The 57,099-nt window shown below is 47.8% G+C and overlaps 1 protein-coding gene across 3 annotated transcripts; it reads left to right on the forward strand.

The window, feature by feature from the left end:
- The first annotated feature begins 6,327 nt into the window (after positions 1 to 6,327).
- ccser2a (coiled-coil serine-rich protein 2a) lies at positions 6,328 to 38,907 on the forward strand. 3 transcript variants are annotated; one of them, XM_076014083.1, is made up of 10 exons: positions 6,328 to 7,857; positions 7,941 to 8,152; positions 15,289 to 15,382; positions 18,679 to 18,787; positions 18,914 to 19,097; positions 20,648 to 20,713; positions 21,203 to 21,313; positions 24,607 to 24,741; positions 32,503 to 32,587; positions 37,689 to 37,924. In XM_076014083.1, exons 1-10 carry the CDS (start codon positions 6,396 to 6,398, stop codon positions 37,778 to 37,780), a joined length of 2,550 nt encoding a protein of 849 aa, XP_075870198.1. In that variant the 5' UTR covers positions 6,328 to 6,395; the 3' UTR covers positions 37,781 to 37,924. The 3 variants fall into 3 exon arrangements, with proteins under 3 accessions (XP_075870198.1, XP_075870197.1, XP_075870200.1); XM_076014082.1 differs by lacking the exon at positions 32,503 to 32,587 and having other exon boundaries at positions 37,689 to 38,907; XM_076014085.1 differs by lacking the exons at positions 32,503 to 32,587; positions 37,689 to 37,924 and adding an exon at positions 25,554 to 25,767.
- Positions 38,908 to 57,099: the final 18,192 nt, after the last annotated feature.

The raw sequence follows: 57,099 nt of genomic DNA on the forward strand, positions 1-57,099 counted from the left end.
CTCTCTAAAAGATGCCCTATCAAATATTTAACGAGCTCGTGAAGACTCTGTGGTCTCCACCCACGTGTGTGTGTGTGTGTGTGTGTGTGTGAGAGAGAGAGAGCGAGAGAGAGAGAGAGAGTAGGGCAGACGGATGGTCCTCCGAAGAGCCGACTTCCTGTTCCTGTGCTCTGCTCTCTTTCGAGGGCGCCGCCTTGCTTTCAGTTTAGATGATGGAGGAAAAGAAGTGCAGAGTCACTTGACGGGCGCGTAGCTCCTTCGCTGGTGGTCGACCCCCCACCCTCCCCGGGAATGAAAGCAGAGTAGTCGACATAAGTTCACAGAGCCGAGGTAACATTTTACTCTCCTTCTTCTTCTGCTTCTTGGTGAATCTGTGCAGTGGAATAGTTTGTGTTTACATTGTAACTTGCGGTGCTCTGGGGTTTGGACCAGCGTGCCACGTGTCTTGTGCTCATAGTGCTTCACCTGCAAGGATGCCACACCTAACTTTTCCTTTCCCTTGATTTGCCTCCCTCCGTCATTCAAGTTGTCTGACTCACTCGTGCGAGTGGACGAGCGGGCCTAACCCTCTCCGTGGATTAGCATTTCCAACCGTCTGTGCAACCCGGCCCCATATTGCTTTCACTCAATACACATTAGCCCAGCGTCACCGTTGCTTTCATCCCTGTCTCATTCTATTAGCTTGGTCCTAATAGCACTCTAGTTAATCTCTTCAGGGAGAGTGAGAGAGAGTGAGAGAGAGCCGTGGCCCAGGACTGCCTTGACCGGACGACTGGCCCAGTTATTGCTCCATTGAGACACTGGTGCTAGAGCTTCACTACGGTGCAGATTCAGTCAGAGAGGAGGTAAACCTGAGCCCTTGGATGTGTTTCAAGTCTTGACGTCATTGAGAAAATGGGAAATGACTGTAAGGGTGTGTGTGTGTGTGTGTGTGTGTGTGTGTGTGTGTGTGTGTGTGTGTGTGTGTGTGTGTGTGTGTGTGTGTGTGTGTGTGTGTGTGTTTGTGTGTGTGTGTGTGTGTCCTGACTTTTAGCTAAAGCTTCAGGTCCCAGCAGAGTCGGCTGGATGATGCACTGGCCTTTTAGAGAGGACTTGTATTTCTCTTCTTATTGATTAAAGGCTCGGAGACAAAAAGCAGGCCGATTTCATGGTCCCGTATCCCTACAAATTCACTTAACGGCTGTTTTCTAGCAGTAATGTGCGTCGTTAGCCAGTCAACGCCCCCACGGACATTAGAAAGTCATTTTTGTACAAAGGGGCTTATGTTTTCTTCTTTCGACATGATGGGAAACGTGAAACACAATTCCATATTATGCACCAGTGATGTTTCTTTACTGATTCCTTCTTTTCCCATCAAAATGTGGTTTCTTTTCTTCTCTTGTCAGTCGAGTTCAGTCGATGCAAACTTAATTGCTCGGTTATGACCAATGTTTTATTCAAAAGAAGCTATTTTGGGTTTTTGATTTAAACTCTTCCGCTACAAACTCTGCACTACGGAGCTATTCTGGGCAAGAAACTGCTGTTCAATCCAACTAGGAGAGCATTTACTCCTATAGAGTGTCGCCCACGCAACAGTAACACTAGCTTAAACATATAGTATCCCCGCTCTGTGTGGAACAACGTGTGTATTTTTGAATTAATTTCTGGTTTTTCAACGTCATGCTGCTCTACACAAAAAGAAGGCCTCTTCTCACACTGTTCTGCTAAAAAACAAAACAAAACAACTGACAGGAAAGACGAGGTGAGTCATGAGTTTAAAATACTGAATGACTGCAAACTTTAAACTGCATTAATATGTAGTAAACATGGCATTTACGTATCATGGGATATTTCTTTGTTGCCAAAATGCAATTTATTCATTTTATTTGTGCACCAAAGTGCTTTGTAGAGCATTTAAAGAAGATTTAACGTAACCCAGACTCTGTATCTGCAAGGTCCTGGTAGTGACGGAACCACCAGAGCTTCCTACCGGAACCCTGCCCCAGCTGGCCCAACACCACTCCCACTATATAAGGCTGTAAACGCAAGGAAAAGTATTACTTTCTCACTTCTCCGCCCCTTTCCCAGAGGTCTGGATTAAGTGAAATACGATCCTCTCCCGATCCATCTTCCAATATTGAATAAGGAAGCGTCAGTGAGGCAAGATGGATGCAGCCCGACACCGTCGCCTCTCTTTCGAGATGAGGCCCCGAGACTGACGGGGGAACTATGAGACTTGGGAGACGGGGACTGTGAGAATAAACAGCGGGGCCCGACCGCAGCCGAGCGGCACCAGCGATGAACTATCATAGCCCTTGATCTGTCGCATCCTATCTGCATCCATCTTGCAGCCGCGGTGAATACATCACTGTGGTGCCCCGAGTGCCGTGTGTGCAGGCTCTGAAAGCAGAACCTCCGCTGAGCGATGAATGACCTTATTCTTGTGCGCCGCATTCCTCAGCCCTCCTGTAACTCTGCCAGGTGCTCTGTGTGTCTGCCCGTCCTCCGAGACAGAAATAATAAAGTAAGGCCAAACAAACGGATGACTTGGTGGTTCCCCTCCGCCCCCCCGACAGACAGAACGGGGAAAAGGATCCGCATTGAATAGCTCTAGCAGAGCATCACTTGATGGGAAAAGTCCACCTGAAGTCTGTTGTGGTCAAACCTTTAACTTATTTTATTTTATTTTATTTTTTTTAATCAAATGTCAGGCATCTTTTGTAAATACCAGGACAGGTTCAATCCCTCAACAAGCGCCTGATTGGAGATGCAGGAAAGGTTCTTACGAGAGATAAATGGCTGCATTTCCATTACAGTTTTTCCGCAAAATAAAAGCGAGATGTCTAAAATTTCAACAACGTATAATTAGCGATTTGCAGGCGTTTCCATTCAATGGGGTGGAGCGCATAAGCCGTAATTCTCCTAAAATCTCGTCCCATGAGATTTTACGAGAATTAAGTTTGCTTTTGTTTGTTTGCGTTTGTTTGCTGTCAAGAGTGGTTGTTCTATTTTTCTCTTTGATTACTTGTAAAAAAATAATGGACGTGTAGCCAAGGTTGTGTTTTGTGTCTTCAGTAATCATGCTGTATGTGCTTTATTGACGTACACCAAAAGAAGTTTGTTATGTAGGGCACAGCCAGTATTTCTCAATGGTTTTCAATGGGCTATTCAATGGGATATCAGGATATCCCATGGGCGTGGGGGGGGGGGGGGGGGGGGGACGCATAGGAGCGTTTGACAGATGGCCTGCACGGTTTACTGGGCTACCTCTGAATGTGTGTCAATGAGAATCTTGTTGTTGTTTATTTTATGTGTCCTCCTGAGTCGAATCCGTTGTGGTCTGAATATCCGGGCAGTGTAATAGGATGGCCTGTATTTAACTTAAACTACAGTGTGGCTTAACCAATCTCATCTCATTCTCAGTACCCTTTTAAGGCCTATGTGCGTCTTAAACACTGAGATCTCTAAAGGATTAGATTTCATGCATACTTTTAATGGAAAATGACTCATTTATTCATTTTGTTAAACACACTGATTGAAATACTAAAGCGTAAAACTGTGGAACATACGTAAATACTTCCTGGTGATCACGGAATCGTTGACTGTTGCAAGGCGTCTTCCCGTTTGTGTATTTGCAACACCATTATCACTGTTTGATTTACCAAACAAGCAAAATGACCGACCTGCACCTTCTGATTGAGTGCGAATCCCCGCGATGCGGTGAAATGTTCCTGGTGCCGTCAGAGCCTGGAGCTGGCTGTCGGGGAGAGCTGCATCGTTATTATCCTGCCGCCGTTTCTGTGTTTACTGGCTTTTGCAGCAGAAGGCCGTGTTTGTGTTTCGGTACCAAGACAATTGCAGCCTGATGCAATGAGAGTGCAACTTAATCACACTAGCAAAGCTTGATGGATGCTTTTTTTTTTAAGGCCTATGTGCTTTGTGAACCGAACAGGGATAAAAAAAAAAGCGTTGGACGTTTTATTGCCTCACGCGGTTCCTTTAGTTTGTAATTTTTCTGAGCCTTGAAGACTGTCTGTTTGTTTTTGTGTTTATCGAGGTCTGATCCAACAGAATTCACGGCGAGCGGGCGGAAGGTAGCGAAGGAAAAGGTGAGCGGCGCTGCGAAGGTCAGCTTCCAACGGCTGTGCGACGACGAGAGAGAGAGAGAGAGAGAGAGAGAGAGAGAGAGAGAGAGAGAGAGAGAGAGAGAGAGAGAGAGAGAGAGAGAGAGAGAGAGAGAGAGAGAGAGAGAGAGAGAGAGGAGAGAGAGAGAGAGAGAGAGAGAGAGAGAGAGAGAGAGAGAGAGAGAGAGAGAGAGAGAGAGAGAGAGAGAGAGAGAGAGAGAGAGAGAGAGAGAGGAGGAGAGAGAGAGAGAGAGAGAGAGGTCCGTTTGCTCTGAGCAGAAACCTTATCTAATTGTCGCCTATTGAACCCGCCCCTGACGCCTCCCCCTCCCCAGGGCAGAGAGGCTTTGCTGCACATGCTGACCTGATTTTGCGTGTGCGTGTGTACGTGTGTTGTTGTGTTCCAGCCTATGTGTGTTTACGAGGCAGATTATGATGGTGGCATAGCCAGTCCTATGTGTGTGTGTGTGTGTGGGAATGTGGGGCAGCACGGAGGAGATTTCCCCCCCCGCCACCCCCTCCACCACTGTAGGAGACCCACATAAAGTACCACCCCTCCCCCACTTCTTCTGCAAAACACCAGTGGATTATTCCTCCACTCTGCTGGCTTTGTGTCTGTGTTGTTTATTTGAATGAATCAGTCGGGAGCTTTTAGGAGAAAAAAAAAAAGATCAGTGATGCGTCGCTTTTGTCAGGATCAGGTCTGAGGGGTAAATCATGAGTCACTCTGCAAAATGCTTGTCACTGTGAAAACCGTTGACATTTTCCCAGCACCGCCCAGGTGGATGTAGCCTCCTCTGGGCTAACCGCCAGGAACCCTACCGTTGAAAATAATCTAATCACTGTTCACGTGCTCTTGGGTCTGGTGAACGCCGCTGGTTGCAAGTCCCGTGTTCACCACTTGGGAGCTTCCGTGTACTATTAGCCTTCGATCCAAGGTGAAGTGCGCAATAGATGGAGATTTTGAGAAGAAACGGCGACATCGAGTGGTTGCATTTCAGATCGCAGCGCTCGCCCTCTTTCGCTCCCTCTCCCAAGTTTGCCAGTGAGCTAAACTCTAAATACGAGACGTGCTGCCAGGCAGCTGGATTGTCCACACCAGGCTTCTTTAGAAATATGGCGGCGCAAGATGACCCGTAATATGTATATTCTTATATATAAATAAGAACTGTTCTTAGGGTAGAAAAACAAATACTGCAAGTATTCACTTTTATTAATATGTTTTCTGGGCAACATATGAAGCCTTTACCAATATTGTAATTCAGACAAAAGTTTACACACTAGACCTTTGAGAGTTAAAGCTTTAGTTTGTTTGATGTTGTTACAGGATTTAGTGCATTATCCAGGCATTCCCTGGTTCTCAACAGTCGTAGCGAGAACACATTTATCTGCATTGAATTCAGTTAGCTTTGTTTTCTTTTTCTTGTCTGCTTCAAACCGATTGACATGCCTGGAGGTGGAAACCTCAGCTTGCTATGCGTGTCGTGTGTAATTCAGCGTCACCTCGCACAAAGAATGTAATTAAGCCGCACCCTACCCCGCACGACCCGACGGGCGAAACGATGCTGGCAGCATTGTCGTGACCAAGCTGAGTCAATTTGTAATCTGGGCAGATTAATCCTTAATGCTCCTCACAGCGAGCGGCCCGAGGAAAGGAGACACTCGGGTAAACACTTCAGCAGGTGGACGGAATCATTATCGGAACTCAATTTGGCCTCGCACGCACTGACTTTATTTTCTTGAGCGTGTTGTATTTTCTGAAGTCGAGAAGTCGGGAAAAGGATCTTTTGATTTTTCTTGTCTCTGAGTCGCAATCAAATGAATGAAACACGTTCATTATTCTGCTGGACTGAGTCCAAGCAAACACTCTTTTCTAATTAGACCTGAATCAGTTAGTCCTGGTGTATGATAGGAATCAGACACATACTGATGCTGTGTGACAAATTCATCAAGTGGGTGTTTACTTCAGGGTTTTTTTTCATGCATTTTCTTTTAATTCAAAGCAGTAGAAATATTAATGTTCTTTTAAAAATGGCTTTTGATGAAAAGTTTATCTTAAGAAAGGTCAGCGGCATGTAGTATTTAATATCTAATAATACATCAGATATTATAATGTTATATGTGTTTGATATCTTCAGCTTTTCACAGAGCTTTGTGATGTTGCTCAGCTAAAACTACCCGGTAGTTTAAGACAAATTGCATACATTTACTGGTTTACTTCATGTCTATCGTTCTCTTTTCATTTTAGCTGTGTGTGATTCCGTGTTTCCTACATGCCTCCTTCGGCATCTCATGGAAGAAAAATCGTCCATTAAGGCCGCCATGGTGTCCAGATTGCCCAAGTTCGGCGGACGCTCTTCAGGCGGAGGTGCCGCCGCCGCCGCCGCCGCCACCTCGTCCAATGGCTTCAGCCAGCCGGCTGCCCCCAGTCAAGACGGGAAGGGCGCTCCTGCGGGAACGCGGCCAAATGGCGTCATCTGTGCCACGCCCTTTTCCCTGAAATGGAAGAGAGACGAGGGGACGGGAGCGGCGGCTCCCGCCAGCCCCACCGCCGCCGCCGCCGCTCCCGGGGACGGAGGCGAGGACAAGACTCACCAGACGCAACCCTTCTCTCCAGCCAAGGACGCAAAGAATGGCCTGCCGGGGACCCCCAGACTGCGGAGGTCGGGCGCCCTTGCGCTGGCCGTCTCCAGCCCCAAAGCCATCCCCAAGCAGCCGCTGAAAATCAGCCCCAAAGCGGGGGCCGCGCTGGGACAGAGTCCGCTGAACGGCGGGCTGAAAGTGGCCCAGAGCGGCGGCGCCAACTCGCTGGAGTCCCGCCTCGCTCGGCCCAAACTGGGCCCCAGCTCTCCCAGGAGCAGCTCCCAGGACAGCCTCTCGCTGTCCGGCGAGGCCTCGGTGCCGGGGGCCGACAACATGGTCCGCTCCAACAGCTTCACCCACTTCAAGCAGATCCCCTCGCCCACCAGCCAGCCCATGACCCGCTCCTTCTCCTTCAACCGGGCCGTGGAGCTGGCCAAGCCTCTGGCCAACACTCAGCTGCGGCCGCCCCGCAGCGCCTTCCTCAGGCCTCCGCAGCTGAGCAACGGCCGGATCGGTCCAGGACTGGGGAGCCTGAACGGAAGCGCAGGTCTGGGCGGAGGGCTCCAGTGCAGTAAAACTCCGACGGCCGCCGCCTCTTCTTTGCCCGCAGCCTCATCGGCCCTGTCGGCGCCCGGAACACCCGGCGCTCTCAGGAAGCCTCTGCTCCCCAACTGCGTCTTGACCAAGTCTCTAGCTAGTAGTGGAGGGTCTTTGGCCTACAGGCTCTCATCATCACCGTCACCCTCACCAGGGCAGGTCAAGCAGCAGAAGATCCTTTTCCCTGGCAGGACCAGAGAGAGTAGATCAGTGGCTGCCCCTGATGCTCCTGGACTGCTGGGGGTGGCGAGAGACTCCCAGGCCGCTGCAGAAGTGGACAAAACGGACTCGTACAGCGAAAGCGAAGGGAGTTCTGCAGATGGAGGAGGAGGGAGAGAGGCGGCGAGGCTCGCCCTGGCGCAGGGCTGCGGCCCGGCGGCAGGCGAGACTTTGGAGGACATGTCCCTGTCTTCGGCCTCCTCCCTGGACAGAGGGGAATTCAGTGACGAGTTTCTAGACGACTGCAGCGCCCGCCACGAGGACTTTGCCGACCGTGGAGACAGCAGCAACAGGGACCAGAGCCTTCAGAGCTCTCTGAACGACACCCTGGACTGGGACAACATGGACCTTGAAGGTAAGGAAACGACGGGATTCCACATTTGGTGAAGGTTTTCTTTTTGCCAACATGTTTAATTTTCCTGGTTTTGCGTCACGCAGGTCACAAAGAAGAGAGCCCGATGGAGGACTCGCAGGGGCCGCTGCTGTTGTCTTCGGAGCAGAGTGACGTCCTCCAGGCCTCGTCCGTGGAGCTCTCGCCTTCCAACAGCTCAGGTGGAACCTACATGTGGGACGAAGACGGTCTCGAGCCCTTCGTGGGGGCCGGCATAAATCCCTGCGACAATAATGACGACTCGGAGCTCAACAGCATGGTGAGTCCGAGTTCTGAAAGCAAAACTACTGCACAGCTACAACTCTAATGCAAGTTTAAGCAACATTCCAGTGTGTAGTGTTTCACTTGATTTATGATTTTTTTTTTTTTATATTGGTAAAAGCTTAAAATACTACCCTGAATACATTGATAAAAGGGTATAATTGCAGTACAATAAAAGTCATTTGGTTTTCCAACCCTTAGAACATTTTGGAATGAGGGTCTTCAAATAAACCAACACTTTTGCGGCGTACCTCTATGTGGATACGCCTGACAAACCACCTCACGACAGCGTCAAAACCTTTGAGCGATATTTGAGAGCTTTTTTTTAGAAGTTTAGGTGTTTCCATGACCAGTTTTTATTGCGATATTTTAGGTTCTGTGCAATTCTAGGGTTAATGGAAAGGCAGCTACCGAGAGGCCTGCTGCTCCGACCACCAGCTGCGAGTTAATTGCACCTCTGGCCTTCACTTGGCTCCTCTGTGTTTCTCCGTACCAAGGCACCTCGATCTGGAGAATTTCTCAGGAGCTTAGAATGCACTGGATTAGAAACAAATCCTGCACCGGGCCTTTTTGTGCGTTTACCCTCCGTTTGTCATGTGACGTTGCGCACCCAACAACAAGGCCAGCAGCTGTAAGCCTGGAGCAAATACAGCAGAGGGGAACGGGGAAGCACGCGTGTGCGTCTCCTGTTGCGTGTTCGCCGCCCCTCGCGGTGCAGACACACATGCCGTAGCCATGCGTGCCCGATTAAGTTGCTCGCCGCGTGCGCGTTTGCGCCATCTTGTGGCCGGCCTAAATCATTTGCCTTGTCTCGTGTATGCATGGAAAGTAGCTCCAATTTCTCCCCTGACCGAGATTATCGTCCGTTGCGGTGGAATGATCCGTCATTTTTCAACAAAGGAAATGCTTAAATGTAATTGCGCGGCCTTATCGCACGGTATCACGGAGGACGGGGGTGCCGAACATGGAAATTACTCTCGACGTGACGTAACTGGAGTGTTAGATGTTGGGCCGTTATTATCTCCAGCAACGCGCGCTTGTGTAGTTTTGCCATCTCGCTCTGCGTGCTGCGTGTCTCTGTTTATGTTTGCATGTAAAAATCGTGTCGGCAGCTGGAGAAAAGTTGAGGGGGGTGCAGGGGGAGGGGGGGGGGTGCATCAGAGGAGGATGGTGGAGGGGATTAAAGAGGAAATGGGTGAGAACGAGCAAGAGCGCGAAGCCCATTTCGCCCCGTGTGAAGATCAGCCCTACTGGGAATCTGCCTCTGAGATATTTAACCGAGCTGTTTGATTAGAGGAAATGAGCCCACTTACTGTAATTGGAGGCGCCGAGCCTCCATCCATCCATCCATCCCGCTCTGTTTTCCGCCTGGTGGCTGCACGCAGCCACGGCGGTGCACCGGGTTCATCGCGCCAGTCGGAGGAACTCGCAATCCCAATCGTGTCACTTTTTTTCTTCTTCTTCTCCTTCTTCTTCTTTGCGTTCACCCCTCTCTCGTGCACTCGCCCTTAATGCCGCGGCTTCAAACGAGTATGCGGAGTCCCTCTCTCATGTGGCACAAAGCCCGGAGGAGACTCAAGGAGGCTGTAAATTAAATTCTGGGTGGGAAAGGAAAAAAAAAAAAATGTGTGTCGTATTGACAGAAATGTAATGTTTTATAGAAAGGCAAGCAATATACATTCATGACTGCCTTTCATATAAAACTCATTTCTTCTCTCCGCTATCAGCTCCAAGCGGGGTTCTTTTTCTTCTGCAGCGCTGCTCTCCGTCCACTTGGAGGCACTGTTCACCCTTCCTGCCATCCCTCGCTGGTTGTTTTTGTGCCCCAGTATGTTTCTTTTTTTTTTCTTTCTTCCTCTTTTTTTTTTCTTTCTCAAAGCTGCGTCGCTCTATCTGCAGCCTGGCGCCACTGTGCAAATTCGAGGAGTGGGCTACCTGAACTGATAATAGCGTTCCCATGATGCACCGTGCAGCCCTGCAGCAGCAGCGGCTTCACAAAATTAGCGATGTGGAAATGGAGGGCCACTTCTCACGGCCGCCGCAATGCTTTTTTTCTACTTCAATTTTTCAGCTGCAATTTGTCACGCGCCGCAACAAAGCATATTTTATTGATGAATATTGGCCTTGTTTTGATTTCAATAGGGGAGTTGTGAGCAATAAAAGGAAGAGACCAATGAAAATATGATGATACATAACTAATAGATAATAGAACGTCCGAAGAGCCTCCTGTATTTTTTTAATTTTTTACGGTACAGTGGGTATTATGCACCTTCCCTGCGCTTTATTTGATTTTAAAAATCAAACATTTTCAAAATTTAATAGAATGGAACCCTCTCTTCCAGTTTTATTTTGTTGTTTCTTTCTGCGCCTGTGATTTACACATTACCCATCTCAATGATGGTGCACGCAGCGGGACTGCACCGTCTTATTTCAGAACCTTCAATCATCAGCCGCTCAATCATTCAGCACCATCCCATCAGACTCTGTGGTGAGATTGAAAAAGCGCGAGTCATGAAAAATAAGTGGCTTAGTCAGACTTCAAAGTTGATTGGCCCACTTTTCGTTTTTCTCCTTTTGTTTTGCTGGACTTTCTCTCGCTGCCGGCGATGCACTTTAATGGAAATTTCCACCGCGGTGTCGCAACGTGTGACTTTGCGGAAAAATCAAAACTAAACAACAGCTGAATATTCAACTTTTGTCTCTTCTAATTACGTCAGTCTACAGCCCATTTCTCTCTGGGATTAGCAACGCCTATTTGCGCTGCTCTTTGCAGCGTGTTGTTCCTCTTATCCATTTCGCCTCCCCCCTCCAACCTCTTTCTACTCCGTCTGTTTTTCAGCCAAACTCCTGGGGGTTCCATAATCCACTGGCAACTGCCTTTGCTTTCTCAAAAAATGCCGACTTGCCACCGCCGCCTCCAATTTATTTATTCTCCCTCTAATTCGGGCTGCTGTTGAATCGGGTTGGGGACGGGTCAATTCATTAGTGTGTAAATGAGTGAGGTGCTTAAGCCTTCTGTCCACAGAGTGCTGAGCTGTTTATGGATCATGTTGCCAGTAAACTGGCTCCGCTTTGGGATTAATGAGGCTTACAGCTCACCTGGTTTCCACCTTGATTCCAGACTGACGGCGGACGCAGCCTTTTTTTTTTTGCGCTGCCGTCGCTTTGCCCCGTTTTGCTTTTTTGCCGAGACTCCTCTGTGATGACAAGCTGTCCTCTCCCCCACCGTCCCCCTGGCCGGTGACCCCTTTCAGTTTCCCTGCCAGAGCTCTGTCCTGTCATCCACCAAACCATCACGTTTGCCTCGCTGCCTTTCACTAAAGCCGCTTCCTTCACGCTGCATATGTGATGTCAAAATACCGCAGAAATAGCAGTTATCCACCCCCCCCCCCCCACCACCACCACCACTTTTAACTGTCAGTGGATTCAATGTGGTGGCCGGTTTGCCGTGTAATGTTCTAAGATACCATGCCATTTCACGGCTTGTTTTCTTTTGGGGTGACGTAGCTCTTTGCTAGTGGTTTGTAAACAGCGGGACAAGCTTAGCGCTAGCATAGCGCTGCTCTTCTGTCGCTCTCATTTTTTGGCATTTTTAAAAAGCACATTACTTTGTGTTATTCCTCAGACGTTTGGACCAACAAAGCTCATATTTCTCAAACGCTGGCGGTGAATACCTAATTACCCACGTCTAAGCCGGGGAGGCCCATCAGGCTTCTTGTGGTGGCTGCGCTGCATTCTAATAATTCTGCGTTTTGACTCTGGGAGCCAAGCGTCACGACGGAAAGTTTTTAGGTTTCACTTCACAAGCTGCAAATTATTCAGGTAAATGGATTGCAATAATATCTGTAAATGAGAGGGTAGGAAACGCGTCCTCCATCAAAACCCAGCAGCAAATCAAAGGCAATGGACTGTAAAGATTAATACTGTCAGAGTGCTAATGTCTCGCCAGACACACTCACTTTCAGCAGCAGCAGCAGCAGCAGCAGCAGCAGCAGCAAAGCAGCGTGACACCCAAAGCTGGCCCATTTCTCTGTGCTTGTGCACTTGTTTGCATGTCATGTTTTCTTTCTTTCTGTCCTTCCAGAAAGTAATGGTCCCGGAAAATGACGCGCTTAAAGTTAACTTTAACCAATGAAGTCACTGGACTGCCTATTCTTTGATGAATGGAGCTAAAAAGCGGAACTGGTGTGAGACAAAAGACCAAAAAAAAAAAAAGAGAAAGTACAGTCAGCCTAAAAAAAAAAAGAAAAAAAAAATCCCCGTCTCCCTGACACTTATTGATTTGGCTTTCTTACCTAACACTTGAGATTGAAGTGCTTTGATTGAACGGAGAACGAGGCACCTGCTTGATTTGCAGATCGTGCGGCGCGATACGAATTCTAATCTGCATTCCGCCCACAAGAAGGAAACCTCCTCTGTAGGAGATTTCAAAAGAGACGCTCGGTGCAGTCAACGGATAAAATTGAGGCTTTTGTGATGAGCTTTAATTTAGCTCTTACAAGTTCGCCCAGACACCCTGGACATTTGGGGATGGCGAACGTACGAAGTTGGGGAAAAGTTGGTCCGCTAAAAATAAAAAAAATAAAAAAGCAAAAAAAACCTCTGCTGTGACTTTGAAGGTTTTAATCACTGTTTGATCTGAGCGTGTTTGCCGGAAGATTTAGCTGCCGCTACGGTGGCAGCTGGGGGTGCGTTTGGAAACCTTGGCAGTGCCGCTACAATGTCGCCGGCTTTCTTATCGCCACGCCGGCAACACGTCAACATATTTTGTAAACGGCGAACTCGCAGCTGCGACTCAGTCCGGACCGAACCTGTTCCTCGCCATAGGCGTCGCTCGTCCTTTCCCCAGCAGCAATCATCGCTACGCTACGGCTCAAATGGAAGGGTTCCACGCGACCTCTTAGGGGCCTTTTGCGTTGATGAATTATCAACAAAAGAGCATCGAGATACTTTATGGCGCTGTGATTCGAAACTGAACTTGGTTGGCGGCCGTTTGATGATCAACCGTCAAGCCAAATCCAGGTCTTCTGCAGTGGGTGTGTATGTTCAGAGGTGTGCGAGTCAGAGCGCACACACACTGGTGCGCGCTCTGACTCGCACACCTCTGCTGAGAGAGATTATCCTGATTTCTCAGTGCTCCGAGCGGTCGTGCGCTGCCAGCGTGAAATGTAATTTCCTCTGGAGTTACACACCGTAACAGAGACAGTCGATGGAAGTGAGAGACGAGATGAAGCTGTGAGCGTTTGGCGAAATGAAGAAAAGGCAAAAAAACAAAAAACAAAAAAACAACCCTACATTATTTCTGTGGCTCAGTGCTAATGTTTATATGGAGACGAGACTTGTGCAGGTGTGCATGGGTTGGGTTGGCGGAGCGATGGAAGGCGAGCAGGTGTCTTCAGTGTTACATTTTGTCCCCCCGTGTGTTAGCTAAGCACTGCTGCTTTCGTACATTGCAACATCTAGTTGTATTTTTCTTTTTTGTTAAACTTGCATGCGGCTCTTTTGCAGTGCAGAGTCGAGTCGGTGCACCGAATGAACAAATTCTGTTTTTCCAGTGTTTGCTGTTCTGTGGCAGGTGTTTTGTTTAACCGCTGGGATTCTTTCATAAACGCACACACACACACACACACACACACACACACACACACACACACACACACACAAACACGCGTGTCGGAATGTTGTAGACTGTCTGGAGCCTCCACAGTATCTGGTTCTACCACAGTCCCACCAAATTTCATGGCAACATTTCAGCACAACCGCGTTCGTATTCTGAAAAAAGCCCCTTCAGAATAAAGCTACCGCGTGTCACGCTTGGACTGATGGGAATTTGGACTTTGCCGAAGTAATGAGACGAGCGTATAAAGGAGGGGGGGAGACAGAAATCTAATGACGACAGATGCTACAAAGGAGACGCGGCGGCTTGATATGTGCATTGTCGCATACAACAAAGGCTCCTGCGTTGCTGGTGGATATTCTTTCCGAGAGGCTGCGTGATGTTTTGTTTATTGTCCTTCCCTCCGTTTCCCTCCTTCGTTAAGCCTTAAACACGGTGCAGCAGGGTTTTTCTTTTTTTTTTTCTTCCCCACCCCCCAGCAGTCACATTTCTTCAGCTCGTAGTTTGATGAGAGAGTCCCCAAAGTCAAAGTCCTGTCAATTTGGTTTCATGAAGCACCAAATTGCCTTGGAAAAAATAGTGAAGCTTTAAAACCATCGGTTCATTTTCTTGGGCTCCTGGATCCGCCTTTGAATTATCTTATAGATGGGAACACGGCAGCGAGCCTGACTGTGCTGGAGTTTATCTTGTTTTTTTTATGTTGTCATTGGTAATTGAAGGATGTGTTCCAAAGGAGCCTGGTAGCTACTTCTCAAGGCAGGTGGGGGAAACGCTGCTGTTCATGAAGCGCGTAGCTGTATTGCAGGTTGGGAAAGAAGGATATATGACGCCGTTTGATTGAGCTTTATTGGTCGCAATTGCATTGAATTAGTTCCAAGGGTATAAAAATTATACATGAGGGGAAATTATAAACACGTGTCATCATAACTCAACCGGGACTTTGCATCTTAAGCGCTCAGCTGAGCACTTCCACTCTGTCGTGTTTAGAAAGGCTTTGATTGCTTCCGCTTGCCGTTTATATGACGCTTTATGGTTTACGGTTATGCAAGCGGTGGAGTTCAATAAAATAAAGTGAAACTCGACTGAGAATTTGAGAGTTTTACGCTGAATTTCTGCCATAAATGATGTGGTTTTTGAGTGTCGCACACAAAACAGAGAGAGAGAGAGTGAGTTTTAGCGTAGCTGCTTCTATAACGTCAATTAGCATCAAAGCTAAGGGAGCCTCCCTTAGCTTCGATGCTAAGCTAACAGAACACACACAAATTAGCCTTCTTCATACCAACAATTTCAAAATAATATCATACACAGTGTGCAGGCAGCTCCTGTCAATCCCCCCCCCCCTCATTTTAAATCCGTACAGAGTCTCGTGCATCTGACCTCTGATGACCTCTCGCATTTCTCCCAACGGCACGTCACCCACAGACAAAACTACATAATGATGCTAATGTTGCCGTAATGCCGGGCTCCCGGTGTGATCAGTGAACTAAAATGGCACCTGTGATTGTCATGGTTCCCAGGACATCCTGCATAATCTGGAAGCTCCAGGAAATGGAGAGTTGGACGACGACGACCTCATGCTGGATGTGGACCTCCCGGAGGACGGCTCTCACGGTCAGCGCACTCGCATTCAAATGCATGCACATGCTTATGCACAAAAGCAGCCTCGAATGTACTTCCTGTTTCTATTCCACTGTAATGACCAATAGTTTAGTCTTAGCTTATTCTTCTATAACCCCTCTGGCAGCAGTCTTTCATTCTTTCTCATAACTGCGTTGCATAATTGCAACATCAAGGCCTCATCGGTCTTGCTTCAACTCTTTAAAGATTTCAGAACGTCCTTAAAGATTTTAAAGATTTGTTTCGGCACTGTTGCAAACCGTTAGCCGTCGGCTGCTCACGCTGCGGCTCCACCGCTGTCACACAGCCTGGCCTTGCGTGAAAGCCGGGCTAAGCTGACTTGGGAGAAATCCATTCTGCCGGCCGTCCAGCTGCAGCGACTGTGAAAGAGGCGCACGAGCTCAGCTCGACGTCAGTGTCGACACGGGCAACTGTTACTGAGCCTGTTAGTTTGCATGATTCGCTCAAGTCACAGGCCGCGTTCATCCGTTTGTCTCGTCGACCGTGTTTTCTTCCTTTTTAATGTTGTAAACTCAATCAAGTATTAAAACGGCCGCTTTTCAAGCGCTAAGCCAGATCAGGTCACTTTATCGCCACAGCAGCACCATTGAGCATAGTTGCTGTCGTCAGATATTTTATCAGACCATTGTGTTTCATCCCAGCCTCAGATCTCATTATCCAAACAAAAAACCTTTACAGGTCTCCGGGAATGGTTGACGCACAACAACAGCACAGTGACAATAACATCACATTTCAAAGGGGGGTGGGGGGGCGGGAACAAGAGCACAAAACGACGTATACAACAGAATCAGTCTCCTACCAGACAGAAGTCAATCTCGTCAGGTGGAGCAGGTGGCAGCCAGGCAGGAACCAAAGACGCCAGTGCGGCTTCCTGCTTCCTCGTTTTGTCCTGCAGGAATCTGCTCATTTGTCCTTGAGCTGTCGAGCATCTGCATCAAAATAAAAAGGCTTCACGAGTTCAAGAATGTACATAATTTAGCATAGAGGGATTTCCAGTTAAGCCACAGACAGGCGCATCTTTTCTTATTCATGTAAGAATAACTCCAGGTTGACGCGGTCAGTCAGTCTACAGCTCTATGATCATTACTGGCTGAGTTTGTCACCCTAATAAAACCCAACAAGGGCTTTGGCATAATTCACGTCCAGGAGATTTTTTGCACTCCAAAAATCTGCTACCATCTTGTAGAGAGTCGGTGCTACTGCAGACTTAACAACCAGGACAAAACATTGAGTTCCTTGGCTTTGTGTTGCTTTGGCCGCTGAATCCCTCGTACTGTTGAGACTTAGTTGGTTGGCAAAGAATTTACCAGATTTGTTGTTATGTTCCAAGTTGCAACTGGAACAATTTCCAACAAAATAATTTAGTTTACTGTCGGCTGCTCAGTAAGTTCCTTCCCGTGTGGCACAAGTGGTCTTCAAGTTGCAGCGTCTGTTTGTTTTTCCCTCTTTTGATTCTCCACACATACAAACAAACGGACTGGATTGTATTTTTAGTGGTGTTGCTCACAGTTCATTCCTCATTATTTGATGCAGTAAATCACATTTTTGCTTGATGAGGAACCTTTCAATATGCATAGATTAGGAAGTCCAGCATCATCATAAATGCAGCTAGCAGATTGCTGGGAGAGTAAAGTCTTAAGCCCCCTTAAAAGCCTGATAAATTTACGGCGAGCCTATTGTGTTCGATTGCATAATGGCTGAATGCACTTTGAGTAATTAGCCAGGCAGCTTTTCGACTTGATATCCTTCATTAGTCGGTAAACAGTGATCTTGTTGATGAGGCGCCGGGGAGGAAGGCAGAGGAAGACAGCGAGAGAGAGAGGGCGAGACAGAGAGAGAGAGGGAGAGACGGAGGGAAGCGTTCAGTCCTCAGGAATGTGAACCAGAGCCGTCCCACTCTTTTCCAGGCCATATTTATATCACTGCACGTCATGGCTGCTGCACGTGTCACGGGACGGCTGCAGTGTCCAGTTCGCTCCGGCCCACTGGGTGGGTCTTCACGCGGAGGGTGTTTCCTTTCCCGGCTGCCACAAAACAGGAAGGAGGAGGGAAAACTGAGAGAGGGGCGGTAAAACAAAAACAACAACAACAGCAGCAGCAACAAGTGGAGGGCGGAGGGGGCGGGGGGGTCTCGTCTGTAATGTGTGTCGGGTCACTTGACCGCAGAGTGTTTTCGCAGCTTGTCCGGCGTCCCGGACCCCGACCGCTGCTCCTCCTCCTCCCCCTCAGCTGTTCTCCCAGCACCTCCTCCGGGCCGCACAGTCCTCTCCTCCCAGCTCCGGCTCCTGGGGAGTTCCCAGAAAAACAAGACAATCAACGAGAGACAGAACCAGGGAGAGGGGGTGTTGGAGACGGACCCGCTTTCCTCAGCGGCTGTCAGGGCTGGAGTCATTTCACCGCGTCTGGATCGTCTGTCTGTCTGTCTGTCTGTCTTACTGACTGTCTGACTGGCTGTCTGCCCGCACGTCATTTAGAGGACTTCTTCTATCGGAGGGGCTCGAGTTTGCAGCTCAGAGTGAAACGGTGGTCCGTCTGCTGCTGAGCTATGCGCTGACACTCTGGGTAAAGTATTTTAACGGCCGCTGCCACATTGCTTGGATTAGAGACTCTCACACTTCCAGTAGCTGTCGGAGTCTTTTGCCATCGCCCTGCGCTCGTTGTCTATTTTCTCGAGGAATTGTTTGACGCACAGGGAGAGTTTTTTTTATTATTATTTTTTCCCCTGGGGGGTTTGAACTGCTGTGATTTGCCAATTTCGTTGCGGTCAGGGTTTGTTTCACAGCTGTACGCTGCTGAGTGTAACCAAATGCTGTGGCCTTTACCTTCGGAAAATGAAACAGCCATGTCGCCCGTGTGTGTGAGCGCGTTTCTTTCTTTCTTTCTTTTTTTTTTCCCCCAGGCATTTAACTCGGGAGACAGATGTGGGAAAAATGGAGAATGAGATGGATCAGATTGTTGTTTTGACGCACAGACACTAATAAAGGAGCTAAAACATTAGTGTGACAGCTCCGCAGTGCGTCTGCGCCACAGTACGAGGACAGCTGAGCCACAGCAACACTGCTCTTTGCAGAAACAAGCCCTGTCTTTTGCAGGAAGTCTCCTTCCGTGAGCCTCTGCGTTTTTGCGGCGGCGCAGACAAAATCCCAAACACTCTTCCCTTCGATTGCACGTCCATACCCCGCACACCTTCACCCCTCCCGCGCTCTCCCTATGATGCCGGCCGTGCACTCACCGCGGCTAACTGTGCCCCAATTTTCCACCTTTCTCAGACGCTGACAGGATGTCTCACATCGAACGTTTGGAGAGGGGGTCTCGACAGGGGCAGCGGCGCAAGCACCAGCGCTGGAGTGGCCAGGATCACTTCCACTATGATAGCAGGTTAGGCGGCGCCAGGCTCCGGAACGACCCGGCCTGCTGCTGAAATCAGAACCCTGAGGCGAGACGTACCTAGCGGTAATCCCAATGATCCCCACCGTCCTTTCTGTTTTTGTCTCCCAACCTCAGGAGCCACCACGCCGTCCAGCACTACGACGGCCTCAAGGCCCAGAGGTTGTCGACCCGCCTTGCTCCCTCCGATGGTGGGCGGCGTGGCTACATGGAGATGCTGGATGAGCTCACCCTCGAACACATGACTCAGGACTGCAGTTTGCTGAAGAACCAGCTGCTGCGGCTGAAAACGATGCTGCAGGTAGGAACACATGGCTGCGTGAGTCGGCGCGGAACAGAAGGGACCTGAGGGCCCCTGGTATTCATCAGAAAATTCCAATCTGATCTTCTTATTTATATGCAGTTGCTGAAATGTGTTTGCAACAAATTATACAATTGTACGTCTCTCCATTGAGCTGTTGCGCTAAGATCGCCCCTGTGGGTTAATGAGAAAATGAGACCTTTTTTGGCCTTTTTTTGTTTTTGCCAACAAAGGTGCATTAGGCAGTTTTATCGTGTTTGGCCCTTGTCGGCCACCGTACGTTACACTTTTTGTTCACTTGAGAGTCAGGGTGAGGGCTGCCAATCAGAGGATTTACAATTATAAGAACGAAGATTTGCTTTCTGAGACAGAATACCGGGTGGGTGATTGTCAACAAAAATGAATAGAGATGTATAGCATGGCTGTGCATTCATAAGCGAGTCCAACACACAGAGGTGCCTTGACGTTGGCACAGGAATGCAGAATTTCTCACAATCACATTAAGGCACTTTGCAGCCTACACTCAGCCGGATGAAATTAACTTGGAGGCCTTGACTCAGTTTATCCTCCCCAGCATCCAGAGTGACACTCGTGCCTGATATCAAAAGTCTCCTTCAGATGTGTTCATTGTAGCCGCCGCAAATTAGTCCGGAGCTTCGCCTGTGTTGCCTCGAGAGAGCCAATATTTCAATTGGCCCATTAGTAACTCAGTTTGTACATTTTTCAAATTATGATGTGCGGCTCATGGGAGCGACTGGGAAACGAGCCTCCAGCACTTTCGGAATCCTAATTGATGTTTCTCTCGTCGTGGTAACGTTCAGGCGTTCGGCACAAACCTCAGAGGTGCCCGCTGGTTTTTCCTGAGCGAACATACCTGACACGCACGGCAGATGGACGGCTAATTAAAACAAAAGGTTAATTATTTAATTAAAACGTGAAGCGTTTCGCCTTGCGATTCATCAGCCGGGAATTGACCCTTTTTCTGATGAAAGCCAAAGAAAAGAAGATCAAAACAACTCCTCTGTTTAATTGTGTATGACTGTGTCAGTCACAGCACTAAATGTGAAAATTCAAGACATCAAAAACAAGGAAAAACAATTTTTTTCACCTTAACCTGTTTCACCAACGTTGCGGTTATCTTTGTACTTGTATACTTGAATGATCCTCAAATAAACCAAAGAAGAAGAAGGTGGATGAGGTGTCCAGGTTTGTGTGCGCAGGCAATCGTAAAGCTTGGGAGATGGCCGGTGAGCGAATGAGTGCTGCGATCTGAAATCTGACCTCTAGATGGCAGAATTTTACACACTGTACCTTTGAAACAAATGTGCTAAACGTCCAAACGCGCGCATCAAGTCTGTGTAAGTTTTCCAACACCGCGAGCTGACGTCTGAGGGTCGAACACACCGTACGTGCTGCAGAGGAAACATACGCCGGCGTCGTGAGGTGTTGCTCTCCGGGTGGCGCCTGGGGCTCCTGTCATTGATTTAGCTGGCTGTATTTGTGCTGCGTCTGTGTTTACACTTCACACTGTGTGTGCTGTCTGTTTGTAGCTAGAGGACACAGACTCATCTCCAGATGTTCCTGTGGAGACAGAAGACAACAGCAGCGCGTCGCAGGTACACTTTACAAAAACAAAAGAAAAGAAATCTTTATTCTCCTGAATTAGAATTTTTGCAAGACAGCTGGAAGGTTTTATATCTGAAATCTCATGGATCCATCTTGAACACCAGCCATCTAAAGGGACCGGACCAATTAGGTGACCACAGAGGGAAAAAAAAGAGGCGGCGATTATTTGTGGAAGACAGCGTGAAGCTTCTGCAAAACAGTAAACAGCCACAGCAGCAGCAGAAGCGACGATGCAAATATCACAGTAGCTGCTTAAGTCTAAACAAAACAAAAAAAACAACAACACACAAAAAACGTTTTCTCCACTTTCTGCTGGGTTTTTGAGTTTTGCACAAGGCATCGTCGTCCACAACAACCATCCACGAGTTTTGCACTTGTAGAAAGTGTTGCTTGCCACCTCCTCCCATGTGCAAAATGTCTCACCTGCATCAAATTGTTTCAAATCACCTGATGCTTCTGTGTTTTCTGCGTGTTTTCAGTTGGAGGAGCTGATAAAAGAGGTGCAGGTACTCAAGGCGGAGCTGAGGACTCGGGACAAGACCATCGCCCAGCTCACGTTCCAACTCCAGCAGCAGCAGCAGGAACAAACGGTGAGTTGGTGTCAACTGCGGCCCTGCTGTCGGGAAGTTAAGTGTCGGTAGTGTTGAGGGACATGTTGTAGGACACATATAACGGGACGAGAGACTGACAATAGGATATATAAGAGGGCCGCTGCGGGTTTAGGGCCCTCTTACCCTCTGAGTATGTGAATAAAAAAACCTGGGGCAGGAGAGCAGAGAGGGAGAAACTCTGGGCGTCCTCTTTACGAGAGGATCCATTCAGAGGTTGCTAATATTAAACACACCTTATCCTTGTGCACAAGGAAAAATGTATTAAAATACGATATTGTTTGCCATCACCGCTGAAGGAAATCAAGTCTCATACAGTGGGAGCGTGAGAGCAATCTCGGGAGTGCATTTGCTATTCTTGCAGCGTCCGTGTAGCCCGAGTGCTTACAAAACACTTACTGGCAAAACTATTATTCCTCCAGCGGTGATGTTTCTACTTTGTGTTCCCGTGGCTTTTGTTTGTATCAGAAGCTGCGTTTCCATTACAGTTTTTCACGACATAAAAGCGATTGTTCTAAAAATTTCCACAAAGTATAATTGCGATTTGCAGGTGTTTCCACTGAGTAGTGTAAAACGCTTAAGCCTTTGCTTAGCGTCTGCTTTTGTTGGTTCATGTTGGTCTGTTGTTAAGATTGGTCGTTTCCATTACCACTTTTTTATTGCGATAATCAGGTTTTGCGCAATTCTGGGGGCAATGGAAACGCAGCTAAGATGGACTGACTTCACATTAACGTCTGCATCTGCATTTCACGCCTCCTATTTTTTTTTCAAATTGGATCACGAAAAAAAAGGCACGAGATCAAGTGGCGAGACGTTTCCTCTAGGCTCGCCAAACGTGAGGCATTTATGATGTCATCGCGAAAACAATGAAAAAGGCGTTTTTAGCGCACGCTACTACTGCGGGCATTTCTCTCTGACATGCTCAAGACTGCATAGCGATAACCTCCGTTCTGTTCACTTAAAGCCGCCTCCCTCGCCTCTCGAATATTCGTTTGTGTCATGACAAGGCTCCCTTGTTAGCAAAACAGCCGTAAACTCGGCTGACATTATTCAAATCGTCCCGGCCACACCACATGTCTCCAATTATAGAGACGGCACCCACCCGCTGCAGGTCTCTCCAGGCCTGGGCTGCCGCTGATGGAACATCACCCTTAACAAGCGAGGAGAGTCAAGGAAAACAGAGGACCTATTTTATACTTTTTATTCTGGCCAGGCCTCCGCCTTAAGCAAATGACTCGCAGTGGCAGGAAGAGGAAAGATTGTTAGCTTATGTCGAGGGCGGACGAGAGGGGAAGCACGACGCTCGAGCTGCTGTCGCACTGGTGGGGACCCGACATGAGGGAAGAAGATGCTGATTTTAACAGGGCTGTACCTGATCATTAGACTCAGTCTTGCGGTCATTTTTTCTTTTTCTCCCCTCACGCTTGCCCCTTGGAATTTCGTCAAAAGCTGTAACAGTCGCCAAGTAGCGGCACCCACGTGAAACAGGATATCGGCCGCCTGTGATGCCTTTAAGCAGCCGTGTGGTTCAGTGAAGCAGTATTTGTAATGCGCCAATCCACTAGGATGCAGCTTTTTAGTTAGTGCAAGCGTGCTAATGCCTTTATTGCCATTGCCCATTATTGTAACCAAGCGTGTGATCATCGCGTGCAAATCCACGTGAAACTTGGCACTTTGTCGTGCATTATCGTGGCTCTTTCATTTTAAAGTGTTAACGTAACAGCTTTTTTGTTTTGCCTTTGTGTTCACACCTTAAAAACGTGGCTCCCAGCTCCTCCGCGCCGGCCAAGCTGAACTTGGCGCTCGCCGGTGCCAAACGTGAGCGTGCAAAAATCGAGGGTTGGGCCTTTAAGTGGTGGCAGCCGAGGTTGGAGTGGGGATTGAGAATAATTCTGCCTCATATAAAATGTATTCATTATTTAAACTTTATTCAAAACAGATTAAGTATATTGATTTTTTTTTCTTTTTAACCAACTTCAGATTGCTTCTTTTGTCCAACCAGCAGGGGAAAAAAAAAAACACATTAAAAGCGAATCAGTGCAAAAGTGCTGAGTCACCCCCTTGCATTAAATAGAGAGGAAACAGCTCAGCTACAGTGTCTGTCGGGATTCCCTGGAGTCTGCCTGACATGATGCGCGCCCACCACCGGCCTACTGGACGTGCAGCGCCTCTGGTAAACTGGTTAAAATGTGAGACTGCCGTCGCTGACGAGTCGCATAAACAGAAGTGGGTGAAGCGTCACGGAGGACTGTGGAGATGCAGTGGAGATGCAGCGGGGTGGGCAGGGGCGCTTGACTGAACAGAACATAATGGAGTAATGAGAAAACAATGGAGCTGTGTGTGGGTCCGTTGTGGTACTCTGTGTGTGTGTGTGTGTGTGTGTGTGTGTGTGTGTGTGTGTGTGTGTGTGTGTGTGTGTTGGGGGGCCTTAGAGGAAAGAATGGGATAGAAAATGAAATAATGGCGGAGAGAGAAGTGGAGCTTTCAAAGATGGAGAAAGAGAGAGAGAGAGAGAGAAGAAAAAGATTTGACAGAATGCCGCTCTCTCCGCCACCCATTATGGGCTGAATTGTGAATTGGAATAACAATTTCTGTCTGATTGTGGCACATATGCAGCCGGGCGCAGGACGATGTGCCATTATTCTGCCCTGCTATTAAAAAAAGAAAAGAAAATGCCGCTCACAAAGATGTTTATTGTGCGTCGCAGATCCACCATCGTCGGCGGGTCTAGTGAGAAAATGGAAGATAATCTTTGTTGAAAAATGTAAAATGTGCTGAGGTTACTTTTTAAGACTTTTCCTTTTCTGACTTTGACCCCAGTGTTGCTCGTCGTGTCCTTATACATCTGCTGATTGCTGGTTTGTGTTTGACAACAGACCCGACGACGCGTGGCGCTTCGGAACTTGTGACCTCGAATATGAAAAACTGACACATTCATTTCTCCTCACGGTTCTTAGGAATAGAAACCCAGTGCCTAATAAATTCAAGGTGCTCACTTAAAGAAAAAAAAGCCTGCTTGAACTCGGCTGCAATCCCGCATTTCTATCATAGATGGTCTTTCGTCACCTTCACACATTCCACTTCAAATAAGTTTTTTCCTATTTTTTTGTTACATCCTCTTTTTATGCAGACACGAAGATCTACTGAAGCGAGCAAAGACTTTTTTCTTTTTTTTTTCTTCTTCGCACTTTTCTCAAGTCAAAATGAGGTCAATCCAACTTTGTGTTCGAGTCTCCCGCTCATGTGCCGCTCCTTGCTTCTCCTTCCCGCCGCAGGGTCAGCAGACCAGGTGCCAGTGCCACCACCAGAGGGCTCCCTCTTCATTGCAGCGGGACAAGCGGGCGCAGCAGCATCATCACTACGACAAGGCCACCCAGACCTACTGGAGGCCTCCGGCACAGGGCCACACTGTGAGTCCCTCCCCCTCGCCTTCTGTCTGACCTGTTGAACATCTGTGCTGACGGCCTCCAAGTCATGTGACCCAGTCAAGCTCACGCAATGGCCCCAAAAAGCGTGCAGGGCAAACGGGGAACTCCCACAATGGAGCAAATTTGCTCCATTGTGGGAGTTCCTCATGTCAGATGACCTTTCAAAACTACAACTAGCTAAACAACTACGTCCTCCTGGTGGACTGCAGTTAATCAGACGCTAAAGACTCTTGATAGCCCGTGTCGTCCGGTAAACAGGAGCTTTGTTGTGTTGGAGAGTGACGGGCGTGTGGTGTGGGAGGCGGATAGAGAGGGTGAAGAAGAGGAAGAAGCAGCAGCAGCGGCAGCTAATGGGAGATGCAGCACACAGAGAGGAACGTGAGAGGTGAATAAACATTAGTCCAGTGCAGTGCGGTGTCATGCTGTAATGGCGCGCCGCGTGGCAGGCAGGTATCGATCCGATGGCAGGAGTGGCCGCAGCCTGGGCCGCCTGGTAAACACTCTCCTGATTGACCCGCGCCTCGATGAAAGGCGAAGGTCACAACACGCAAACAGGCAGAAGACCAGGGGAGAGCGACAGGTGGCGTCACCAGCTGCATTTCCAATGCAGTTTGTCCGCACAATAAAAGCGATTGTTCTAAGATTTCGACAAAGTACAATTGCGATTTGCAGATTTTTCCACTGAATGGTGTGAAGCGTATAAGCCGAATTACATTCGCTTATGTTTTTTTTTTTTTTTTTTTACATTTTGATGATTTGATTTCCGTTTGGATTTGAATGCGTCATTCATTTAGGCTGCGGAGGAAGTTGACGACGGGGAAAACAAACATGCAAGTGGACGGACGGTCGGAGGAACAGACGGACAGTCTTGCCTGTGCACATTCCGTCCGGTTGGGCCCCTCCCTCCCCCCGCCCACTCGCTTGCTCGCCGCCGTTAGAGAGAGAGAGAGCGTGGCTTAACTTGTTGCCATGGCAACAGTCCAAACCCCGGCTCGCTGTGCTGGATGGGAACGATCCCTAACGTCTCGCCACGAAATAAACAGGGGAAAAAAATTACAGAATATTTTTATTAATCAATTTAAGTAATCAAAGAGAAAATTTTAACAACCATTCTTGACAGCAAACAAACCTAAACAAACAAAAGCAAACCTAAATTTTCGTACGAAAATACTTTGTCGAATTACGGCTTATGCGATTCACACCGCTCAATGGAAACACCTGCAAATTCGCAATTGTACTTTGTCGAAATTTTAGAAATACGAACTGGAAACGCAGCTACTCCAGTGAGGAAGTGACACTCAAATACCTGGAAAAGTCGCATTTAATGCACTTGTCGGCAGCAGGGGAAGGTGAAGCCAGAGCTTCAGGGCGGAGTCACACACACCGCAGGAAAGCAAAGCCCAGCTCCTTCTCTTCCTCATCATCCTCCTCCTCCCGCTCCCACTCTTCTGTTTCCTCCTTTTTTTCCAATGCTCCTTGTATTCCCTCCCCCTCGGTCGTCCGTTAATCTTCATCACCGCGTCCTCACCGGTGAGAAGACTTGTCCGTACTCCCTCGTTCGCCCTCCGGCACGCCAATTTTGCGGGTGCCAAAAACGCTTTTTCGTGTTTGGGGACGTTTTTATCTTTCGGTTTGCCGTTGAGCGTAAGCGGGGCGGGTTTGTTCTCTTTGTCGCATGGCGCGACCGTTTAATAAGGCGCGAGAGCAGAGAGAGTAAATAGAAAACAGAGGGGGAGGATGTTGTTTCTTTCTCCCTCTTGTCGTGCTTTAAGATGGTATCAAAGCTTTGACAGCTGCTCCCACAGGTTCAGCCCCCGAGCAGCCTCACTTCTCACCGTTCCTCACACACAGATCCTCTTTTAATGCTTGTTTTTTCACTCTATATTTTCATATATATATATATATATATATATATATATATATGTATATGTATATATATATGTATATGTATATGTATATATATATGTATATGTATATATATATATATATATATATATATATATATGTATATATATATATATATATATATATATATATATATATATATATATATATATATATATATATATATATACATACATATGTATATATGTATATATATATATGATTATTTTTTGAGCTTGTCTGTTCTGTCTCAGGACATTTTACACAAATATTTTCTTTACCTCATTTCCATCATTCAAGTCTTCCTCTGTTCTTCACTCCCTTGCATTAAAACATTTTTTTGCTTTATTTTTCCTGTTTTGTTTTTTTTTCAACCTTCAACTGTCTGCAAAGCCATTTACTTCTGACATTTAAAGGGCTGCTGTACCACAGCACTGGAGTAGCTCTTGCCCTCTGACAGTATTTTGATGGCTAAGCTGAAAGGATGAGCCAGGAATAATTTTTAATGTCAGAGGCCACGAGCTGTAATCTTTTTTTAATGCCCGTATCTGCAGCTGGACGGGTAAAACTTCCACCCTGGTATCTGGAGTAGAAAGTCCGGACTTTAGAGGAAAACTCACCATAGCCAAAGAAGCCGGGCATGACCTTTGAGTGCTGCTCAGCCACTCATGCCGCATCGACACATTCAATGCTTGTTTTCAAGCCAGCCAATTTTTAGGTTTTTATAAAATCCCAAACACTTTTGAGCTTTCTTCTATTGGGGTCTTTTCAATCGGTTCCTCTGTTGGTAAAGTCTCGTCCTATTTCCCAAAGTCAGTTGGGCGGCTCCGCCATCACATCCCCAGCCACCGCTCTGGGCTACGGCTCCCGCTGCTTTCCATTTTAACGCCTGTACAAATCAAGTTGGGAAGGGAAACAAGTCCTCTGTGTTTGCACTTGTTGCTAAGACAAAAACAACTTTCACAACTCAAATCTCAAGCTTTTCTTTATCCAAATGATTATTATTATTATTATTATTATTATTATTATTATTATTATTATTTCTATTATTATCCAGCCCAACTGCAAAGGGGGCCAATTTTCTCCCCCGCTCTACAATCACTCTCTCGACTTGCTTTCTGTCCCGCAGAGCAGAAAATAACAGTTACCTGTCAGGGCTACCAGATGTGTTTTTCCTGCTCACAACATCTGGCCCCACAGGAGGAGGAGGAGGAAGAGGAGGAAGAGGAGGAGCAGCACGCGTGCGCGTGGACAAAAACAATTCCTTTACCTCGAACATGTGCGTGGGAATGTTTGCATAAGAGCGTGACACATGTGTCTCCAGTGAGTCAGTGTGACTCAACAGTCAAGTCAGGGCCGGGCACTCGGAGGAGGGCCATCGTATTAATCACCCGGATAAACAAATGCGCCGATGAGCAGCGGTGGAGAAACAATGGGGACGCAGCAGGCAGTGTTTCATCAGTGGAAGACAAAGGAGATAATTGCAGCCGGCCTCCTCCTCCTCCTCCCCCTCCTTTTCTTCTATCTCCGTCTCTCTCTCTCTCTCTTTCTCTCTTGCTTAGCAAACTCACCTCCGTCCAGCCCTCCTCATTTCTCCGACTCCCTTTTTCTCCCCTTGTTTCTGTTCCTGTCCCCTTCCACTGTTCCGATTTAATGAAATGTATTTTCATACAGAGAGAGAGCGGGAGAGAGAAGGCGGGCGAGAGAGTGTTGGCGTCAGTTTAGCTCGGTTGAAAGTCATTTCCCCCCCCCTCCATTCTCACATCCTGACGTCCTTTCCACCCACGTCTCCCCCCCCTCTGTCTGCACTGTTGCATCACAGAAACACCCTCACCAGCGCTCTCTCTCTCACTAACACACACACACACACACACACACACACACACACACACACACACACACACACACACACACACACACACATCAGTACAGAGTGTTGGGCATCTCGGGCAGGTGAGGATTTAATTGCCGGAGTCAGTGAATTGAGAAATTGTGGCTCGACCTGAGGCATTAAGTCCAGCCAGTCACCTCGAGTTCTCCGGAGTGGATTTGGGGATTCAGGCAGAGCGCGGGGCCGTCTCAGGGACACAGCCTTGGGACCCAACCTTTTTTTTTCTTTCGCTCTCTCTCTCTTTTTTTTTTTTTCAAAACAGCAGGTTGCTGGGTCACTAACAACTGATCGTGATGCCTCGTTTTAATTAGTTATCATCCTTCTTTGACGAAAAAAGTTTGTCCGTCTGTTCAAAAATTCTGCAGAATCCAAATGAACCTCCTGTTACTCGCCACTGTTATCCTTGCAGTTATTAACTGATATTTTCCAGTTTATTCACGCTCTGACCTTTCATATTTATGCGTATTCCTTCCTAATTTTTCTCCACTGAATGAAGCCAGACTTCACCATGGCCCCATATTACCCAGAATTCACTCTCGCTGTGTTTTCCAAAGATGCTGCGTGTCAGTCAACAGAAGTCCTTTACGGCCTTTTTACTTTCGCTCGTTCCACTTCTCAGAAAGTGCTCGCTGACACACACAGTTCTTGAAAACAGCCTTTTGTGATGTCACAGGGGATCCTGATGCCTCTCACAGGTTAGGGGTGGGTTTGGCTCCACTCTCGTTAATTGCTTTGTTTCCGTCGTTCCGAGTTTGTGGCAGCATCAGTGTGAGAAAGTAGCTGGAATGGAGCATTTCGCAGACACAAAAAGTAAGGAAATTTGCGTTTGGTAGATTATTTCTTTGCTGTATCAATGCTTCTTGTAAATAAATCTTATATCATTGGAAATGGTGCCACATTTGTAAAGAACATACATTTGCGGGGTGAGCAGCAAAGCTAAGTGTCTGGGTTGCACCCATGAAAAATGTGACAAATCTTCTCTACCGAGTAAAACAGCTTATTTTGCCATTGACTCTTATTTGGTGGATTGGATGATTGAAATTTGAAGAAACAAGACACATTGGACAACTAACAATTTATTCATTTAACAAACAGGAGCCTCAGTAGCGTGTGGAAGAACCATAACCAAAACCCTAACCCTGCACCTTCTGACCACTGAAGCACAACCCATTTTCACAGGCACTGCCAATGAGGCCCCTGATTGGCTGCACCTGGGGGCACCAGAACCTCAAAAAAAGAGTAAATAGCAACAGCAGAAGAAGCTGTTTGGCTTGTCGGAGAAGATTTGTCACATTTTTCATGGGCGCAAGCCAGATACTTACAGTAGCTCTGCTGCTCACCCCACAAATGCATGTTCCTTACAAGTGGCACCATGTGAAAGGGGAATAAACTGGTAGATTATTTCTTTGTTGTAACAATGCTACTTGGAAATAAATCTTGTATCGTTGTAAAAGCCAAACACAAATTTCCTTACTTTTTGCGTTATGTTTATTTTGGAACTTCTCTGGACGATTAGTCGCACGACGCTTCTCTGCCGGACTCCGGGATGAAGGATATGTACCTGAAAATGGATTTGATGCGGCACCATTTCTAAATTATTTTTACACCCGAAAAGGTGGAAACAGTCGGCGGTGTTGTGGAACCCGTCGGCAGACTGCGAGACATTTTTGAAGCTACTCCATTACCCTCAGCAGGAAGCCGCAGTCTGGGCGGGTCGGGCCCTCTTTCTTCGGCGCCACTCCCACGGTTCAGGCTGTCGTGGCTGTGACCAGGCGAGGAGAAGAAGCTGCGAGCGCGGCATCAAAGTCAAAAAGAAACCCTTTTATCGTGTTTTTTCGCTTCCGAGCAGTTGTAGAAAGAATGGCGTTTAAAAAAAAAGAAAAATCCCACTTCCAGACATCAGACGTACGGGGCTGGTGGGCGTAAACCGGAGACGTCCTGATTGAATCGACGAACACTTCTATGTTTTGTTTTTTTCCGCTCAATCTCTGCCTCCCCCGTTCTTATGAGGCTCCAACGAGCGGCTGTTTTTTGGGCGAGGAGAAGCGGAATGACTGGCAGAGCCGCTGCGGAAGGTCTAATAAAGCCGGCAGACGCTGTCAGAATCGTTCGGGAGCCTCTTGTTCTCATCGCCGGAGGTTTTCCACTCGCCCTAGAATGAATCCTCGACGGGAGGCCTCGACCGAGACCTCCTGCCGAAACGGTTGCTGCTGCTCGGGGAAGGACACGGGTGAGGAGTGATCAGGGAAACTCATTGCGCCGCTCGGCAGCGGCGCTGGAATAAGGCCCGCTGAGAGGCTGCCTTCCCCTCCCCTCCATCTCCTCCTCCTCCTCCTCCTCCCCCTCCCCCTCTCCCCCTCCGTCTCTCCGCGTTTCTTCCTTCCTCCGACATGTCTGATTCTCATCTCCTCCGCGTTGGGGTCCTATTTGAGCTGCGGCCCCACTCTGCACTTCAGGGGAAATAAAAAGAAAGCACTGTTTTAGTGTTTCTGAGCGCTTAACGCGAAGGCGCCACCTCTTCACTTTGCTCCTCTGATGGTGTCAGGAATGTTTGAATTGCTTCAGCCGAGGGCTGCTCGGCTCCCAAAGAATCAGTCTTTTTGGGTGGGATATTTTTTTTTTTTAGTTTTTTTTCAGTGCTCAGTCAAGCTAAATGTTCAAATGAATGAATAATGAAAAAGGAGAATATACATCGGCAGTCTGGCCGGCTCAGATTCTCAACTCTGCAATCAAACTCTTCCATCTCGCCGACTCCCCAATCGGAAACATTATAAGTCGTCGCTAAAATATTGAGTTTATACCTCTGTGCTGAGAAGTCGAAGCTGCTCCAGATAAAAACAGTAGAAGACCAGAGTACAAGTTGTAAACATTGGCTGCCTGCTGAAGAGATGAGCGCCGGCGCTGCAGCAGTGGGTGGAATTTTCACGATAGCAGGATGACGGCGAACAGAAGTGATTGCTTTTCCCCGCGGTGTGTGCGGTCCGCCAGCCGAGGTGCAGTGACACAAAACTAACGTTGGGCCGCAGCCAATCTGATTGGTCGGCTTGACTTTCCACTGACAGAAGGTTTCAGCCGCAGCCCAAGTTTTGCCACTCCTTCCGCACCGGCTCCCTCCCAAACGGATGAGATTACGCAATGTAGAATGGATTCAAAGGCCCTTCCGTCTGTGGTTAGACAGTGCATCTGAATCACACTTAATAGCTGCGTTCCCATTACCCCTAGAATTGCTCAAAAACTTAATTATTAAGCTTATGCGCTTCACACCGTTCAATGGAAACACCTGCAAATTGGATATTTTCGAAATATCGCTTTTATTTTGCGGGAAAAAAAACAAAAAAAAAACTGGCATGGAAACGCAGCTATGTGTCAACTGTACAAGTTCACAATGGACCTCATGACCTCTCGTCTGAAGTCTTCAAAGATGCATTTGTTATCAGCCGACACTTCTCTCCTGCACCCCCGACAGTCAAGGCAAAGGGCAGGCAAAGACGAGAGTGTAATATTGCTCACATGTTCTTATGAATTTGAAAAAACAATCGATCGGATCGACAGCGAGGGGCTTCACTCTGCATTGTGCGTCCTCCCTTCTTTGTGTGGCCAGACGGTGCGATGAAAGCGTTTCACCCCCCCAAACAAAAAGCCACTTAAGGAGAAAATGATTTGGGGAGACTTGATGTAAAGTGCTTCTCATTAACCAGGATTAATATGGATGGCGGGGACGGCCTTTCTCTGTCCGCCTCTCTGTGTTTTGTGTGCTGTGGTAATTGGACTATTCATACTCATTAACAGCGCGCTTGTGCCCGAGTCTGCCTGTGTGTGCGTGTGTGTGTGTGCGTGCGCGCATGTGTGTGTGCGTGTCGGGCGTGGTTGCGCATCTTCGCCAGCCTGTGTTTTCTGGTACGTCATGCCTTTTGTCTTCTGTGTGTGTGTGTGTGTGTGTTTCTGTGTGTGTGTGTGTGTGTGTGTAGGGTGCGCTGCCCACCCAGTTGCTGCCCCCTTGGCAGGCACAGCATCAGGGCTTGACCCGTGCCAGCATGCCCCAGCGCAGACAGAGTGAGTCACTAACATCCTTTTGCAACCTCCTCTACGTCATTTCATAACACCACACACACACACACACACACATACACACACACACATACACACACACACACACACACACACATACACACACACACATACACACACACACACACACATACACCGGGTGTATAAACAGCATGGAAACCTCTTTGTATGCAGCTGCAATTAAACCCCCCCCACCTCACCTGTGGAATCTGTTCGTGCCGAACGTCTCGTTTTACGCGTGTTTGCTCCAAGATGTTCAAAATACGATCTTGCATGCTCAACAAAAGGAAATCTTCTCTTCATTTAGCGCTTGATTGGCCCGGGTGCTTCGCTCAGAGCGCCTGTTCGTGCAGGGATCCGTCTTTTTTATTTTATTATATATTCTTTTGATCTCATCTCTGCGTTCAGTCATTTTTGCAATGTTTTGTTTTTTTTCCCCTTCCTCACCTCCTCTGGGTCGCGCCTCCAAAGTGCGTCAATAACTTATTCACAAAAGGTTATTAGAGTGAGAGCGCCGCGGAAAGAGATAAAGGAGCCGTTCTGTCTGCGGGTGGATGCAGCGCACGGTGTTGAACAAGCACACGGCGGCGCAACGAGAACCCTATTCCTGATCTCTGAGTTTGGATTTGAGTCAAACAGCCAAACAACGGCTTCAACTTCGCACTTCCAAAACCTGCCGCTGCGACGGCGGACCTTTTTGTACGAGCGAGGCGCTGACGAGAGGTGAAAGCTGCTGAACTCAGCGCACAACAAACAACCCCCCTCCCCCCCCCCCCCCCCCCCCCTCCCGGTGCCGCCCCGCCCCTGCGCCCGCGAGGCGAGGCGAGAATAACGAGGCGCCATCAGCATTATGACGCTATTAGCGCGTTATGTCGCAAATTGCGATCTCTCGCTGTTTTTCGCAGGCTAATTTTGACGGATTTTGCGGCGAGAGCTGCGTGCCGTTCACGCGAGCCTCTTTGAGCCGCTATCAGCCGCTATCAGCCGGATGCACCGACGCTTCAATTAAGCAGAAACGCATCACATCAGAAGGACGCGCGCTTGCCGTGGGAGAGAATTGGTGGGAGGGGAGCGCCGGTGGCACCTCTCACAGGCATGTACAGTATAGCTGCGGCCGCATACACACTCGCACTTTCTGTGATTTATAAGAAAGAACGGACGGGGCCACTAATGGTCTGACCTCCCGCCGGGAACTCCGGCTGGAAATTAATCAGCCAAACTTTTTGCAGCAGGAAATAAAGAAAGGGTCTTTGAATTGGTGGCTGTGATTCCTTCCATAGGGTCCACTGCAAAGAGGCCCCGCTGATTTTGTCTATGCTCTTGCAAAAAAAAAAAAACAGTCTTGTCATTAACTACTTAAAATGTCCAGTGCAATTCTTTGTCTGTCTGCTGTCTGCCTCTCGGCCTGTTCTTACTTTTTTCCATCCACTTCGTCACTTTATGCGTCGTCCAAATTGCCAACTTCCAAACCTCCAAATATCTCTTTCCTGTCTGCACATCTCATCTTCTCTTTTCTGGCAAGAGCAGCTTTTTTTGTCTCGGCCTAAGCCTTCAGTGGTGACCGCAGTCCCGCTGCTGCGTGCGTGCTGATGTGTACAATAACTCCAAGCAGCCTCGCTGATCCTGAAATTGCTGAAGAAAACACTCACAATCCCTCCCGAATCAAGTCGGAGATATCGGAGAACTGCGGTGTAAAAATTCCTTGAATGTGCTCAAGACTTTCTGCAAATCTCTCATAACTTTGAGATCATTCAGACAAGAAGTGGAACTGTTCAGATCTATTTCCTCTCCTTCTCCTCTCACTGCGCTTGCAGCTCAGGTCCACACTCATTTCCAACTTGAGCAAACTGAGTATCCTGTGCTCACCTCCAAATTTATTCATGCGTATGTTCTATGTATGTCTTGGAAACGAAATGAGTGTACGACTGATGTACACCACCGGTCAAAAGCTTAGACACACCTTCTCATGCATTTTTTCCAACTTCCTACACTGCAGGTAGATACTGAAGACATCAAATATATGAGAAAGATATATGTAATTATGCAGCAAAGAAAAACATGTTAAATAACTCTAAATATGCTTTTTATGAAAGGTGAATTTGGTGGAAAGGTGGAATTTAAGTCTAAAATGTGTTTGACTTAATTCACACTTTTTTTGTTTCCTACATAATTCCATGTGTGTTCATATGTAGTTTTGATGCCTTAAGTGAGAAACTGCAAAGTCAACAGTCATGAGAATGAAAGAAAAGACATTAGATTCAGCGGGTGTGTCCAAACCTTTGACTGGTGGTGTGCGCTGTTTGATAAAAGTGTACCAGAAAGGAAGGAAGGAATCCGGATGGAAGTAAGCACTTTGGGACGGATCACTAACATCTTCATCTTGTTCTCTCCTCCTATTATCTTCTGCGTCTTGCGAAAGTGTCGTGACTTTTTAATCTGCCGTCTTCTCTCCTCTCTCCCTGACAAGCAGCCGAGCGTCTAGTGCACTACTTCTGTGACACAGCGTGGTACAGTAACTCTCTCTCCTTCTGACATGCAGCCATCACGCTTGCGTGGCGACCCAACATCTTGCACGCCGGGTCGGCGGTTTGGTGTCCCGACGGAAGCATGTCCTTGGTTCTGCACAATGTTCAGTTTGTTGAGTTGAGTTTTTTGCCTCGTGCCTGGAAATGACAACTTTTTGTATCGCAGTCCAGCCTGCTGTTTGTAGTATGGTTTGTTCATGTTGTTATCATCGCATTATTATTTGAATCAGTTGGACTGTTTAGTAGTTACTTTTGCACAGTGGTCGTTCTCACATTCTCACTTTCACATTTGTTTTTTTTAATTTGATCCATCTCGTTAAGTTGTGCATGTTTTGGTAATTGTGACCCGTGCTTCGGATATTAGGTGTTTTTTTTTCTTTTCTTTTTTTTCTACTGCTATGCTATTTAAATGTTCCTCGTCCCTGCTGTTTCAACTCCTCCCACTAAGCCGCCGCCTTCCAAACACGGGGAGCGAGCCGCAAATCTCCATCACCTCTCGCGTAATCCGCGCCGTCGAGCCGTTGCTCCGATCCGAACGCGACACTAAATCACCGCCGCGCGGGCTGCGCCATCACATCTCATTTAGCTCCAGAGCGGAATGCCAGGCACGCCGCGCTCCTTGTCTCTCGGCAGGGGAGAAGGTATTTATTTAGAGGCTTCTTCGGGCCTCTTTGCATTCCGCTTTCCCCATCAAGCCTGCCCACTTGCCCCCACCTGACGGAGGCTGAGGGAGGCTGGAGAGGATACGATTGGCTGCCGTGGATCCCTGGCACCTTGCAGGTGGCGCTTCACTTTGTCGCCAAAGTGATAGCTGTCATTCCGGAGCTGAGGTGTTTTCTTCTCGCCGATGACTCTCGTTGCCGTCGGCGACAAAAAAAAAAAAGAAAAAAAGAAAACTGTGTGCAAGATTGTGTATCAGTCCCATCGCTGTCTCTGTCAGAGCTGCCTAATGTTTGGGTTCTTAAAGTTTAGACATATTACTGATGTGGATGTGAATATTTCCGTTGGCGTTTTGCCAATATTGCTCTAAAAGCCAAATTATGATAAGGGTGCATGAACTTGGTTTTGTTTGCCTGAGCCTGAGACAGTGGAAAAACAAGTCGTAACGTCCTCGGGACTCCGAATTACCATCAGCAAAATTACACAGTTTGAAATCCTTAGACTATTTTTTTTATTTTTTTTTATGGCCCAAACGGAAAGTTTTTTGGAAAATGCTTTAGTCGACCGTGGCCGTGGCACTGAGGCAGGGGGCCAGGAGATGGAGCTGTGGCCTCGGACATCTCCTCCCCCTCGCTACACCAGTGAGTAATGATGGGGAGCAGGCGGAGCAGCCTGACCTCTGCGGCTACACGTTCATCATCCGCATCAGCGTCATTTCCTATTCACACCTACAGAGAATGTGGGGTGGGTGGGGGGAGGCTTCTGTCAGCCACCGCTGGATCTTCCCGACGCTTCCCAGCAGCTTCCTGCTCCGCTCTGGATCTCCGATCCTTCAGCTCGCAACCTCCGTCCATCCGACACACTCATCCGTCCACACCGGAATCACCGTCGCAGGAAAAGGGAATCTTTCTAACAGATGTCGGCCGGCTGAAAAATCGTTTTTCATTATCTGCAAAGACGTTTCATCAGTCAGCGGTCGTGGTAGATGTTTTTCCTTCTGATCTGAATATCTGATCTGGCCTGTTTTGGTCTGCAGATATGCTCAGCGGTAGGCCGGCGTCCATAGGGACCCATACATCATCGAACCGCTGCCGTTGACTCTGATCCAGCCAATAAAGCCAGGAGCGGCCAGTCAATAAACCCTCTGCAGGGGGCAGTGATGGAGTTTAGTGAAGTCTCTTCCAGCGAGATGTTTATCCGGATCGCACCAAAGCCCTGGATTTCTTGTTTGCTTTGAGGGAACCATCAGAACCCCCACCCGCCCAAACTAAACATAGATACACAACGTATATCTACGGCGTGACACTGAGTGCCTGCTGCTGCGGCTTTGCGGCTGGCTGCTACAGTATATTGTCAGGTTTTGTGTTGATACCCCGCCGGAGGCGAGGCAGCGGCGGGTCCAAATCCCCCTACCCCCCCCCTCTCCCCGGTGGCCACGCAGGCGGCCGCGTCACTGCCCTCACGTTGATTGTCCCGGTACTCTGCTGCGCAGCGCTGAGCACAATGAAAAAGAAAGAATAAAGACTCAGGGAGGGGGACATAAAAGAAAAAAGATGCGCAGCACACATAAGGTTTACTCCGCTGCTGTTCAGCGTCTGGGCCGGTGCTGAATGGGTGGTCCGGTCGTTGTGGTGCTTCCAAAGAGTCGTGCGACGCTGCGATGTTTGACAGTCATCAAGAAATAAGTGGCACGCAAAGACGCCCGGCCGCCTCGTTGACAGCAGGCGTCAAGTCCCTCCCGCCCCGCCGCAGCCAAAACATCTCAAATTTAATATATTTGCACAAGAAAGTCGCTTTCATAACCAAGCAAACACACTTTCCACCGCGGGCTGAGTGACTCTTCTCCCTGAAATTACCGCGTCGAAAAATAATTTTCTCTCTCCCTTCCTCTCCCCCGACAGCCTCAAATTCTACAGCCTTCCAGCCGCTGCCTCAGCGAGCTGCTCCCCCGGGGAAGACCAGTAAGAACTCCCCCCACCGAGGGCCGCAGTGAAGAAGAGGAGCACGGCGGTGGCGGCGACGCCCGCCGACCTCTCCAGGACCTTCGGCCCCCGGACCCCTCCACTCCGGCCCACCCCGGCGAGACGGGACGCGGCGCCGCCCTCGCCCGTCCCGCCTCCGCCGCCCACCCTCGCACGCTGCTGCAGCCTCTCGGCCTCCGCAAGCGCGCCTCCCTCTTGGCGCCCAGGCCAGCGGGGGGCGGCGCCATCGCCCCCACCGCCGCCACCTCGGCCCTCGGCCCCCCGACTGATCACGCCAGGCAGCTGCCTCCCCCGTCCCGCGGCCTCCCCTCCTTCAGCCTCAGTCGCACCTCCCTGCTTCAGCCTCAGCGGACTCCCAGGAGCTACGGGGGGGCGACGGAGTCCGAGCAGGGGGTCCCGCCCCCTCCGGCCCGCTCGTGCCTGCCCAAGCCAAAGACCCCCTGAGGAGGCCACCGCCGCCCCGTCACAACCAGGAAGTGGAAATCAACTCTGACATTAATATTCACTGCCACCTTCTCTCTCGCTCTCTCTCTCTCTCTCTCTCTCTCGCTCTCTCTCTCTCTCTCTCTCTGCACTGCCGTTAGAGTGGCAGCTTTGTTTTCACAGCGCGAGCGTCAACATACACTAAGCTCATAAACTGGTTCGAACCGGTTCCCCGCTGCCCGCCCGCGTCGTTGACTTTGGCGGCGTGACTCCTGTATTGTTACTAAATTAGCATCCGCAAATCCCGCCTGAGTCTTATCGACGGATGTATCGGAGAGCTCTCACTTTGACGCCCGTTACAGCAGCACCACGCACGCACGCGCGCACACGCACACACACACACGCACACACGCACACACACACACACACGGACACACACACACACACACACACGGACCACTCAAGCCAGAAGAAGAAGAGCATTGCTGCTGCTGCTGCTGCTGCTCAGGAAAGTTCCTGCTCTTCGCCGTTCGCGTTGCTTCCGCTAACGGCCTGCAGGCTGTTAGCGCGTTACCTGCTTTCAAACCTGCGGAGGAGATGCGGACGTGACCTTTTTGCGCCGTTGATAAAAGGGCCGTCGGAGGGAAGAGACCGCCCGGAGCGAATCTCTGAAAGTGTTTTTAGAGGTGGAGCGTCGAGGAAAGTGTGTGCGTGTGTGTGTGTGTGGTTTTTTTTTCGCCCCCCCAAGGATGTTTGTGTGTGTGCGTACGTGTGCGTTAAGGTGAGGGGGGTGAGCACAAGAAGGGAGGGAGGAGAGAGGAGGGCACAGGGCCGGGTGTTCCAGTTCACTTTGCTCTCTTAGCAGGTGAACTCAGGAGCCAAAGATGCATTAACAGCAAAAATAAAAAAAAATAATAAGGCAGCAGACTTCCTGTGTAATTGTAGGAGCGTAGTCACCTGTCTGAGAGTCCGCAGCTCCATCTGCATGAAACGTAGCAACACGGAGCAAGTGTTATTTTTCTTCTTCTTCGAATAAAACCGTCCGTGTTTGCAGTGCAAACGCAGTCGCTGCAGAAGCGATCCGGTTTCATTTGGCGACGCCGGTGTACAACAGAGGATTAAAAAAAAGCGGAACATTTGGGTTCAGGTTGTGAACGGTAGCGCTGCTCCCCCCCCCCCCCCCCTCTTTAATGGAAATCTAGCAGTTGAGTCATTTGCAAAGAGGAACATTGTGACAGTACACAGTGACTCCCTTGATCAGGCTCCAGTCTCCCTCAGCGGCCCACGCATCATCAAACAGGTTTTTCATTAGACCCCATGAAACTGCTGCTGCTGCCGCCGCCTGGCACACACACACACACACACACACAAAATAAAGAGAGAGAGAGCAGTTGAAACCTCCTTTCCTCTTCCTCTCACTTTTTGCACTTTTTTTCGGGGGGGAACATCAAAGGTATTAGCGCGCTGCCTTTTAAAGGTGGGGAGCCTTCGGGCCCTTCAGTGGTCTTTCTGAGGGAGTTTTTTCAGCAAATTGTGTTTATCTCTCCTTTGCAGTTTTTTTTTTTTTTTTTTTCATTTGCAGTCAAACGTCCCCGAACGGAGAGCAGCAGCGTGTTAAAAAGGCCTTCTGACAGCGACTCTGCTCTCTTCTCCGTCACCCCGCGTGACCGCTTGGTGTAACGCCCGCGGCTCTGTCCGGTCTAGCGCGTCCCATAATGCACCCTGCGTCGACGGCGAGGGGAGGGGCCACGTCGGGCACATACACATGTGGACGGGCGAGCGCCGCGGCCGGGGCGGGGGGGGGCGGACGGACGGACGGACGCCTCTTACATGCACGGGGAGCTCTGACGAAAACTCAAAGAGACGCGGAACTCGGAGCCAAACGCATGCGTCAGTTCTCACTCGCCCAGTAGCCAAAAGCAAAAAAGAAAGAAAATTAAGAAAGAAAGAGGGGGGGGGGAGAAGAGGCTTTGAATCCCTGTGACAAAGTGCAAGAAGAGAAAGTCCGCTGGGTCGTGACGGATTGGAGGAAAATGAGCTCCGGGAGTTGCGACGTGATTAATCGGCTTCCCATTGCCAAACAGGGGAAGATGACCGTCTCTCAGATTAGGCAGGAAATGGGCTGCGGCTCCTGGCTGATAAAGCGTGTTTACCTGTTGGACGAGTCGGCCAATTGTGCCAAAGCAGCCGAGCGTTCAGCGCCGCAGCGCCGAGCCAAGAAAAACGAAACAAACAATGACCAAAAAAATAAATAAATAAAATAAACCCAGAGAGGCGGCGTGACTCAGAGAGACATTGAGATGAAATAAAGAAAGTGATGAGGATGATGAGGAAGATGAGGGAGCTCTGGCGGAGCTCCGGCCCGTGAATGAATGAATGTCCTCAAAATGTTGCAGAGGTGTTTCGGAGAGAGGAGGATGAGAGGAGGAGGGAATATTGTTTGCGCACCCCGCGGTCCAGAGAGTAGCCCGGTCCCCCTCGGCTGAGTCGCACACCACTTAGCCTTAGCCCAACAGGAAATCAATGTCGCCTGCTGCTGCTGCTGCTGCTGCTGCTGCTGCTGTTGTTTGTGTGTCTGAGTGCGAGTGCGTCTGCAGGCACCTCTGGCTGACAGCCTTCCTCTAAGTGTGTGTGTCTGTGTGTGTTCTGTTAGCTTAGCACCCTCTATTAGCTCAGCATGCCTTTGCTTTGATGCTCAGGGAGGTTATAGAAGCAGCTACACTAAAACTCACTCTGTGTGTGCCACCATCCACCAACACGCCAGAGCTGAGACTCCCCCATTGTTCTCCCCTCGATCTCCAAATCAGTGTCCCAGCTCGGTTTAGCAGTCAAGCCCATCAGCTGTCCTGAAACAACGCGGCTGGTGAGCCTTAGATCCTCTTCCTCAGCAGCAGCAGCAGCAGCAGCAGCAGCGGTGGCGGCGGCCGGGATCAATCCCAACACAGGTTGTTGATATTCTGATTCTCTTCGGGTGGTTGACAGAAGTTCCTGGAGGATTTTGTATCTCTTGTATCGAGGGACGACGGTGTTTTCAGCGGTTAAACACAAAGTTGCACAGAAAACGGACCACAATCCACTGCTTCTCAGCGGTTCCACAACAAAATCAACCTGACTCTGTCACTACGCAGCTTTCTTTTGCTTTTGTGCTCTTCCACACTATGTAAAACACAAAGATGGACACAAACAATCTCAATCGGCACAGACGGCTGCATTGCAGACGATTCATTCAGCCGGCTCTGTGTTAGCGAACGGTGCACCTGCTAAAATTAAAGAAGCACACTCGTTTTCAAATTAATTATTGTGTAACTTACATTATATATTTGTGAATTGTTATTCGGAAGCCAGTTTGTTTTTATTTTTTGTGTTTTTTTTTTATGTTTTTTTTATTTAACTTTTAAGACAAGGTGAACGTGTCGCCAGACAACTCCAGCGAGCCTCCACATCGGAAGCGGCTGCTCGCTCACTTCAAGCCCGCTTTGTTTGTGTTGAGGTGAAAGTCAACTCTTCTAACTGATAATCTCAAAGCCGAGTGGGGCGGCCGCTCGTCACGTTGACCAGGTCAAGTGTGACGGTTTCACAGCGGCGTCACGTGACGGCGTATTTAACCCCCCCCCCCCCCCCCCCCCCAATGCTACATGTTTGATGCTGCCTACACGGTAAACTGTGCAATATTGTTTGGGGTTGTTGTATGCGATGAATTAAAGCAAGAAAACTTTTTATTTAATTTTTTGTTTAATTTAAAGAAAATCTAATAATCTAAACTAATCTAATCTGAAGCACTTTAAAAGGACGTTAACCATCGACGTGGAAGTGGACCTGCTTTTGGGTTTCCGCCGCATCGATCTGCGTTTCCTCTCTCTCTCTCTCTCCCCGCTCGGCTCAGTCTGTGTCGGTCAAATTGCCTTTTCTTGCAGAGCCGTGCGAGAGCAACAATAGCCAAGGTCGAACGCCCTCCCGCCATCTCAATAGAGAGAGAAAAAAAAAAAAAAACACATCAAAAAGATGAAGAAAAAGAGCTTTCTGATGGGATCTGCTGCTGGAAGCGAACATCTCTCTCATCTAAATCTTCTCCCGCGTGTCGACGCGGCGTTCCTCCCGTGTGGAGGTGACGCGTCGGACGGCGGAGCAGCGTCGGCACTTCTACTTCTGCGTTTCCGCCGATGTGTAACGTCGCTCAGACATTAAAAAATCTGCTGATGTCAGTGCGACGCGACGCACGCTTTGTTTTCACAGTCTGGCTGTTGAGTATCTGTGCAAATAAATCAGGATTGTGAAACAGATGGTGTCCTCGTCTTCATTCTGTTCAACGCCGTGATCTTTTTTTTTTTTTTTTCATCTCAATGTTCTGAATATCCGGCATACATTCCGTTGCTTGTGCAAAAGGCCTTCAGCAATTCTCAGTTTTTATTCACAGACTGAGAAGTGAGCGGTGATCCTCCAAACATTTTAAGGCTGGACTTCCCGAGAACCAACTATATAACCTCGCTCTTTATTTTGACTCTACATTTGAATTTATTCTATTTTAATGTTTATTTAACAGGGGCAATACATACATTTCCACAAGAAAGGGGGAAATGTGATGCATATCAGACGTCTAGCTTCAGCTAATTTGCAGTCTTTGTCCCTGGTCAATGCTTTTGGAATACAATGAGATATACTGAAAAACCTATTTAAAATTAAATCATGCAAATGTAGTGAACGACACAAAAAAACCCAAACAGTTGCAGTTGTCAGTTACAAATAAATACACGAGTTAAATGTAGGTGCTGTTATATTGACTTCATGGGAAATGTTCACGTTTACACCTCTGCTGCTGCTTGAGCCAATGTTTTACTTTCACACTAAACCTCTTTGGTTTTGCTTGGGATTTAGGTGTGTACTTCGCACTGAGAGGGATGATTGGCCAAATGTTGCCCTGCATCTTGGAATTTGACAGTTCTACTTGGTTCTGCTCCTTGTCTTTGTCCTGGAGTTGTCTGTCTTTTTTAAAGATCCGTGACATCGCTCGTGGGAGGCTATGGAAACGGCTGTTTCCCTTAGCTTTAGATGCTAAGGGACCTAGTAGAAGCAGCTACGCTCTCTGTTTGTAAAGTGAAAATAAAGGTCTGGTAACTTGAGTCATTGCCTTGGGTCCAGGCAGCAATGAAGCAGGACAGTTGTGACAGAACCATGACGAGCAGATATAAATGAGCCGCCTTAAAAAAGAGACAATCGCGCCTCTCCTGCCCTCCTGACTGAATTACACAGACCAGCATTACCCATCACTATTTATCACAAACCAGGAGGCCTGCCTGTGCCTCGCTAATGAGGTTACATGCTTTAGCGGCGGTGGCTGGCTAACAGGCTGCCAGAGCAGGAGGGCCGGCGCTGTCCAGTCATTAACCTGGAAATGTGCGAGATGGAGTGCAAGAGGTTCTCCAAGAAGAGATAGTCGGTCTCTCTCTCTCTCTCTCTCTCTCTCTCTCTCTCTCTCTCTCTCTCTCTTTTTAAACTGTCTGTCAACGTGTTTTGAGTTGCTGTAATCAAAAAGAGCTGCAGTGTCAGAGAGGCTAAGTGCTCTGTTTAAATACAGAATACTGTGGGCGGAATTCAGAATGAAACGCCTCGGTTATCCAGAGGGTGGCGTCATGCATTTATCATCAGCTTTTAGAAATATTGTGTTTTTTTTTATAACTGAGTCGAATAAGGAGACGTTGAAAAATGTTAATGTAACTATTGGCCCAATGTGATCATTGATTCAGGGTCAGAAGGATCCCAAGTGCATCATTTGAGGAATTTAAAAGACACTGTTGTTTCTTTGTCACTTTCATGGAGCTCGGAATACAAATGTCCCGCAGTGCCCGCAGCTCCCCCTAGAGGCAGGAGAGGTTTCGCGCTCGTTTCTCAGCAGCTACGATCACAGCCAATTAAGGAAGGTGTCATAACACGATGTGTGCTAAACTTCACACAGTCCACTTCCTTTCACAGTCGGATGCGACCATTATAAAACATTTGCATTTTCAAATTTGGGAGTTTTATCGACTTTTTGGGCAGACCGAATAACCACAGTGAGTCGTTTCCAGGTGAGTTTGCCGTTCCATTTTTCTTTCTGCTTAAATGTATTGGTTTTCTTTTGTATCACAATGGTCTTCCTCGCCCTCTGGCCTGTGTCTCAGTGGAGCCCTGCTGATTGTTGTAGCTGAATTTGCCTTTATACCTCATTGTTGCTGTCTGAAAAACAATTTCTTTGTTATTTTCCCTCCTTTAAAGACGTCCTTTTTTTTGCCACACTTTTGTTCTCTGAATCTCTTCTAATTGATGCCCTCAGCCTAGAAGAGACGTGATGATAAGCAATCTAGTCATCATTATTTATTGTTGTTATTGATCTCCTCCTCCTCCTCCTCGTTATCGCTATTGTTGTTAAAAAATCATCATGAATAATTTTATTGGCTCCGGTTTCCCTCTTCAGAAGCCTCTTGTTGGGCCTGGCGAGAGGCTGCAGCAGGTGGTCTCGGGGGTTTATTCAATCCAGCCCCAAGATTCGGCTGAACATGTGAGAGGAGTGTGCACTCCATCCTGCAGCTCCCCTCCTCTTGATATCATAATCTCATTCCTGCTCCCGAGCCGCCGCTCCCCGCTGCTGCACTCAGCCTCAAAGTGTGCCCGCCGTTGTCTGCCCCGAGCTTTGATTGTTTACTCGTCAAAGAGCACACGTTCAGCTAATAATAATGATAGCAACGCTGCTGATCTGCCGCACGGCTTACGGAGGAATATTTCCTCCCCGTCTCTCTGTGGCCTCGCTGGCTGCGGCCTGCCTGCTTGGATTCATCTTTCACGCGGCGACAGATTACACCCCGTGGCTGTGTTGCTGTTGTTGTTGCTTGATCTTTGTGCGCGCGCGGTTCTTTAAATCCTCTCAGTGCGGTTTTTATCAGACTGAACTTTGTGTCGCGTCACGCTAAGCCCGCTAAAGGTTCACGTGAGGATTACTGTAGGCCCAGGACGAGAGCAGTTTCCCAAATGAGAGGAATAGGCTTCACATTCGGCCGCCGACAGCTTTGCGTTGGTCTCGCTAGTGTGTTTAATGTGTCTCTAACAGTGACGTACGTGGGACATATGAAAGAAAAATTGTTTACTTGTTTTGCTTGATCTATTTAAAAAAAACAAAAGTACGCGTTCCTGAAAATCTGTTTCGTTCTAAACACGCGGCAGCTACAACAAAGCATCCGTTTTAGCAGTAAGATCAAAGGAAGCGAAGGAGGAGGAGGAGGCTGTAAACGAAGGCACAAATGTGCTTCAAGTTTAATCAGTAGTCCAGGTTGAAAGGATGTAAACACGAGGATAACGCTGAGGCGGTGAAATGTGTTGCAGCATATGTTCCCCTCTACACCCAAACATTTGGATGATCGGAAAACCTCGTCTTTGCCAAATAAATTTGAAATTAAGCAGCGCTTTGTTCAACTTGTTCAAATTGCTTCCGTGTCTGTGGGGATGAGCTCTGAATGTTTTTTTTTTTTGTTTTTTTTAAATCACATCCTGGTCGTGGCATCGTTTTCTGTAACTGACGACTGAAAACAAGCAAAAGTTGTTTCAAGTTGATTTTTTTTTTTTTCCCCCAGCAGAAGGAATCAAAAGCGGTATTTCACTGTGAAGCTGCTACCAGGAGGCCATTTAGCAGCGGCGCCACATGTAGATGTAGTTTGAAGGCAGAGTAAACAAAGGCCACCATCATTAAGTATATGACTTTGGCGCTGTAGAATAAAGGTTAATGTCTTGTTTAATGTCTGATGACGTTGATGTGGTCTTTGTTTTAGATGGCTCCTCTCCTCTAATATAAAACCCAGTTAAGCTGACTTTCATGTTGAGCGGCTGATTAACGCTGATGATGCCCCGACGCTGCTGCTGCTGCTGCGCTCCACTTTAGCTTGGCTGCTTATTGAAAACCTTTTGCAGGATCAGTGTGGCGGTGCACCTAGCAGCCTGTCTGGACAAAGTTAATGATGGTTGTGCCGACCACAGTGTGGTGCACGAGCAAGGAACGTGTTCAGTGTAAAAAGGATCTAAGAGTCAGTTTGACTACAGTCGCTGCGCCTTCCTGCATCATTGATATCAAACAATGCGGTGGGTGTATTTTTGAATTTTTATGTTTTGCCGCATGAGTTTCGCAGACAGATTTGAGACCTCCTGCGTATTTACACACGTTTGTGTCCCTGATGACCTTTACGCTTTACTGCCTGCGACGTCTGCCTTGCCCTTCGGATGGCTTTGCTCTCACCTCTCCGGCTGAGGCATCAGTGTTTTGGAGAAAATCCGCTGGTGTCAGGATGTGCAGGTGTGTGCGGTGGGCTGGGGTGCCTCAGGGGTCAGTGTCGGGCCCTGCTCCGTTCTCTCCTCGTACGTATTCCCTCTGCGACTGACAGCCAGACATCAACAGAGATATTTCTCGTTATCTCCTGTACCCGTCCAAAGTTATCTGGCGGTGTTTTTCTTTCCACCACTTTCAAGTCCACAGTTAAGTTCAGCTCCAGTTCCACAATTCGTCCTCCTTAATGACCTGATCGAGCATCAAACGGTGGTTAAGCGAGGACCCCTTGAAATGAAAATCAGATAAAAAAAAAAACGCTCATTATCAACCATTAAGCAATACCTTTGTGTTCGTCTGTCTAGCCAAGCCTCAGAAATTGCCTTATTTTTGACTCTGCGGTGTCCTTGGAGCCAAACTCTGGAGAATTAATGGGAAACTTGAGAAACATTTCCTTACTGAAAATTCTTCTGTTGGAATCCGTACTGAGGATGATCATTAATGCTTTTAGTTCAGTGCAGAACCCATCAGATTATTATAATAGGCCTATTTAAACTTGTATTAGTGATGAGATTGACTGGTATACATGCTGTTCAAAGCTACACTTCACAGGTTTCCAGTTCATTTTGGAATTTATTGTAAACATTTTTGCTCCTGTCTGACTTGTTAGAGCCAGAAACTCCTACTCAGTCTTGGGTCATTAGGTCAGAGTTCCTTGTACTCACTTTAAGACCCCAATGGGGCTGATGTTTTCAGACAGTGTCTGCCGGACTGAAATCTGCAGGATTTTATCCAGGCAAAGACTTCTGCAACCTTTTCATCCCCCCTGTGTTCTTTTTATTGTCTTATTTGATATTTGTTTGCTTTTATGACACGTGCGTTTCTATGTTTTCATCACTTTCCTGTTGCGAAGCACTTTGTGTCTTATTTAATCTGCGCGGGATGCTGCAGAAATAACCTTCACTTACCTCTGAAGATTGCAATCCAGACTCCACTGTGTCTCGTACATAGACTCACCTGTGCGTGCAGGTGGTCAATCGGCCATCCATTTGTATTCCACTTTGGCAGAAAAGGCAATTGGTCACCCTGCTTTAGCTTCACGTTATTTGCAACAACAACAAAAAAAAAGCCCCTGAGCCTGTTGTGGCAACGTGCAGCAGGGTTCAGCGCTTCTGTTTAGTTTGCGCCAAAGGTACCAGCAGCCTTTGTAGATTGGGCTTGTAAAGAGCTCCTCTGCCACCGGGGGTGCCGGGCCACCGCTCTCCAAGGAGAAAATGCCAGCCTCGTTCTGCTCCTCAGGCAAGACTTTCAAATATTCACAAACGCTGCGGGCGAGACGGCTTAAGTTGAGTGCAGATGGAAGGTTTGCAGAGGGGGTACACAACGCCGTGGGTCGCCTTTGGAATGTGACCATAATTGGATCCCCCGACAGCTGTTTGACTTTCCTTTTCCTTTAGGACAGGAGCCTCTTGCACAGTCACAGCCGCTGTAATTCCCCAGCTAAATGTTCACCGCCACGCGTGGATGTCGCCGGAGACTAACATACCGACCGACTTACCGACCGCTCGTCTCTTCTGCCAGCGGCCGTCAAGGATGACAGATGACAAAAACCAGTCTGTGAGCAGGTACGCGGTGCATTATGTCAGACGTTGTCAGTTGTTGGCAAAGTGAGGTTTCCACCAGTGTGACAGATATGCAAGGGCTGGAGAGTTTGTGCCTATTTTAACACAGTTTCTGAAGTCTGTGACTAAAAGCAGTTTTTCTGTTGATGTGCAGCTCTGCTTCTTAATTTCACAGAGTCTACCGTGTAAATTTACCATTTATAGGTCCAGTGTGTAAAGTTTGGCTTGGTTCATGATTGGTAATGGCTTAATGTACTGCCCGTAAATACATTCATAATAGTGAAGTGTATCCAATAAACAATAAATGTAATTTGGTTTTCCTCCCCCTTAGAACAGTTCATACATATTTACTGTATTGGAGAATATACACAGTCAGGGTCTTGCTCCTAGTTAGCTGCCATATTGCACCGCCACTTTCTTTTTAAGGAATCCCGCCTGACAGTGGCATAAATACAAAATGTGCTGTCAGGCGGGCTTCCTTGAAAACACACTGGACCCTTAAAGAGATTGATTTTAGCCTTGCAAATTGTTGTTTTTCTTTAGCCGTCTAATCAAATCTTAAGGACGGGGAAAGATATTTGGATCCAGTCTGCAAGTCTGAAAATTTGATTAAAAATGTTTTTTTTTTTTGTTTTTTTTTTTGTTAGACTTAAAACAGACCAGTCAGGGCTGACAAGCGAGACAGAGTCCTTTTCATTTGTATTTTTTAAATTTCTTTTTCGATCGATCCCTGACAGAAAACCATACTTAAGTTGCCCTGGAAACAACAGTTAAACCCCACCCCAAAAAAAACAAAAAAACACAAAAACAAAAACAAAAAAACAATTATAGTTATTAAGAAAAAAAAAAAAAAAAAAAAAAAAGATCTAAGACATAAAGCAGTGGGAAGAAGAGAGAGCAGAAGGCAGCACTGAATCATGAAGCAGCCGCAGCTCAGCCGGCCCTCGGTTGTAAAGAGCATGTCAGGATGTTGGAGAGATTAAACAAATCCTTTGCCGGCTCGACTGCATTCGACATGAGTGCTGTGTCCGGGGTTAAATTGCTACCTGCCGACACCAAAACAGTCCGCGCACAATTCCAAGGCTCAGCTCTTCCCCGCCATCTCCGGCGGGTCGGCGCTCTATCATGTCTATCACCTCCCAGGCATTACAAGCCTGGAGAAAGGATTCTTATCCAAACCATCTTATACCTAGAAAATCCCCTTTGAAAAAGTCCTGGAAAAGGTTCAGCGAAAGAAGAGAGGCCCCAGATGAAAACGCAAAGTTCAGCTAACTTTGTTGTAACGATGCTACACCGCAGAGGTCTCAATTCGACTCCTACCGAGTTGAACACTTTTGCAGAGTTGAAGCAAAACTCTCCGCAGTTGAAATTTAACACTGGCGGTACTGAATTCACACAACATTAGTGTACAGTGTCAAAATGTCAGTGTGTCATTTTTAACACAAAATAGAGTCAAAACAATTTTGACTCTATAGACAGTGTTAAATATAACTCACAATGACTCTTTAATATAATTGTTTTCTATTACAACACTACTCAATAATACCCAATTTCACTTCCCAAAACATTACATACTTCTTAAAAAATGTATTAAAAAAATATTTAATACAAAAGTTTTTTGTTTGAATCTTTTTTTTTATTTCTAATTACAAAAGCCATAAACAAAAGAACAGAAAGCACTCTGCACAAACAATAACAACAACACGTCATTAGCATTATCAGGCAACTTTGCCCTAAAAAGAAATGCAAACAATCCTGCCAATACCCGAGTACATGACCAAAGGTGGAGCGTGGTGGACAAAATGCAGCGCCTCCTCAAATTCTGCCGCTCACAAAATGTTGGAAAAAAAAAAAAAAAAAAAGAAAATCGACAAAATGAATTTGAGATCATGAACCCTCATCATCCGCTCTGGAGACGACACGACTGCTCACACAGGCCGCCGCCGCCGCCTACGGAACTTGAAAAGCGCTCGCGGGGCTCTCATTACTGAGCCACGTCATAAACACAGGGCAACGATGGAGTCTATGGAGTGTATGTAGAGGTCCATTTATGAGAAACCTGCTTCCTGCTGGTCATTTATGGGCCACTGGACACGCGCTGCAAGATGTAATTAAGTGGTCGTGCTGCATACTTAACAGAGTTTAGACCCGGTATCATAGATTTTCAGCTCATCGTGAATGCAGCGCATGGCTTTCTAATGTTAACTGCCCCAAGGTCTTGAATAATTAGCCTGGCATAATGAGCACCGCTGCTCTTTAAAATGACTTGACGTTAATTATTATACGATTGCATTTTCGCGGAAGTCTTTATAAAGTCCTTCTTTTTTTTGCTTTGAGGGCCTTCGGTTGTGCAGACATACCTTTAGTTATTCATGTATCAAAAGGAATTGTTACATTTCAAACCTCAAACCAATATCAAGATGCAGAGGTGAGCAGTTGTAGTCGTAGAAGTTCTGTGGTTTTGAATTTTTAGCAGAAATAAATGCGTGGGTTCTCTCCGGGTTCTCCGGCTTCCTCCCACAGTCCAAAAACATGCATGTGAGGTCAATTGAACACTCTAAATTGTCCGTAGGTGTGCATGTGAGTGTGAATGGTTGTCTGTCTCTTTGTGGCCCTGCGATGAACTGGCGACTTGTCCAGGGTGTCACCCTGCCTTCGCCCTAAGACAGCTGGGATAGGCTCCAGCAGACCCCCGTGACCCTGAATAAGCAGGTATAGAAGATGAATGAATGAATGAAGATGAATGATCTTTGATGGTGTCCCTGCAAGGCGTGAGTGCCCATCACCACCAAACAGAAAAAAAAAAAAAAAAAAAAAATCCCTTTTCACCAGACTCTATTTCTTTTTTTTCCATCACTTTGATGTTGATTTGAATTTGCGGAAGCTCTCGCCACTCTTGATTGGTCACAACAAACACACTCAGTTAGTCGAGGGGAGGATGACAAATACCGGCTGGAAAAAAACAAACCAACCAAAATATTTCTTTAAGCGGCTTTTCCGCCAAAGCGCTCTCTTCACGCTACCCTGGCAGCTCGACGACATGCAAACAGCAAATGTTTTCCTCAGCGCCGCGTCATGTTTGCGATCACTTTTCGTCTGCAAAGGAATTAGTCGGGGACTAAATAAAAGGCTGAGAATGAATGAGGATCATTTGCAAAGTGTTTTTTTTTCTTTTTTGGAAAGCATTAAATAGAAACAGCGTTCTTTTGGATGTACACGTCGCTTTGAAAGTGAGTTTTGGTCCACATGCTGCAAAGAAGAACAAATGAGGAGGTAAAACTGCAGCGTGGCAGGAGACAGGATGATAAAGATTCAGGGAACTGGAGCGGAACTGAACCAACTCACTCCCGCAGTGATCCAACAAAGTTAAATGACTTGTGTTTTTGCTACATTTCGGGAGCGAAATTGCATTTTTTTTTTTGTTTGTTTTGTTTTGCTTTAACACTAATAATTGACGTCCACTCACATGCGACCTCAGCACAGTGATTGTCAGCAGAGGGGAAAGTAGAAAAAAAACAAAACGTGGCAACGAAAGAGGAAATGAAGCATTCTCAGCCGAAGGAGGAGAAAATATCCGGCTGGTGTCAAATTAAATCTAAACAGAATGTTGCAAACAAAAACACAACACAGGGCCGGGCTTCGGCTGCTGAATTTCAAAGGCCTTTTTTCATAATGCATCTTGAGACTGGAGCGTGGGAACACAACAAACACACAAGCATTAGATGTTTGCGCTGCCGACGGATTAAAACGTCTCCGTGCGACAAAACCTCGGTAACAAGCCCAAAGAATAATCTTGAAATTTAAGAAGGCAGAGACTTTGAGAAGAGAGCAGTCAGCGTTTATTAAAGGCCGATTGAACTTGAAAGGTTAAGACGCTCGCCCAAAAATAAAAAGGATCTCTAGGAGTGTGTTAGTTCTCTCTTTCTGTGTTTTTTCTTTTCTCACTTCTCAGATTTAAAACTTGCCAAACCAAAAGTCATGATTTTAATACATTCAAAAAATACCTCCATACTCTGTATTTTGCACTCACACCACCTGTGAAATGTGAGGTATTTTGATTTGACAGCTCCTATTGATCTGAGCTTCAGGGTCAAGGTCCTTCTCACTGAGACGATGGACACAGAGGCGCCGACGCCGACTGCGGTTTCCGTCTCCCCCTTCGCTCCGCTTCACTCCGGCTGAAAGAGACCGACACTTCCTGCCAAAAACACCATTGCGTTTTTTCAGACTGACGTCGCCGCTGCATCTCCTCACTTTGGTCGCCGCGTCCCTGCAGGAAGCTGACTTTCAGTATCCGGACCTCCTTGAAAACTCCCTCCTCAGCGTGTTTTGTCCCCGGTGGACGTCCCCTCTCCTCCGTCTTCGTCTCTGCTCGGTCGGAGGCGGCTGGGAGGAGACCGGCGTCCCGGGGAGAGCCTTTGTCAGTAACTGATCAGCCGGCGGTGCCTCGGTGGCAGGAACCTCCATCACCACCGGGGCGCTCCACCTCCCCTACGTGGATCACGTCCCGCTCTGTGGCTGGATGTGGTGCGGAGGAGGACAATCTGTTGCCAGAAAGACCCTCTCACAGCTCACCTGAGATACCTTCACAAAGACGTGTGGAGGTTCTGACTCTGAAAGAGTAGAGTAACTGATTTTTATTCACTGGTTTTTGCAATGATCACTGTGAGCGCTCGCTAGCTAGCTGATGCACCTTTTTTTTTTTTTCCCCCAAAACAAGATTTATATTTTTCTCACTCTGTGTGCTACTTAATACTCTTGAACATGGCGTTTAATGTAAACAAACACATTTATCAGGCCACCAAACATTTTCCACAGCAAAAAACTGCTCACGTCCAGAACAAGTAGATTATCTCTAAGTGCCTTTCGAAATAAACAACACTTCTTTTAGCCAAATTTCTTTGCAAATGTCTGTAGATCTAATCCAGCTCAGGGTCGCGGGGGGTCGCTCGAGTCTCTCCCGGCTGTCGTCGGGCGAAAGCAAGACGGACGAGTCTCTGGTGGTTGCAGCAGCCGGAGAGAAGCCGAGCTGACACAGGGAGAACGTGCCAACTCCACATAGAGGATCAAGTCTGGATCTGCGTTCCTGTGATTTAGCTGCAGTAACAATAGAGAAAAAAAAAAATGCTTTCGACCATTTGGATTGTGATGCGTCTAAAGCAGTGTTTTTTCAACCATTGTGACAGGGCACACTAATGTACCATGGGATAATGTCAGGTGTGCCGTGAAAAATTAAACAATTTCTCTTCATTAGTCTAAAAAAGCCAAAAACATTCCATTGTGGAGTGACTGTGCTTAAAAATTGAATGTCAAACTATTTTTAGTTCCTCCCAGGATATCAGCTTTGTGTGCATCTGCACTGGTTTCCCAGGTTTCACACTGACTGTGTGTAAATAAATAAATTAAGAGACCATATTGTCATTATTAGGGTAAATAGTGTCATTTTGTAATACTTTTTGCCATGGGATTTTTCAATGTAAGAAAAGCATTGTGGCTCAAAAAAGGTTGGAAAACACTGATCAAAGGAGCGTTCTGTTGGCACACCACTAACCTGCAGTTATGAGACCTTCAGGCTTGTTGGATGCAGAAATGCAACATGCGGCTTCCCTCCCTCCTTCTTCTGGAGGCCGTCACGTGATCCATCGTCTGTCTCAGGAGCCTCGGCGTTGGACCGCAGAGCCTCGGCGGGCGCTAACGCAGTCCGACAGTGACTCGGGCAGCTCTCCCCCCGTATCCTCCAGAGCAAAATTGGAGACGGAAACAAGCGGCCGCGTGATGGACAGACACAATCACCCAGTGTTTTCTCGCTAGCGCACATCTGTCAAGCGTCTCCCTGTTTTTTTTCAAACGCATCAATATAGTGTTTGACAGCGGAGGGAATACGCGGGCCGAGGTTCCGCCGAGCTACCTGTGTCACCGCTGACACTCTGCTCACACGTCAATGCCTTTAGTGTAAGAGATGCTGACAGCAAGCCTGCGCTGATGGCTGGAGAGCAGGAGAGAGGGCCGAGGGGGGAGGAGCTCCAGGTCAGGGGAGATTCCTGCAGGAGGAGGTCAGGGTCGATCCGAGCTCAGCTCATTGTCTGGCAGGTGCAAACATTGAGCTCCGGCCACCGCTGAAAGCTGGTAAAGTGGCCCACGGTGACCTGCAGGGGCCAAACACATCAGTCTGGACTGGATGTTAAACTGGGCCTTGATTGGGATGAAACCAGCAGACTTCCTGGCTAACCAGTAAAGAAAATCACCACGTCTTAGATTGTTAGCGGAGTAGTGATGCCAGCCAAAGAAGTCAGGGTTGAAAATGTCTCATTTCTGAAAGTGCAGAGACTCCAATTATGAGTAAAACTCCAGTATAAAGAGAATCTCACATCATACAGTATGTGACCTCCCACAGAGCAGCAGAGAGCTTCTCAGTGGCTAACATGCTTCAGACGTCTGATGAACACAACCTTGATCCTCATGACTGACTAAGGCATTATCAACCTGACTAAAAATCTCTACCTTGAAAATGCTCAGGGCCAACTTATATTTTTGTGTTTATATGTATATGTATATACATAAGTATGTATATATTTTTGCTCCGTCACACAATTGTTTTATGCTGTAAAACTTTTAAGGAGGATCGTCCGACAGCATGTTTCGTATTTAGTTGACTGTCAGATGGGCCTCATTAAAATATGGTGGTGCAAGACGGCAGTTAACTAGGAGCAAGGCCCTTATTGCTCTGTGTATATTCCTATATATGCGACAACTGTTGTAAAAGTAGGAAAACCAAATGAATTTTATTCATATATGTTAAACTTTTACCAATATAAAAATCATAAAACAAGCCAAATTTTACTAGCTGGACTTTTAAATATAATTCAAGGTTCAGCAGAAACGACACAATGAAAGCAGCCACTTTGAGTCATAACTGTCATTTACTATCAGACCTCCCTACCAGTCCTGCAAATATACGTCAATAATCTGTATCAGTTCGGCGATGTCGGAGTCGTTCCTGGCTTTCACATCAATGTCGATTCAGATTTCCCCTGCAGAAGCTCCAATCAGTCCCAGCGGAGGTGGCTGCAACTTTCTAAATCCTCTCTCTGGCTCTTCCTCATGTTTGGGCCCAGATTGCCTATTTGGGGGTTGGTGATGCAACGACTCCCGCCTGTCACATCAGCGTTTTGCCTTTTTTTTTTTTTTCTTTTTGCCACATTCTTCTCAATTACGCCGACGCGATGGGGAGGGACACGTGGGAAAAGGTTGAGGTGGGGCCTGTTTGGGCGGGAGGCGGGATTCGCTGATGCAGAGTGACGCTTGGCGTAAAGTGCCCTCGCGGAAATGGCACGGAGGTGGGGAGGTGTCAGCTCCATGAGGCGGCGCAGGAAGAATCCCTTTCAGGTCGGCTCAGCGCCGCTCGCCGTCTCCGCCCCGTTTTGCGCGTGGAGTGACGGAGATGGCGGTCGACGACGGCGGCGACTCGTGAGCGCGACCTCCGTCCTCTGGGGTCAACGTGACTCAGCACCTGCGTCGCTCCGCCTCAGCCTCAGCCTCCTCTTCCTCCGTCATCGGGACTGTCATTACCTCTCTCTCCCCCGTGTGCGGCCGAGCGATGTGGACGGCCGCTCCGGCAGGGTGACGGACGCGTTTCTCAGAAAGTTTTGGGGGAGACGGTAGAAAAAGCCTTTTCTTTCTTTCTTTATTTTTTGATAAAGGTTGAAGGCCATTTTAAACGTCCAGTGTGTCAAAATTTAAGGAAGCCTGGTATTGAAGGAAGCCTGTCTCACTTTGTGTTTCATATTTAGTTCACCGGGCTTTAATATAATCGTTTTATACGATTATATTGATAACTTCTTTTTTTGGTGCGAGTTCACCAGTGTAGCGCATAGACGCTATTCCATTCCTCACCTGTGGGTGGCGGTGAGCACGGTGCACCGCCCCGGGGAGACAGGAAGCGCTGCGGTGCACCACCTTCACGCTACGCCTGAAAAGTTAACACGTGTTCACCGCCTCATCTGTATCAATGTGCGTCTTCTTGTCCCGTAGGTGAGTGAATGATGTGAAAGCACCGTGAAATGTGAGACAGCGTGTCCGGGTAATCAATGAACCCAGAGGAAAAAAAAAAAAAAAAAAAAAACTAGCTTGTTGCGGCTATCGTCGGTGTTTGCTCGGGCATTCACCTCGCGCTGCGCTATACGTCACGGTCCCCCCGTCAATATTGTTTTTATGTACTGCATGTCGGCCCTATGAAGACATGTTGGTTGTACACACATACACACGCGCACTCACACACAACCCCGTATTTGTATTTACTGTCTTAGTTTGTTTGTTGGAATTAAATCTTGGGTGAAAAAAACAAAAAACAAAACAGGCCCCAGATTTGTTGCGTTGCCCTTTGGATGACTTTACCGGCAATGAGGAAGTCAATAGAGACGACAAGGCGGGAAGAGAAATAGAATGAGACAAAGTGGGGCTATCTGCTCCTGCTGCTGCTGTTGTGTGCATTTTAAAGAGCCTGCTGCATCCCGGGCCGCTGGGGTTTGTTGAAAATAAATAAATAAATAAATAAATAAATAATCTTCCACCTAATCAACACTGTGTTGAACATGTTATTGGTTTCGCGGTACCAATCGGTTACCTTTTACGTTTAGGGGGAGAGAGTGATCTTAATGTTGCTTCATGTTTGGCGGTGAAAAAACAAATCACCACAGACGAAGACCAGGAAGAGGAGTTGTCAGCGTTGCCCCAGAGACTAGCGCCGCCGCTGTTGCTGTGGCGACAGGTTTAGCAGAAACTGGCAGCGTTTTCCTCTGTGGACATGGCCCATCGTTAGTCAAACGGCTGTTGGGAGGAGTTTACCACCATCTTGAGGCGTACATTGCTCATTTTGCCCCTTGGACTAGTGGTTCTCAAACTTTCTCTGTCACACCCCACCTTGCAGGAAGAAGGTTTTTCATGCCCTGCCCCCCCGACCCCCAAATTTGGGGCTAGAAGCCCCAAATTTGACGTGGCTGTGTCT

This window comes from Nelusetta ayraudi, unplaced genomic scaffold (assembly GCF_046127955.1).
Source record: "Nelusetta ayraudi isolate G7.1 ecotype Tasmania unplaced genomic scaffold, CSIRO-AGI_Nayr_v1 ptg000165l, whole genome shotgun sequence".
NCBI lineage: Eukaryota > Metazoa > Chordata > Actinopteri > Tetraodontiformes > Monacanthidae > Nelusetta > Nelusetta ayraudi.

Coding starts and splice junctions, on each gene's coding strand:
- ccser2a (XM_076014082.1), top strand. CDS start 6,396: ATGGAAGAAAAATCGTCCATTAAGGCCGCCATGGTGTCCAGATTGCCC. Junction 21,314..24,606: donor AGCAGCAGCAGGAACAAACG/GTGAGTTGGTGT, acceptor TTCCCGCCGCAG/GGTCAGCAGACCAGGTGCCA. Junction 24,742..37,688: donor CTCCGGCACAGGGCCACACT/GTGAGTCCCTCC, acceptor CTCCCCCGACAG/CCTCAAATTCTACAGCCTTC.